The sequence below is a fragment of the Diabrotica virgifera genome, chromosome 6 (genome assembly GCF_917563875.1).
Source record: "Diabrotica virgifera virgifera chromosome 6, PGI_DIABVI_V3a".
Classification (NCBI taxonomy): domain Eukaryota; kingdom Metazoa; phylum Arthropoda; class Insecta; order Coleoptera; family Chrysomelidae; genus Diabrotica; species Diabrotica virgifera.
Genome location: NC_065448.1, coordinates 134,563,555 through 134,635,643, shown reverse-complemented (window position 1 = coordinate 134,635,643; position 72,089 = coordinate 134,563,555). Strand labels below are relative to the sequence as shown.

General features: G+C 32.5%; 1 protein-coding gene across 1 annotated transcript; it reads right to left on the bottom strand.

The window, feature by feature from the left end:
• Positions 1–14,693: 14,693 nt before the first annotated feature.
• On the bottom strand, positions 14,694–54,529 carry LOC126886038 (hapless 2). The gene is made up of 3 exons (XM_050652872.1): positions 53,974–54,529; positions 46,952–47,119; positions 14,694–16,440 (listed from the first exon to the last, which is right to left on the bottom strand). The coding sequence occupies exons 1-3, from the start codon at positions 54,428–54,430 to the stop codon at positions 14,735–14,737; spliced, it is 2,331 nt and encodes a 776-aa protein (XP_050508829.1). The 5' UTR covers positions 54,431–54,529; the 3' UTR covers positions 14,694–14,734.
• Between the last annotated feature and the right edge of the window lie 17,560 nt (positions 54,530–72,089).

Genomic DNA, 72,089 nt, shown 5'->3' with positions numbered 1-72,089 from the left:
AGAACCTCACTTACCTATATACAGTAGTGCACACAAAAAAAGTTACAGCTCTTTGAAATTACAAAATGAAAATAGATTTTTTTTCATATATCGAAAACTCGTAAAGATTTTTTATTGAAAATGGACATGGGGCATTCTTATGGCAGCAACATCTTAAAAAAAATTAAAGTGAAATTTGTGCACCCCATAAAAATTTTATGGGGGTTTTGTTCCCTTAAACCCGCCCAAATTTTTGTGTACGTTCGAATTAAATTAATATTGTATTACGATTAGTTAAAAACAATGTTTTTAAAACTTTTTGGCCTCTTAGTACTTTTTCGATAAGCTAGTGTTTATCGAGATATTTTGAATATTTGTCGAATCCACCGCATATTTGTATATGGATTAATATATGTACGATTATTATAGAGACCTGTTAATAATCTGAAAATTTATTTATAATTTACATTTTTATATATATTTTGAAAAAGAAGCCACATCTCGATAAAAGGTGACTTATCAAAAAAAGACTAAGAGACAAAAAAGTTTTAAAAACACTGTGTTTAACTAATGTTACCACAATAATAGTTTAATTGAAACATTTGGGGGGTTTAAAGGAGCAAAACCCACAGAAAATGTTTATGTAAATATATTAAAAAAGAAGCCACATCTCGATAAAAACTGCCTTATCGAAAAAATACTAAGAGACAAAAAAGTTTTAAAAACGTTGTGTTTAACTAATGGTACCACAAAAATTAATTAATTGGGGCGTACACAAAAGTTTGTGGGGTTTAAGGGAACAAAACCCCCATAAAATTTTTATGGGTTGGACAAATTCCACTATAATTTTTTTTAAGATGCTTTTGACATAAGAATCATACATGTCCGTTTTCAATAAAAAATCTCTAATAGTTTTCTATATATTGAAAAAAGTCGATTTTCATTTTGTAACTTCAAAGGGTTGTAACTTTTTTTATGAGCACATTTGTACTGAGGTAAGTTAGGTTCAATCGAACTATTTTTGACCCCAGAATGTGCGGTATAATTTATGATCAATCTTTTCGGGACACCCTGTATATATTATTAATATAGGTATGCAAAGTCCGAAGATAGTGTGCTACTTTTTTTATAAACAAAAAGGCGCCCGATAATCGTGTCTTTTTTAATTTTTGCTCTATAACTCCAAAGATTTTAACTTTGCACCAAAAACGCTTAAATAAAAATTCACCATAATTAAATTCTGCATAGAGACGTGTTATTCTCGATTTACTTCGACGAAAATTTTCCCCGGAAAATGCGGGTTTTTCCAACAAAATCTTTAATTTTCAATTAAAATTTTAGATAAGTAATTTTTTATCAATAATTAAATATCTTGGTAATATAAAAGCTATTTTCCTATAGATTATAAGTCCGGAAGCCGATGAAAATTGAATGATCAGTTTAGCAACAATTGAATTGTTAATTAAAAATTTACGGTCGCTATAATAACAACAATAATTATGATACACAAGAATAACTATGATATTTGTATAACAAGACACTGTACCTATCTAACGTACTTTACAGAATTGAAATTGGACTATTTAAGCGGCCTCGGGAATACAACCGGTTAAAGTTGACCGGTATTTACGGCAAAGATATAAACAATAAGATCATAATTTTTGAACAGTCACCTTTTTATTTTTGTCCTCTTTCTCCACACCAATTTTCATATCTTTAAATACTCATAACATATATTATTATAATAAAAACTATCGATATTACGAATGAAAATTGCCAAAAATAGCTAAATTCCAGTCAAAAATTAGGTTGGAGAAAATGTAATCTCAAAATTCAAAATAAGTTTACACTAAAAAAATGCATTTTCTCGGCTTCACATGAAGAAATTTTCTTCATTATTTTTTGTTCCCAAGTAACTCGAGTAGAGCCATCTAACTAACGCATTATTAAATGTCAAAGTTGCTTTTGTTGTGTTATAATAAATTAATTTATTTATTATAACAAAAAATTTTAATTTGTTTAAATAAAGATTGTTTAAATAATTATACAGCCTTCAAATGAGAATATTTGTGTTTTTAACGTTATAAGGTACACTTGTAGTAAGTTTATCTAAAAAAAGTCTACAACTTTTAAAAATATGTAGTTTTCTTTTCTTATAAATACATTAATCTAATATAACAAAACAAAAGTAACTTTGACATTTAATAATGCATTAGTTAGATAGCTCTACTGGAGTTACTTGGGAACAAAAAAAGAATGAAGAAAATTGCTCCATGGGAAGCCGAGAAAATGCATTTTTTTAACGTATCGATTTTGAACTTTGAGATTACATTTTCTTCAACCTAATTTTTGATTGGAATTTTGCTATTTTTGGCATTTTCACTCGTAATATCGATAGTTTATATTATAATAATATATGTTATGAGTATTTTAAAAAATATGAAAATTGGTGTGGAGAAAGAGGACAAAAATAAAAAGGTGATGCATTGAAAATTATGATCCTATTGTTTATATCTTTTCCGTAAATTCCGGTCAACTTTGACCGGTTGTATCTCAGGAACCACTCAACACAGTTAAACGTATTTTCTATTAAAAGAAGCGTCCTGCCGCTTTTTTTCCAATATTGTTTTTATTATTTAATTTAATTTAATATTTCCCGAGATATTCTATTTGTTTATAAGCCAAAAAATTGTTTATAATTTTAAAATATTTCCGAGGCCACTTAAATAGTCCAATTTCAATTTTGTAAAGTACATTAGATAGGTACAGTGTCTTTTTATACAAGAATCATAGTTATCCTTATGTATCATAATTATTGTGGTTATTATAGCGACCGTAAATTTCTAATTAACAATTGAATTGTTGCTAAACTGTTCATTCAATTTCCATCGGCTTCTGGAATTGTAATCTATACGAAAAGAGCTTGTATATTATTAAGTTATTAAATTATTGATAAACAATTACTTATCTAAACTTTTAGTTGAAAATTAAAGATTTTGTTGGAAGAACCCGAATTTTCCGGGAAAAATTTTCGTCGAAGTAAATCGGGAAAAACACGTTTCTATGCAGAATTTAATTACAGTGAATTTTTATTTGGGTGTTTTTGGTGTAAAGTTAAAATCTTTGGAGGTGTAGAGCAAAAATTGAAAAAAGCACGATTTTCGGGCGCCATTTTGTTTATAAAAAAGTAGCACACTATCTACGGACTTTGCATACCTATATTATTAATACATACAATCATAAGATTCTTATTCTTATCTAATAACTTTTCCTTGTATTTTGCTAATTAGCCCAGAGTAATAAAAAAAAAAACATCCATGCCAAAATGCTCCGGTCAAATTTGACGCTACCTCCCGGACTATTACAGAATAGGCCTGATTGTGAGGCGAGATAGAATTGGGTAAAATATGTCAATGGGAGTCTTTAATTTTGAAAGAGACAAAAAATTTAAATATTTGGGAGCAATATTAACAGATGATACCGACATTCAAGAAGAAATTAAAACCAGAATCATCGCAGGCAACAAATGCATGTATTCAGAATTAAAGATCCTACATCGAAACACGTTTATAGCGAAACTTAAATGCAAATTTATAAAACTGTCACAAGCAGTGGCGGATCCAGGGGAGGGCGATGGGGGAGATCGGCCCCCCTCTCAAACCAAGTTATATAAAAAGATTATAAAAGCATTAATTTATTTTTCATAGAAATTTAGTCAATCGGTCCCCCCTCTTGACGATGCTGGATCCGCCACTGGTCATAAGACTAATAGTCTTGTAAAGATGCGAAACCTGGACACTAATAAAAGCTACAAAAAAAATATGTTACTGTAGTATATTGTCTACCTGTCCCTATCTGTTATAATGTGCAAAATAAGCAAATATAGTGGCTTATTCCCAACTAAAACAGTAAATTGATACGACAAAGTAATAATTTGTAAAACTAAAATACTAATTCTTCTGATGTATGCGTTTTATTCACTTTGTAAAGATTTTGTTGCTGGCACTGTATAAGTAGGCTACCTACCTGAGTGGCTAAACAATACCATAATAAAATAAAAAATAAAAATGTATACCATTTTTATTTAGTTTCAATGCGAAGTCAAAACAATTTTACTTTTCAATTAGAATACGAACCGCAGTCCAGTCCTCTGAATCGCGATTTTCGGCTCTTATTGGAGCCTCATCGGAGAGAACGTAGGCACTGTTCTCCATATCCTAAATGACCAAACCGAAGTGAAGGTATTAGGTGACTAGCGTCATCTGGCAATTGAAAGATGAAGTAGTTTTCAATCCTAATAGCAAAATTAATAATATTGAAAATATTAAAAATATTACTAAAAGATTTTTAAATTGAAAACTTATTGGTACACTTTCCTGGTGACACCTCCAAGGCTTCTACAATTTGCAAGCACATGGATGCTGCAGTGGAGACAAAGGGAAGGAATTCTACACTATGCAATTCACATCCCCCGTCTGCAGCTTGGTAGCTGCAGACGGAGTATAATACCATAATATTTTCTCAGAAGAGTTTGTACACAATAATGAAAACCAAAGTGAATAAAACGCATAAATCAATAGAATTAATATTTTAGATTTACAAATTAATACTTTGTCATATCAATTAATTAGGTATTTTAATTACGAATAAGCCACAAAATTGGTTTATTCTCAAATATTAAATAGGGATATAACAAATGGTCCAAGAGCTGTGAGACATTTTTGAGTAGGTATTTTATTTATTGAAAAATTTTCAGGTGACTCTTCCATGATAACCTAATACAAAAATGCTGGTCTGGCTGGAGGGTAGCGGTTATTTTCCCCAAAAATTCCCCCCAAAGTTAAACAAAAGGGTAAAAATTGGTATTACAAAAAATATCATTGACGTGACTTTAAAGTAAATTTAAATATTCAAATATAAAGAAAATAAACAGGCCAGGCGATCTGAGGGCGATTTTAACTCTGCAAGATACTTGCATGGGCGCCCCAGGATTATTTTCAGGGGATGCATCTGAACTTCAGAAGATGTCATCTGAATCTGTACATACTATTAACGAGTATAAAATACATATACAACTATACATGCATAGCTATGTACATTCCTTCCGGACAGGAAGGTGCAATCGTTATTTTGACAGGGTATTTTTTAATATTCTATATATATATATATATATATATATATATATATATATATATATATATATATATATATATATATATATATATATATATATATATATATATATATATCTTTTATATATATACAGTGCTAGCCAAAAGTCCGTACCCCCCCTCGTATCTTCTGAACGGTTATACATATAATAGTGAAATTTGGAGGGAGGAAATAAACGGACGTACGCTTCTTAACTAGTCATGGCAGGTGACGTAATAGTGACAGATGACTTTACAGCGCCACTGTGACAGATAATTTTAAATGGGACCTTATGGCAAGTGACACCTCATTTGAAAGGTATTGAAAATATCTATTCAGTCGTACTAATTTTTTTGGGTTTAAGTTGATTTTGATTTTGGTGAATAAATGAAATAAATATAACTTTGTAGTTTCGCATAGGCGGAGGTTTGAATTTTTATTAATTAAATGCGAAACTACAATTTTATATTATTTCATTTATTCATCCAAATGAGCTTAAACTCAAACAAAATTAGTATAGCTGAATGGGTCTTTTCAATACCTATCAAACGAGGAATCGCTTACCATAGGGTACCATTTAAAATTATCTGTCACAGTGGCGCTGTAAAGTCATCTGTCACTTTTACGTCACCTGTCATGGCTAGTTAAGAAGCCTACGCCGTTCATTTCCTTCCTCCAAATTTCACTATTATAAGTATAACCGGTCAAAAGATACGAGGGGGGGTACGGACTTTTGACTAGCACTGTATAATATTTATTATTATAAATATTCTAGAAAGACAGGTTTTTTTGGTGAAATTTTCCAACTGCCAGGTGATCAAACAAATTACAAGAGAATGAATATTTATTTTAGCTCATTTTTATTTCCTTTATAGTGTTGAGTATTTCTTTTGCCTTTTTCATCTTTCTTAATGTTTCTGTTTTTGTTGCGTGTTGTGTCCATGATATTTTTTACATTATTCGATAACACCACATCTCAACAATGGCAAGTCTTTCTTCAGTTGCGCCCGTGATTGTTTAAGCCTCCACTTCGTATAAAAGGAGAGATAATACGTAGCAACTCGATTTATTAATCACTGATTAATTTTTAATTAATTCTAAATACATATTACAACTATTTACAGATCATGTAGAAGAGGAATCTGAGTCTCGAGAGGAGTCTGACGAAGAAGAAGACAATGAACATTTAAGCTCAGATGAGGAGTCTGAAGAAGAAGTACAAGATTCGGACAGATAATTAATTTAGTTTATAGTTTTATACTTTTCTACCTATATATTTATAATAATAAATGTGTATTTTTCTATCATATTTGCAAAATCCATTGTATAGTATGTATTACTTTCCTTTAATTAAGAAAAATTACTTAAAAAACTATAATATATATAATAATTACTCTAACGTTTCGAGGCACAACAACATGGATATCGCCAGGTCACGTGATTTTCTCGAGCGAACGGACTCGCTCATCTACAACAGAGGACGCAAACAGCTATCGGTATACGCTCTTTCTCACACTGCTGCTTACCTATAGCGGTTTTCATTTATATGCACGCGTAATTTGTTTGATCGCATGGGAGTTGAAAAATTTCACCAAAAAAAAACCTGTCTTTTTTAGAATATTTATTTTTAAAATTAAAAAATACCTTGTCAAAATAACAATTGCACCTCCCTGTCCGAGAGGAATGTACATAGCTATGTATGTATAGTTGTATATTTTATACGCGTTAATAGTAGGTATGTACCTACAGATTCAGATGAAATCTTCTGAAGTTCAGATGCACCCTCTGAAAATAATCCTGGGGCGCCCATGCAAGTATCTTGCAGAGTTAAAATCGCCCTAAAATCGCCTGGCCTGTTTATTTTCCTTATATTTGAATATTTAAATTTACTTTAAAGTCATATCAATATTTTGTGTAATAACAATTATTTTTACCCTTTTTTAACTTTGGGGGGATTTTGGGGAAAATAAACGCTACCCTCCAGCCAGACCGGCATTTTTGTATTAGGCTATCATAGAAGAGTCACCTGAAAAATTTTCAGGTTGCCTAAAATACCTACTAAAAAATGTCTCACAGCCTCTTATGCTAAAAGGATTATTTGTAAAATTAAAATAATAATCCTCCTTATTTATCTATGCGTTTATAAACGCAACGGTAGACCGCATACTATAGTAGCACCAAAAAATATTGTAAACCTTTGAAAGCAATTTTTGAAGTGTTAAGAAAATATAATATGGCCAAATAATTGATAAAGGCTCATAAAGACACGGATAAGAACAAACGTAGAACTTAAGGAACTATACAAGCACTCGGGCCTTGTAAGGGAGGCCGAGTAGTCCATTGAAATGTTACATTTAGGGTTGCATTTCTTAGAGGAGTCAATTTTATTTTTTTAATGTGCAGGGGATTTCAGGCGAAACCTAAGTTCAATTTTTTGGGGTCGCCGCCCTTGTACCCCGGCCGCCATCTTGGAAAAAGGGGAGCAAGGGGCTTTAGCGTATCTCCTAAACTAGCTACCATACAGAAAATTTAATTACACATAAAATGTAGCCAATTAAATGTTCTACAATTTTATAAATCGATGGCTTAGTGTGAAAACCTCGTATCTTATTAAATTACAATTTTACAGGAGAGGCAAAAAACTGATTTTCTGCATAATTGAGACAAATATCTGATATTGGCACAGAGCTAAAAGTGTTAAATGTTGCTATTAAATTGGAAATACAAATATTAACTATGAAGAACACGTAAATATTCTTGCAGTATATATGTACGTGTTTTTCATCTCAAATGAGGTTCTGTTTATTATTATTTACGAGGTTTTCATTTTTCATAGCTTATTGCACACCTCCAAATACCAGGTCGATACAATACAAATCTTTTGATTTGAGGTTCTTAAAATGTTTTTATATGCCGGACTACCTTTTGTTGTTCACAAAAAAACATTTGTGCAAGTTGAATCTCTCAAACAAACACTCCAAATTAAGTACCAAATTCTTGGTTATAAATATACGTGGTATTCACACTAAATCAAGAGAGCAATTGATATACGTGGTTTCTTTTTTCGGCTGTAGAAAATAGTCTAGTGTATTTGGATTTTTTCTAACAATTGTAAATCGTGAGATACAAGGTTTTCAAACTAAAACCACCAAAATGTCATTTTCGAAAAAAAAAAATAAGATACGGGGGTTTCAGACTATGCCATCGAAATGCAATACTTTTTATCGTCAAGTGACCAACAAAAAAGTTATAAGTAAACAAAAATAAGAGAAAATTTTGTAAAAAGTTTCTTTTTGGAGGTTATAACTGTATCCCGAAATAACCAAAGTACGTGCCTCCTAGCGGCGGGATACGGGCAACAATACATTGGCTTATAGGGCAGTCCTTACAGTAGGGATCCTGGCCTATACAGAAAAATGCAGGCGGGTGTGGGGTAATACTGCACTTTGGTTGCATTGGTGGTGTATTGGCTAAACGTGCAGGGCAGGGTATGGTGCTGATAGAAAAGGCATTCAGGCATCAAATATCCAAAAATCTTTTCAGGCCATAATAATGAAAAGACCTTCTCCAAACGCAATAAAAACTTATACTGAAATGATGGCATCTCCTGAGGTAAAATGTTCCGGAAGTAAAATGAGCCTCCGTTCGGATCTCCGGGTGAGGACTATCTCAGGGGGAACACCATTACAGGTTAGAAAAATCAGGATAGGGTCTTGGAATCTTGGTAGTCTTACAGGTAAGAGTCTGGAGTTAGTGGATGCGCTCAAACGAAGAAGAGTCCAAATTGCTTGTATTCAAGAAACTAGGTGGAAAGGACAAAGGGCGAAAGAACTAGGTGAAGGATACAAATTGTGGTATGTAGGGAGTAGTAACACTAGAAATGGAGTTGGTATAATTGCTGATAGTGAAATGAAAGATAACGTAGTAGAAGTTGTAAGAACGAGTGATAGAATGATTTCAGTGAAATTTGTAATTGATAAAGAGGTATTGAATGTTGTGTGTGTATGCTCCCCAAACAGGTCTGGGTGAGAATGAAAGAAGAGCTTTCTATGATCAATTAGGAGACGTACTGAGTGATATTCCAGCAGAAGAGAAGGTTATAATAGGAGGTGATTTCAATGCACATGTGGGCCAAACCAAGACAGGATATGAAACAATACATGGGGGATTAGGCTTTGGAACTAGAAATGAAGCTGGAGATGACATGCTTGAATTAGCAACAGCATTGGATATGGTGATTGTTAACACATTCTTTAAAAAGAGAGAAACTCAACTTATTACCTACAAAAGTGGACAACATCAATCCCAAATAGACTACTTCATGATAAGGAAAGAAGACATACGTGAATGCAAGGACTGCAAGGTAATAGTGAGTGAGACAGTAAGCCAACAACATAAGCTGCTTGTTCTGGACATCGAAGTAAAAAGCGAAACTAAACAAAAATATCGGAGAGGACCACAAAAAATCAAGTGGTGGCTGCTGAAAGATGAGAAAGAAGGTCTATTCAGGAGAAGAATAGTAGAAAAAATATGTTGGAACATGAAAGGAAGCCCTAATACAATTTGGAGAAAAATGGCCAGTAGTATTAGAGAGACTGCTATTGAAATACTTGGGAAAACGTCAGGAAAAAAGTTCGAGGATAAAGAGACTTGGTGGTGGTCAAACGAAGTACAAGGAAAAATAAAAGAGAAGAGAAAATTATATAAAAAGTGGCAAGAAACCAGATCCGACACAGATCTTCAAAACTATATGGTGGCGAAAAAGGAAGCGAAAGTAGCAGTAGCAAAAGCCAAAGCAGAAGCGTATTCAAACCTATACGATCAACTTGATACCAGGGAAGGCGAAACGAAGATATATAAAATAGCCAAACAGAGAGCAAAGAAAGCAAAAGATTTTAATCAGATTAGATGTATCCGAGATGAAAATAATAAAATACTAGTTCACGAAAGGGAAGTCAAAAAGAGATGGAGAAAGTACTTTGACAGCTTATTAAATGAAGAATTTGACAGACAGCCTGTAGAGTCAACGGAGACAGTAGCAGCAATGGTCACCAAAATAACCAACGAGGAAGTGGCTCAAGCGCTTCAAAAAATAAAGAAAGGAAAAGCGGTAGGACCAGATGATATTCCTGGGGAAGTATGGAGAGCATTGGGAGAGACAGGAACAAGATGGCTAGCAGGTCTATTTAATAGAATTATGGAAGTCGGACAAATGCCAGACGAATGGAGAAGCAGTATACTGGTACCTGTTTACAAAAACAAGGGAGATATACAACAATGTACAAACTACAGGGCTATAAAACTGCTTAGCCACACCATGAAAATATGGGAAAGAGTAATTGACAGACGGATACGTGAAGAGACCGAAATATCCGAGAATCAATTTGGCTTTATGCAGGGTAGATCAACAACAGATGCAATTTTCATTATAAGGCAGTTGATGGAAAAATACAGGAGTAAAGAAACAAGCGCTCATATGGTATTCATTGATCTTGAGAAAGCATATGATAGAGTTCCTCGAGAGATTCTGTGGTGGGCACTCAATACGAAAGGAGTCCCTGGTGAATATGTAAAGATTGTGAGGGATATGTATGAGGGAGTTACGACTAGTGTTAGGACAGGTGTGGGAGAGACTGATAAATTTCATGTGAAAGTAGGATTGCACCAAGGCTCGGTGCTTAGTCCGTATTTATTCTCATTAGTTTTGGACCAGATAACAGCGAAACTACAGGGTAACATTCCATGGTGCTTAATGTATGCTGATGATGTCGTGTTAGTAGGAAATAGTGAAAGAGACTTAGAACAAAAACTGGAACAGTGGAGACATGCTCTGGAGGAAAAAGGTTTAAAACTTAGTAGGACAAAAACAGAGTATTTGGAATGTTCATTTAAAGATGGAGCTACTACAAATAAAATGGTATCTTTGGATGGTGAAATGATTGTGAAAAGCAATAGTTTTAAGTACCTAGGATCGGTATTACAGAGTAATGGAGAAATAGATGGAGATGCATGCAGTAGAATTAGGGCTGGATGGATGAAGTGGAAAGAAGCGAGTGGTGTGTTGTGTGACAGAAAAATTCCAATGAAGCTGAAGGGAAAATTCTATAAAACAGCCATAAGACCGGCTATGATGTACGGAACTGAATGTTGGGCAGTGAAAAAGAAAGAGGAACAACGAATGCATGTGGCGGAAATGAGAATGCTTAGATGGATGAGTGGAGTGACAAAGAAGGATAAAATTAGAAATGAGTATATTAGAGGAAGTCTAGGTGTGGCACCAATTGATGCCAAAATGAGAGAGCATAGGTTAAGATGGTTTGGTCATGTTCAACGTCGAGACGTTAATCACCCAATACGAAGAATAGCTGAAGTGCAGATTCCTGGAAGGAGTAGGAGAGGAAGACCAAAGAAGACCTGGGGGGAGGCGATAAGGCAGGACATGTTGGTAAAGGGGATTAACATTGATATGACCCAAGACAGAATTGGGTGGAGAAATGCAATTAGGGAAGCCGACCCCGCATAGGGATAAGGCAAAGAGAATGATGATGATGATGATGATGATTTCTTTTTGGAGGTTATAACTATTTTTCCGTTCATTTTACAATAAAATAACATCAAAGCGATTTTATAGAGATTATTCAACGAACAATTTCCACTATAAAGTTGTTAAATTTTATTTATTTATCTAGGTTTTACAGCGTTCCAAACTTGACCAGAATCTCGAATTCACGTAGGAATACAATAAAAACAAAACCTTGGGCTTACTTTTCTATATATATATATATATATATATATATATATATATATATATATATATATATATATATATATATATATATATATATGAATGGTGGGCTACAACAATGTTGTAAGCGACAGAATTGAGATTATGCAGGAGATGAAAAAAACATATTGACAAGCTATTTATGAACATACGGATACCAACATTGCGGTAAGAAAAACTCAGGGAAGGCAAAATGTTTTTAGCCAGATTGAAAGATGCTCGTATTGGTCTTTGGATATACAATAATATTGTATTAAAACCTCACTTTGACCCAATATGTCGCTTACAACATTGTTGTAGCCCACCATTCATATATATATATATTTATTTATTATGATTTTGACATTCATATGCTATTATTAAGCTATTTTTGACCCTTTTCCCGTCCACCTATGAGGTAGAGTCTGCGAGGCGCGTTCTTTTTGTGGTATCCCCAATAGGCTTAATCTACGCACAGTTTCTAGACAAAATAATATTATTTATTATTATATATATATATATATATATATATATATATATATATATATATATATATATATATATATATGTTGAAAAAGATCTATTATAGTTATTATTTTTTCAATTTTTTATGGTCCAGGCTGCGAGTTAAGATCTGAATCAGTATCCGAGGTGAATTTTTGTGGTATAATGGGAGTTAGAGTTGGCGTCATTGTCGGTAATTCATATTCCATTTCATTTTCTTCAATTATTAATGTTGATATGTCCACGATGTTGATGCAACTTTCACCACCACAATAGAGGCACACTGCTGAACATTTGAGGTCTGCTTTTCGGCAACCAAATGCACGTCCAGTCTCCATTGCATCTGCTAAAAATGAATTTCATATGCTCGGGGGTACTGGAGGCTTGGAAGTTTGAATTGGTATCCAAAATTTTCCATGCTTTTTTCAGCCCCAATTTTCTGGATCACAATGTTTACCGAGCCATGACTGAATCTGGTGATACAGTCGGACTCTGTGGAAACGGGTTGCATCTTGTGTTGGAGAAAGTGAGAAGAGATTAAATGCATTTTTTGTCACTGTTTTAGCGAATCGTTTGTATCTCAGGGTTTCCAGAGAATCGTCTTTATTTCCGCCATATAAAGAAACGAAAAACGTTCGCCGATAACAGTGAGTAAAGATGGCTCGACTTTCCCACTGACAAATAATTTTCCCCAGAAATTTCTTACAAATAAAATAACCACCACTCATGCTTACCTAAACACAAAATGCTTATCTAATCACAAAAATATAAATTTGACCCATAAGACTCTTAATACTTAGTATTATCTATAAAACTCAAAATACTTATCACAATTTTTAATACGACTGTACGTGGCCAAATTGGTAGCACAACTGTAAGAATAAGTTAAGTAGAGGGGGATTGACTGCTGTGCCATAAAGGATAAATTATAATAATAAAAGTAATAGCAGGCAAATATTCAGTCCGGTACGGAAGAAAAATGACGTAACTGCAAATTTTGTAAATTCTGTTTATTGCGCAATTAACTTCTAAAATAATATGTAAGGGTGATACAAACAGACCGAACTGTAAAAATGTGCTGAGCCACTATAGGGTAGTTGAGTCGTTACTGAAATACGCGCTATATTAGATCTTGTTTCAGATTCATAATGACGCAACTGTAGATAGGGTTAAAAATGGGGCGATTAAATTAAGATAATGAAATTCGAACCAATATCGATGAAAATAAAAGCCATCGTTGTCAAAAAACAAACGCCATACCGATGCTCCTGGACGATTACTCTTCATTTAATCCCTATTTTAAATATTTAAAAATCGTTTTTGTTTGCTCTTCTGAAGAATTTTGCGGTTGCGTTATTCTTCTTCCGGACCGGCGAATTTGTCCTCTAACAACTTTTTGGGCTTCTCTATATGCTTAGGGTTCTAAGTTTTATAGTTGGGAGGAAGGTCATAAATAGATTAATAATAGCATAGGATGTTAGGATCATAATAAATTGTATGAACAAAAAATATATAGACATAAAATTAAGCCTAACGTTTTGTTTTTATTGTATGCCTATGAGCATTCGAGAATCTGGTCAAGTTTGGAGCGCTGTAAAACCTAAATAAATAAATAGAATTAACCAATTGTATAGTGGAAATTGTTCGCTGAAAAACCCTCTACAAAATTGCTGTAATATTATTTTATTGTAAAATGAACTAAAAAAAGTTATAACCTCCAAAAGGAAACTTGTAAAAAATGTTTACTTATTTTTGTTTATATCTTTATTGTTGGTCACTTGACGATAAAAATTAATAGACACAAAATTGTAGAAAATTTAATTTGCTACATGCTATGTTTATTAGATTTTCCGTAGGGTTAGTAGTTTACGAGATATAGCGCGAAACCCCTTTGCACCCATTTTCCAAGATGGCGGCCAGGGGACAAGGGTGGCGACCCCAAAAACTTGAACTTAAGCTTTTACTGATCCCCTTTACGCATTAAAAAAATAAAATTAACTTCTCTAACAAATGGCCTAAAAAATGTAACATTTTAATGGACTAGAGAAGCAGAGGTTAAGAGGTGCTTAACCGAAAACCAGATGACCGATGGCTGAATCCAGCATGGCTGTCTAACCTAGAAAGAAGAAGACAGACTTTAGGATGAACCAGAAGAAATGTAGGCAGATAGTATAGTCAGCCAAGACCGACTATTGGTTGTAAAGCTACAGAGTAATTAAGTATAAGTAAGGCTTAATATGATTTCCGTACATGAAAAAAACTCAAAGCTAAAAACAAACCCAATAACATCATGTTTCAATATTATATTACATTAAACAATTTTATGTAACATATGACTCAGTCAGATTTTTCTGTATTTAATGGTTTCTTGTTCGAAATTTGTAAACTACTGTTTTTCCTTACAACAGCTACACCATGTCGACAGTAACAACTATCAATTTTTATCGTGTCTGTACTTTTGTTTGAGAAATTACTTTTGGCAATAATGCAAAACACACAGAATGGGTATACAATAAAAAACATTATATTTATACAAAATTCTGCTTGAATCGGTATATTCCTTACTCTGACTCCAGTAACAGGATGGATTGGCCAATCAAATTCATCATAAATCACTCGCATGTGGCTTATGTCATTTTCATGGTATTTGTTAATTTTTCTTGGCAAATCCAAAATTATATCTAAGCCCCATATTCCAATGGGTATAAAACATAGACCTAGTAAGGCTTTAATTGTACCCATTACTAATAGTGTTAAACATAGGGTAATTATCACGTACATCGTCAAAAATACTAGATAATCAGAAAACGAATATTCCATTAACTGAAGAGAGACCGGCATACCACCTTGTAGCCCGGCTGCGTGGTAAGCCAACAAAGATAACACTTTACATTTAAGACCATAATCAGCAGTATAACAACTACACGAACAATACCAAATGCAAAAACATCGATCTTGATGTCTTAATTTAATTTTCCTAACCGCTATCAACTCTTTTTTTAAATTCAGCACTTGCAAGCTGCAAATGAAATTACTGCTTGTTAATGGGCAGTGAATATCCAACTTGAAGATATGTTGATGTTGAGGAGCTATTAATGCTGGCATAGATTGTATATGGCTAAAACTAGCAGGTAGACTTAAAGGGCACTCAGTTAAAACTATGTAAAATATACTAGATTCTAATCCAGAATTAAATACCTTGGCGACTATAGAAGTTTTTTGTGAATCTGTGCCGTCAACATATATCTCTGTTAAAGCTGCTAAACTGCTAGGTCTTAAAATAGTATTGTCGTCATCTTTTATTTGCATTTCTAAGGTACTTAAGTAATTTTTTGTAAAAAAGAATGTCAAAGTTTTATCTTCTTCCTTACTAGCAGTCAAAGTATTTTCAAGCAATACTCCGTAATTTTGTAAAAAATATTTTCCCTTTTTTCCTTTAGATTGCTGAAAATTATCTTCAGCCCACATTTTTAATGGCTGATTTTTAAGACAAGAACCTCTTGGTAATTGACAAGCTTTTAGTTGCTTAGCAAATGCTTCATATCCTACTCCAGCCACATTACACATTCTTCCATTTGGTTGCACTTTATTTGATGGAACAACCAAGTACTCGTCTGCCCCTCCATGAACTTCTGGGTGGTTTTCTATATCTTCTAAATTAGATGTGTCAGGAATAAGAATTTTGTGGAAATTGTAATTTAAGCCAAAGTCTGCTTCGTTTATTTGTGGGGCTATATAGCGAATAATTATTGAATCATCATCGTTATTATAATATCGTGTGGAAGTTCCAATTGTTATTAAATTTTTCTTTGTCAGGTCGCGCCACTTAGATCCAGAGTCCAACGTATTAAACTTTTGAAATATTTGTACGGATAGTAAATGTTTTATTACAGGTTTACGAACACGGTACACATAGTACCATAGATCGGAAAATTTAAGACAATGGCTACTTGCATGGTACGCTTGGGGATCCATATTAGCAGGTGTTTGTTGGTCGCTACAATCTTGGCCTCCACGTGGTTGTGTGTATAGTTTTTCTCCACCTACAATAAATTATTTTAACATTAGTTTATATAACATGACTTAGATACAAGTATTCACTTAAAGAAAATATTTAACAGAAAAAAGCTTCAAAAGATAAATACATTATTTACTATTGTTTAAATTATAACTATTATGTATATTATACAGGGTGTCCCGAAAAGATTGGTCATAAATTATACCACATATTCTAGAGTCAAAAATAGTTCGACTGAACCTAACTTACCTTAGTACAAATGTGCTCATAAAAAAAGTTATAGCCCCTTGAAGTTACAAAATGAAAATCGATTTTTTTCAATATGTCGAAAACTATTCAAGATTTTTTATTGAAAATGCACATGTATCATTCTTAAGGCAGGTTCATCTTAAAACAAAATTATAGTGAGATTTGTTTACCCCATAAAAATTTTATGGGGGTTTTGATCCTTTAAACCCCCCCAAACTTTTGTGTACATTCCAATTAATTCATTATTGTGGTACCATTAGTTAAACACAACGTTTTTAAAACTTTTTTGCCTCTTAGTATTTTTTCGATAAGCGAGTTTTTATCGAGATGCGGCTTCTTTTTTAATATATTTACATAAAATTTTTATGGGAGTTTTGTTCCTTTAAACCCCCCAAATGTTTGTGTACGTTCCAATTAAACTATTATTGTGGTACCATTTGTTAAACACAGTGTTTTTAAAACTTTTTTGCCTCTTAGTCTTTTTTTGATAAGTCACCTTTTATCGAGATGTGGCTTCTTTTTCAAAATATACCTAAAAATGTAAATTATAAATACATTTTCAGATTATTCATAGGTCTTTATAATCGTACTTAACCATATACAAATATGTGGTGGATTCGATAAAAATTCAAAATATCTCGATAAACACTGGCTTATCGAAAAAGTCCTAAGAGGCAAAAATGTTTTAAAAACAGTGTGTTTAACTAATGGTGCCACAATAAAAATTAAATTGGAACGTACACAAAAGTTTGGGGGGGGGGGGGTTTAAGGGAACAAAACCCCCATAAAACTTTTATGGGGTACACAATTTTTACTTTAACTTTTATTTAAGATGCTGCTGCCATAAGAATACCACGTGTCCATTTTCAATAAAAAATCTCTAAGAGTTTTCGATATATGAAAAAAAAAATCGATTTTCATTTTGTAACTTCAAAGGGCTGTAACTTTTTTTGTGTGCACTATTGTATACAGGTAAGTGAGGTTCAATCAACCTATTTTCGACTCCAGAATCTGTGGTATAATTTATGACCAATCTTTTCGGGACACCCTGTATATCTAGAAATATACACATCAGAAAAGTCTGGGGATATTTTTGAAAAAGAGACGTAATATCTTCTTTAATGGTAGGGGAGCAAAGTATGCTAAATGTGCAGTCACTCGAGCGCTGTGAGGACCTATTTGGTTGTGATTATTAGGTCCTAAAACCAAAAATTAAGTAAAATTTTCCATTTTAGTGAGGACTTGCCATTTTTTAATTTAATTTTCCATTTCCAACAATCGTATTTTGCGATTATAGCGCCATCTGTCCATAATTCAAAAAAATGTTTCGAATAAAAGTTACTTATTTTTACGTAAAGAATCCAAATCTGTAATAAAAATTTGGGGTTCCTATTTAAGATTTTAAAGTAACCCCCACCCCACCTTCTTGGGGGGGGGGGGTCGTGTTTGGTACCATTCGGTAGACTTTTCAAAAATATAGAATAAGTGTATTTTGCAGTTTTTCGATCTGATGTTTCTTTTGCGAAATATCGCGGCATTTGTATTTAAAATTTACCCCTCACCCCTCTCCGTGGGGGGTCATGTTTGGTATCATTCGATAGATATTTGAAAAATATTGAACACATTGTTTTTAGTTTTTAAGTTTGACGTTCATTTCGCGAAATATTCGCTTTTTTTTGTGACTTTTTGACTTTTTTTTTGACTCACCCATTTCCTTGAATATATCGTCAGATTTTTGAAATATACACTCTTTTATGTACTTAACTTACCTTATCTTAATCTGACAATTCCGAGTACATATTTTTAAAGATATTTTTTTTCAGGCCCCCCTTAACGAACTTCCCTGTGTTAACCTTCCGATGACCAACCTTTTTTTGTTACACGGATGACTAAGGGGGGGAATGACCCCAGGTCAAAAATGACAACAAAAAAATGAAGTTTTTTTTTTTGAAGTGAAAACTTCTTTAGGTACGTTGTGCACTTTTTGGATAGGGGAAAAAGCATTGAATTCGTGACCGTCATCGCGACCTTCATTGCGACCGTCATCGCGACCGTCATTGCGACCGTCATCGCTTATGCTATATAGTATGTGTATGTATGTATATCGCACACCTAGTTCAATTGTGCCACAACTGCAAGAAATTCGAATTTTGGGTTGTAAAACGCTGTAAAATATTGCCTATATAATGGTCCATCTAATTCAATACAGCCTGAACTAAAATATTGTTTTGGATAAGTATAAAGTAAGTTACTTCGGTATTTCACTGTAGGGTTTTTGGAGGTTTTGAAAATGCAATATGGCCATAACTGGGAGATGTGGCGATAATATACACTGCCACAATACAACCGATGTAATTCAATACGTTCAATATGGCCACAACTGCAAAAATCAAGAGAGATGTGGCGATAACATACACTGCCACAATACAACCGATGTAATTCAATACAGCCACAACTGCAAAAATCAATTGCTTTTTTCATTATATTGCCGCCGTATCTCCTAGGTATCGTTTTATAAATGACTTTCTTCACAATGCAATATCGCCATAACTATCAAAATCATAATAACGTTTTATTTTTAATAAATTGTAATAAGATCCAGCGAATAACTGTATAATATACTACCTAAATTGTAATTTCAAAGCCAGTCATTCTCAAAATAAATTATTTACAGAATTATTTACATTTTTGCTCATTTCTCGAGAATATTGTGTTTTGCACTTGTGGCACTATTGAACTAGGTGTGCGATATATAAATTGTGTAGAGGTATTTAAATTTAAAATAAATATAAAACATATTTTAAGATGGTAAAAAAGGATTTATTTCGCGACCATCATCGCGACCGTCATCTCTTCGGCTAAATAAATTTTGTACGTATATACATTATGTGTATGTATATATAAATTGTATAGAAGTATTTAAATGTAAAATAAATGTAAAACCTATTTTAAGATGGGGAAAAAGGATTTATTTGGCGACCGTCATCGCGACCGTCATTTCTTCGGCGAAATAAATTTTGTACGTAGGTATGTATACTATGTGTATGTATATATAAATTGTATAGAAGTATTTAAATTTAAAATGAATGTGAAACCTATTTTTGGATGGGGAAAAAGGATTTTTTTTGGCGACCGTCATCGCTACCGTAATCTCTTTGGCGAAATAAAATTTTGTACATATATTTATTATTTGTATGTATGTATAAATTGTGTACAAGTATTTAAATTTAAAATAAATGTAAAATCTATTTTAGGATGGGGAGAAAGGATTGATTTCGCGACTGTCATCGCGACCGTCATCGCTTTGACGAAATAAATTTTGTACGTATATTATAATAATGTACGTATAATAATAGTAATATTATTGAAGTAAAAACTTCTTTAAGGACGTAGTGCACCTTTTAGATGGGAAAAAAGCATTGAATTCGCGACCGTCATTGCGACCGTTATCGCTATAAATAGTGTAGAAGGCACGCAACGCGTATATAATATTGGTATAACACCTATTTTTGGATGGGGATAAAGAATTGATTTCGCGACCGTCATCGTTTAGTCGAAATAAATTTTGTATGTATATATATTATCTTTTTCTTCAGTCTGTTTGCATTCACTCCTGGACAAAGGCCTTCCCATGAGTTCTCCATTCTTTTCTGTTTTGTGCTATTTGGTGCCAGTTTCTCCCCAATTTTGCTTTGATGTCGTCTAGCCATCGTTTTTGTGGTCTTCCTCTACTATGACTGTGCTCGCGTGGTCTCCAATGTACAATGTTTCTCCTCCACGTTTCGATGTTTTGTCGTGCCACGTGTCCTACCCAGGTCCGTTTCATTTGCATTTCAATTTTTCCAATTACATATTCCACTTGTAACAAAAAGAACTTCTGTTGGAGTGATATACTCCAACAGAAGTAATGAAAAAAAAATGATTACTACTTATCACTCAATAGTTGTGTCTATATTGAAAATAAAAATGAAGGGGCTTCAGCAGTGAAGCCGAAGTCGGAAAAAATAAAAAATACTACTTTGCAGTAGTACTGAAGAAAGGGGAATTAGAAGGGATAGAAGTAGAAGTGGGAAGAGACAGAGGCAAACTGAATAGAGTTGGCTAGCAAGAGATGCAAGAAAACCACTTGACACTCAAGGATGGATACGGCTCGTTTAACAAAAATGAGGAAACTTCGGTTGGAGTGAAAGTAAAAAGAAAGATATACTCCAACAGAAGTAAGGAAAAAAAGAATGAAGAACTAATGGGACACTAAATAGTTAAATGTAAGCTAGGTATAAAAATGAAGAGAGAATGTGGGGTCTGTAAAGAAAAGGGTGAAGTGGCTTCTACGTTGAGAAGCCGCAATAGGAAAAATACTACTTTGCAGTAGTACTGAAGAAAGGGGAATTAGAAGGGATAGAAGTAGAAGTGGGAAGAGACAGAGGCAAACTGAATAGAGTTGGCTAGCAAGAGATGCAAGAAAACCACTTGACACTCAAGGATGGATACGGCTCGTTTGCATGCCTGTCGAAGAACAGTAGCTCTATGTAGATAGTAATGATGACTAAAAGGTGAAATAATAAAATAAGAATAATGTACTGAAAATGAATGAAGATGAGTAGTTGCTAAAGAAAAACAAGATAAATAAATCTAACAAATCATGGGCGCCATGAAAATGATCTTCGACCATTTTCCCAGGTATCTTATACTGCTGTCAAATATTAAATATATTAAATCTGTAATAATGAACATAAAGGAGTAATAAAATAATTGATATACAAAATAAATAAATATTTATTAACAATAACTACTAGATTTTTGACAATCTCTGAGTTACACAAAACATATACCGTGACTCTAACATGACAAAAGTTAGACAGAAGGTATATCTAAGATAACAACATTATTTTCTGTTATCTGTTACAAAATTACAGGTATAAGTACCTCTCACTAACATAGAGGGTACAACTCACATGAGTCTTCTACCAAATGGTTATAGTACGCTTGCTACGTACAACTAAATGAAACTGACAAAGATGAAAATACTACAAATAAATAGGCCCAAGCCTCACTAAGAGAAAATACCATAATGAATAAATAAAGTTAAATATAAAAATGAATAAAGTTATAGTAATGAAGTAATTAATACCGAAACGATGACCTAAATTAACCGAGAAAATGCAATGAAATAAAGTAACGACGAATTAACCGAACAATCGAAATAAAGCGAATAACAATAAAATATTTGGGAAACAAGCAAGTAATATTACAAAATAAATTTACCCGAATTACATAAACCAGTATCAAAGCAATAATAAAGTTACGTATTTTTTATGGGAAATAAGCCACAATTTTACTAAAAAATGAATTTATTAACGTTTCGAAGCCCAAATCGGGTTTCGTTGTCCAAATACAAAATACTATTAAAATAAAACAAACATGTTGTTGCTAAGTAAAAAAAAAAATTCTTCTAATAATTTATTTAATCTGACTCATTTATATTGGCAATTCAGACGTATATTATACATTTTAAAGTAGAAGATTTTAAAATGATATCGCCAATATTTATGAGTTGCGTTCCTGGGACGACTTTACTAAAAGATAGTTCATTCGATTACATGAAATCAATCCCAACTTAAGAATATCCGTCGCAAAAAAATCATAGCATGTGATCTGTCTTTAAAAAGACGACCAAATGCAACGATGACAGTAAAATTCTCGCGTTAGAGATTCCATAGTAAATCACGAGGGAAAACCAGGAAAAAACCTCGTGATACTATCCCGACATCGTAAGTATTTGGTCTTACATTTAATCTACCTTCAAAAAACTAATACCAAATTCTGACTTTAATATGTTTAAATCATAAATAATATTAATATTACATAGATATACAATAAGTAATACTAAAATATAAAATTTGTACTAACTCGATATGTTATTGACTTACTAATCGTGGTATTTTCTTTCTATTGACTTCCTCTTTCAGTATGGGTAACCACATCCTACTGCATTCTACCGAGGAATTTGCGACACAATTGGTTTCATTTAGCATAATTAGAGCCGCTTCTTTGATTTTTCTCTTTTTACTATCTGATTCTTTCAGGACTATACTTGAATCTCTCCACTGAACTCTATGTTCATTATCCCATGCGTGTTGACATATCTGAGATCTATCAAATTCTTTGTTTTTAATATAAGACTGATGTTCACTTATTCTAACGTTTAATGGTCTTGATGTTTCACCTAAATAAAATTGTTCGCATTCACAAGGTATTCTATAAATGCAATTCTTTGTTCTTTCTTGTTCATTGTTAGGTTTAGTTTTAGATAGAATAGATCTCAATGTGTTTGTTGTTTTGAATGTTGTTGAAATGTTGAATTTATTTCCTATGGTTTTAAGTTTCTCGGATAGTCCTTTTATATATGGTATTGTTATTTTCCTCGTATTATTTCTTGTGAATGTTGTAGGATCCCGTTCTAAGTTGTTCTGTTCCATTCGATCTAATCTTGTCAATTCCTTATTTATAAACGATAAAGGATAATCATTTTTTAATAAAACAGATGTTAAACGGGATCCTACAACATTCACAAGAAATAATACGAGGAAAATAACAATACCATATATAAAAGGACTATCCGAGAAACTTAAAACGATAGGAAATAAGTTCAACATTTCAACAACATTCAAAACAACAAACACATTGAGATCTATTCTATCTAAAACTAAACCTAACAATGAACAAGAAAGAACAAAGAATTGCATTTATAGAATACCTTGTGAATGCGAACAATTTTATTTAGGTGAAAGATCAAGACCATTAAACGTTAGAATAAGTGAACATCAGTCTTATATTAAAAACAGAGAATTTGATAGATCTCAGATATGTCAACACGCATGGGATAATGAACATAGAGTTCAGTGGAGAGATTCAAGTATAGTCCTGAAAGAATCAGATAGTAAAAAGAGAAAAATCAAAGAAGCGGCTCTAATTATGCTAAATGAAACCAATTGTGTCGCAAATTCCTCGGTAGAATGCAGTAGGATGTGGTTACCCATACTGAAAGAGGAAGTCAATAGAAAGAAAATACCACGATTAGTAAGTCAATAACATATCGAGTTAGTACAAATTTTATATTTTAGTATTACTTATTGTATATCTATGTAATATTAATATTATTTATAATTTAAACATATTAAAGTCAGAATTTGGTATTAGTTTTTTGAAGGTAGATTAAATGTAAGACCAAATACTTACGATGTCGGGATAGTATCACGAGGTTTTTTCCTGGTTTTCCCTCGTGATTTACTATGGAATCTCTAACGCGAGAATTTTACTGTCATCGTTGCATTTGGTTGTCTTTTTAAAGACAGATCACATGCTATGATTTTTTTGCGACGGATATTCTTAAGTTGGGATTGATTTCATGTAATCGAATGAACTATCTTTTAGTAAAGTCGTCCCAGGAACGCAACTCATAAATATTGGCGATATCATTTTAAAGTCTTCTACTTTAAAATGTATAATATACGTCTGAATTGCCAATATAAATGAGTCAGATTAAATAAATTATAAGAAGAATTTTTTTTTTACTTAGCAACAACATGTTTGTTTTATTTTAATAGTATTTTGTATTTTGACAACGAAACCCGATTTGGGCTTCGAAACGTTAATAAATTCATTTTTTAGTAAAATTGTGGCTTATTTCCCATAAAAAATACGTAATTATAAAAATGCCACAAGGAAATAGCTTCAGAACAACATCAATAATAAAGTATTAAAAACCTAATTTTCTCTAGGCTTATTCCTGTGCACAAGAAGTTACCGTAGATACAAAGTTTGGGAACCAAATACAATAATATACAAATCTGTCATATTAAAAAAAACCAGTGGTAAACTAAATCTGGAAAAAAAATTAATTAACATATTGCATTAAATCAAATGTCTGAAATATAAAAACCAAAGTTACTTAATGCACAACACTAAATGTTCCCAAACGAGATTGCGGTTGCATCCTAGAAAATGAGCATCACGATGATGCGCCTCCATGCCCCCCGTAGGCCCAGGTGGCAGGACGAAAAGGAGCTGGAATGTCCCCCAAAAAGCTTGTTCCCAAAACCCCAATAGTGACTTGGCTGTGGTCGTGGTTGGAATCGACGCCTTCCAGGTGGTTGAAGGATTTACATGGTAGGTTCTAATATTTCTCCCCAAATGGCTAAAAAACATTCCCAGTTTTAGTTTATTTTTTTCACTCGAGCATGTGTGAATAAAAAACAACAGAAGAAGTAATGAAGAAGAGGTTTTTAGAATGAACAGCAATAAAAAACATCAATTAGCAAGGCTTATCAGATGTAAGAAGATACTGTGTGTGACCTTGATGTAGTATTTAAATACAGAATATGATATTGGGAACAAAAGATTATAGGATAATTTTATTGCCAGTGTGATATGAGCATAGCATTATATTTTTTTATTCACAATTTATGAAATATTGGGTGTGGACTAACTTTAAACTTTACTACCCCAAAAAATTACGACTATGAGAATTTTCTCCGAACACATATTACATACAGTGGAGTGATTAAGAGAAACCAAATTAAGAAAGAATATTTTAAAAGAAAATTTATGTAATATCCCCTAACCTTTATATGTCAAAAAGTTATTTACCGGATAGGTCAGTTGTTCATTTACTGTCCCTCTAGAAACTCTGGATGGATTCTGGGAAAACCACGGGATACCATTTTTACTTCAGTGGGACTGCATTTTTTTTTCCAAATATAATGGCTTAAGGAATGAAACCTTCCGCCATTATGGAACCAAGTTCGTCGAACGAATCCTAGCACACTTCACAGCCAAGTAACGGAAAACCGAAGATCGCTTTGTCAAATTTTCAGAACGATCAGAACGTCAACGACCACGGAACACGAATTAAATTCACCAACAGAGGCGTAGAATGTTCCGTATAGAATGTGACGTCACGTAAATATTTAATTACGACAAAATTAGAGGATTTAATTGCGCGATCACGAGAAAATAATTAAAAAGAATAATTAAAGCGCTAAAAATGATATTATAACGGGTGGACCGTTACAATCCCCTCCTACTCGGGAAAAAAAATTTTTTTAAACAAAAAATTTTTTTTCTCACTTCAAAATATTAACAACTAAATTTACAATAGTCTAACAATCCACGTTGATTCGCAAGCTTACCACTAAGCATAAACTAATGGTCAGGGAAAAATAAATCAATACATGACTCAAACTCATACTAAAATGTTACTATGTTACTCTCTGCTACCAAATATTAACACATTATTGCTTAAAAGTCAAACAAAACTAAATATTGCACTAAAGTTCATAATAATGCTAAGCGTCGAATTGAGCACTAAAACCAAAATTGAACTATCCATGGACATCAGATTTATAAAGGGTATATCCAAGGACGGAACAACCAGGAAAAGGTGTGAGCCAATTCGCACAATATCAAAAGTAAATGTACCAAAGTGAATAAAAAAAAATCAGTAACTAAAATAAGTAAAGAATTGAACGCTTAATCCAAAATTGAACTAACAATGGACACCAGATTCATAATAGTATATCCAGAGAAGAACAATCAGGAAGATTTATGGAACAATTCTCACCAATGCCAAATAATACCAATAATAAACATACCAAAGGAATCCAAAACTCAATAACCAAAATAAATGTGGAATCGGACACTTAATCCAAAGTCGGACTATCAGTGGACACCAGATTCATAAAAGGCATATCCAAAGAAGAACGACCAGGAAGATTTATGGACCAATTCACACCAATACTAAACCACATAAACAGATCAGGTCTACGTACACCCACATCCGGTAATACGAACCTATCCAACCAAATACACAAAATAAATGAAGAATCGGACACTTATCCAGAATCGGACTATCAATGGACACCAGATTTATATAAGAGCATATCCAAAGAAGAACGATCAGGCAAATTTATGGACCAATTCTTACTAATACTAAATATACTAAATTATTGGATCCAATGGTAACTAATACTGAACAAAATAAATAAATTAGGTCTACATACACCCTCATCCGGTAATATGAACCTATTCAAACTAAGTAATCCAAAATAAGTCAGTACAAATATTGCTAACAGACTAAGTAACAGAGAGGTAACCAAACTAAATCAAAAGTAAGATAAATACCTAAAGTGTATTGACTAAAATATTATAGAAACTTCATAACTTATTCATGCTGGTATTCACTAACTATAGCATGTTGCTACAACAGATGTATGAGAATAACCAGACTCAGATAAAGTACCAATAATGTAAGAATAAGTAAGAAAGAAAACAGAATGAATGGTGAACTTACAAGTTCTATGGCACTATGATAAATAATAGGAAGAAAAAAAAATATGATAAGTGATAGGAAAAAAATGTCGAGAACAAGCAACCAATTTTAATTAAAACTGCAAATTCATGCGTTCTCACATACGTGGAATTATTCAGGAAAGGTTCCAGAATCTGAATAACAAAACTAATGCCTAAGGAAAGAAGTGGGAATATAGGTCTGAAGAACAACTCATTTGTCTAAACACTCCAAATACTGAGTTAACGAACCTACTGTGTACATATAGGGATGGCCTAAGCATTGATTTATAAACAAGTGCGCAAGATATTTATCCATGTTTATCCATCAACTATCAAAGTACGAACATACTATGAAGTAAAAGACCTAATATGAACTAAATACTTCCCTATCTAATGGTAAAAATGTAACTGGAATAATTGGACTAATTACAGAAGAATGGTTAGGAAATGTGGCCAACATTTCCTGACCAGAAATATTATGATGAAAAAAAAACATCTGCGTACTCAGCCATGAAAGACATAGATCACGAAGTCAATCGAACAGCAGTGATCAGTTGCTGAGCAACAACCTCGAACCCACGCATTCACAAATCAGAGTATCAACAGAGTAATGACAAACTAGTCCAAAAGAAGAAATCAATACATACATCATCCATACATACCTACATCATTCATACATACATACATTATCCATACCTACATACATCATCCATACATACATACATTATGCATACAACCACATACCATGCATACATTCAGACTTAGAGACTTAAGAATCCGTACATACCTCAAACTTCCAAACTAATTCCAGAATCATAGTGTGTAGGATATAAGGATATAAATTATTATAAAGTGTTTAAGATATTGGAGACAAATGTTAATAGAGTAACCCAATAACAAATTATAAACCACAACATCTTTCCACTATGGCAAATCCAAGAACAAGATATAGAAATAATATAAAAAAAATAGTAAGTAATCAAATATTCAAAATATAACACATAAACTGAGATATATTAGTGTACATTATGATAAGTTACATAGTTCCATACAAAATATCAATATTAAACCAACGTACTTGTCTGAGCTTACATATTGAAAAGTGCACCATTAATAATGCAACAAAATGATAAGCTCATAAACCAGAGTACTACATAATAATTAAATTAATAAATAATAAATTAAAAGTCATCGACAACAAAGCCAAAAGATGAAATCGAGTAATGTAGGTACCTGCACTACCTGATGATTAAAAACATTAGATTAAAATATAACAATAAAAATTGAGCTAAAGGCAAACCAAAGAAGAAATTGGCTCAACCACTGTTAAGTCAATCTTCTTCTGAGTATTGTTCTAAAACTTAATAGACAAATAAGGACTATTATCAATGCTTCTTAGCTAACAAAAAATTTATATTTAAATCTCAACCCAAAGCATCTGATTTATATAAGCATTATATTATGGTACCCTCCTTGATATAATATTATTATCAACATTAACAAACTAGAAGATGAGATGGATAATGGAACTACTTTACTATACAATAATGATTATGTTAACACTACCAATTAAAGAAAAAAAATTGGATGAAAAAAAATTGGATCTATAATCATCCGAACCATGCGAATTCAACGTATCATGTATAGAAGCTAATGTTCTGGACTGATATTGCTTTGTGGTGTGTGGCTGTCTTACCAAACAACCCAAATATCAAAAATAACAAATATAAAATATAATCTAAAGTTTGTAAGACAAATATACATCTGGAGAAAATATTAGCGACACACCAACAAATCAAAATGCCAGCAAAATATATAAATAATCAAATCAATAAAGTAAATAATGTACCTAAATCCTGAAAATAATTTCTAGTTAGGTGTAAAATATAACCATACTAGAAAAAACGTATGCATATAGTCAACGATTAATTGTACGTGCAAACATCCTACCATTGGTAGAAGGAATAAAAATTTATACTAATAGAACATAATGTCAGTTATGTATACTCAGTTTAAATACACAAATAAGTTTCCAATAAAAATACAAAATCCAAACTAAGATATGAGCTGTACCACTAAAACTAAAAATGAGGTATCGAAAATAAACTAATCGAAAACAAAGAAAAGCAGTATAAGTCTACCTGTTTAGTATTAATAAAATTTAAGACAAAAATAAATCAGAAGTAACATGTATACAAAGATATCAAAAAGGTAATAATACAGAAAATTCCAATAAAAGAAAAATGAACTAAAAGAACTACTGTCTTAGAACCATAAACGGTTGGCACCACGCATTGGGCAGCCAGTGTAACAAAAATAAGAAAACTTCTGTTGGAGTGAAAGTAAAAAGAAAGATATACTCCAACAGAAGTAAGGAAAAAGAAAAATAACTTGGTAACTAAATATAACTAAATAATTGTGTCTATATTGAAAATAAAAATGAAGGGGCTTCAGCAGTGAAGCCGAAGTCGGAAAAAATAAAAAATACTACTTTGCAGTAGTACTGAAGAAAGGGGAATTAGAAGGGATAGAAGTAGAAGTGGGAAGAGACAGAGGCAAACTGAATAGAGTTGGCTAGCAAGAGATGCAAGAAAACCACTTGACACTCAAGGATGGATACGGCTCGTTTGCATGCCTGTCGAAGAACAGTAGCTCTATGTAGATAGTAATGATGACTAAAAGGTCTTCTTCTTCTTCTTCCTCTTTATAAGCAATTCTGCTTGTTCATTGGCGGATTGATACCTCTATTGAAGGTTGTCGCTCCATATTTTGCGCGGTCGGCCGATACTTCTTCTGTCGATTGGTGATTTATCTCGTGCTATTTTGACCACACGTGTCTCCCCCATTCTGGTTATATGGTTGTTCCATTCTTTTTTTCTATTTAGTGTCCATTCGTTTATACACTGTACGTTACATTGTCTTCTAATATCTTCGTTCCTCTTTCGATCTCTCAGTGTATTTCCTGTAATTCTTCTCAGTACTCTCATCTCTGCCGTTTCCAGTAGTCTTTGTGTTGTGGCTGTATCGGGTCTTGTTTCTGATGCATATGTCATTATTGGTCTTACACTGGCTTTATAAATTCTTGACTTCATCTTAGTGTTAATATGTCGGTTTCGCCATATAGTGTTATTAAGGCATCCTGCCAATCTATTTGCTTTTTGTACTTGATTTCTCACTTCTTTGTCTAGGTCTCCGTAACTTGACAATGTAATTCCAAGGTATTTTACTTCCATTACTTGTTCAATACTGATACCATCAATTTCTATTTTGCATCTGATTGGTTCTTTACTGATTACTAAAGTTTTAGTTTTTTGAGATGAAATTGTCATATTGAATTCTTTTGCTCTTATGTTAAATCTGTGGACTAATCTTTGCAGACTATATTCATCTTGGGCTATCAATATTGCGTCGTCTGCGTAGCAGAGTATTTTTACTTCTTTGTTTCCCATTCTATATCCTCTTCCTTTGTTGACATTTTTGATGATTTCATCCATGATTAAATTGAAAAGCAGAGGACTCAATGAGTCTCCATGTCTTATTCCGCTGCCTATATCTACAGGTTCTGTAAGTTGTCCATCTATTCTGACTTCTATCTTGTTATTTTGGTAGATGTTCTCAATAGTTTTTATGATATCTAGAGGGATTTCTCTATTATACAGAAGGTGGATTACATCCCTGAGTCTTACTCTGTCAAATGCTTTCTTTAAGTCAATCAGACATAGAAATGCTGGTCTATTATACTCTAGTGATTTCTCAGTAATTTGCTTTATGACGAATATTGCATCTGTACACGATCTTCCAGTACGAAAACCCTGTTGTTCATCTGCTAAACTTATCCTCTGATTCATTACGTCTTGTAAGATTTTAGTTGTAAGTTTTAGGGTAGTATTTAACAAGTTGATACCTCTGTAGTTCTCTGGCTGCTTTTTATCTCCTTTTTTGAATAGTAGGATTAGTTCGCTCGTTCTCCATTCTTCCGGTATTTTACCGTGCTTTATGATTTTGTTAATTAATGTTGTTAATTGTTCTGTCATTGCTGCTCCACAATATTTCAGTAGTTCGTTTGGTATTCCATCCTTACCTGCAGCTTTTCTGTTCTTCAGCTTTTCGAGTGTTTTTCGTACTTCCTGTGCACTTATATTAACATCTTCATCTGTGGTAATTTCTGGTGTTTCCGGTTGTAGCATTATTTGTTCTTCCTCTGCATAAAGCTTTTTTAGATAGTCAATCCATCTATCCTTTTCTATGTGTTTTGGTTCTATTAGTTCCTTTACCTCCATTCTTTGACCTCTTATAAAGCGCTATATTTCCTTTTGGAGACCATAAAAATCATGTTCCATTTCTTTCGAAAAACGTTCCCAGTGATCGTTTTTTATTCTTCTTACTACTGAATGTGTTTCGTTTCTTATGGTCTTATAATTATCGTATGCCTCTTGTGTTTTAGTTGACATGTATTTTAGGTAGGCTTTTTTCTTCTCTTTACATCTTTCCTTCACTTCTGTACAAAACCATGGAGTTCTTCGTCTTGGAAGCGATTTATTTTTATTAATGTTTCTTTCACCAAGAACTTCCTTGGCTGAGGCTAAGATATTAGACTTAATTTTTGCCCAGCTTTCTTCGACTCCGTCACTTTCTGTGATATACATGTTGCTGCTTTTTTCCGTTAGTCTTTTTTGGAATAGGTATCTGGTGGAGTCGTCCTGTAACTAAAAGGTAAAATAAAAACTAAATGACTAAAAGGTGAAATAATAAAATAAGAATAATGTACTGAAAATGAATGAAGATGAGTAGTTGCTAAAGACAAACAAGACAAATAAATCTAACAAATCATGGGCGCCATGAAAATGATCTTCGACCATTTTCCCAGGTATCTTATACTGCTGTCAAATATTATATATATTAAATCTGTAATAATGAACATAAAGGAGTAATAAAATAATTGATATACAAAATAAATAAATATTTATTAACAATAACTACTAGATTTTTGACAATCTCTGAGTTACACAAAACATATACCGTGACTCTAACATGACAAAAGTTATACAGAAGGTATATCTAAGATAACAACATTATTTTCTGTTATCTGTTACAAAATTACAGGTATAAGTACCTCTCACTAACATAGAGGGTACAACTCACATGAGTCTTCTACCAAATGGTTCTAGTACGCTTGCTACGTACAACTAAATGAAACTGACAAAGATGAAAATACTACAAGCCTCACTAAATAGGCCCAAGCCTCACTAAGAGAAAATACCATAATGAATAAATAAAGTTAAATATACAAATGAATAAAGTTATAGTAATGAAGTAATTAATACCGAAACGATGACCTAAATTAACCGAGAAAATGCAATGAAATAAAGTAACGACGAATTAACTGAACAATCGAAATAAAGCGAATAACAATAAAATATTTGGGAAACAAGCAAGTAATATTACAAAATAAATTTACCCGAATTACATAAACCAGTATCAAAGCAATAATAAAGTATTAAAAACCTAATTTTTTCTAGGCTTATTCCTGTGCACAAGAAGTTACCGTAGATACAAAGTTTGGGAACCAAATACAATAATATACAAATCTGTCATATTAAAAAAAACCAGAGGTAAACTAAATCTGGAAAAAAAATTAATTAACATAGTGCATTAAATCAAATGTCTGAAATATAAAAACCAAAGTTACTGCACAACACTAAATGTTCCCAAACGAGATTGCGGTTGCATCCTAGAAAATGAGCATCACGATAATGCGCCTCCATGCCCCTGTTGGCCCAGGTGGCAGGACGAAAAGGAGCTGGAATGTCCCCCAAAAAGCTTGTTCCCAAAACCCCAATAGTGACTTGGCTGTGGTCGTGGCTGGAATCGACGCCTTCCAGGTGGTTGAAGGATTTACATGGTAGGTTCTAATATTTCTCCCCAAATGGCTAAAAAACATTCCCAGTTTTAGTTTATTTTTTTCACTCGAGCATGTGTGAATAAAAAACAACAGAAAAAGTAATGAAGAAGAGGTTTTTAGAATGAACAGCAATAAAAAACATCAATTAGCAAGGCTTATCAGATGTAAGAAGATACTGTGTGTGACCTTGATGTAGTATTTAAATACAGAATATGATATTGGGAACAAAAAATTATAGGATAATTTTATTGCCAGTGTGATATGAGCATAGCATTATATTTTTTTATTCACAATTTATGAAATATTGGGTGTGGACTAACTTTAAACTTTACTACCCCAAAAAATTACGACTATGAGAATTTTCTCCGAACACATATTACATACAGTGGAGTGATTAAGAGAAACCAAATTAAGAAAGAATATTTTAAAAGAAAATTTATGTAATATCCCCTAACCTTTATATGTCAAAAAGTTATTTACCGGATAGGTCAGTTGTTCATTTACTGTCCCTCTAGAAACTCTGGATGGATTCTGGGAAAACCACGGGATACCATTTTTACTTCAGTGGGACTGCATTTTTTTTTCCAAATATAATGGCTTAAGGAATGAAACCTTCCGCCATTATGGAACCAAGTTCGTCGACCGAATCCTAGCACACTTCACAGCCAAGTAACGGAAAACCGAAGATCGCTTTGTCAAATTTTCAGAACGATCAGAACGTGAACGACCACGGAACACGAATTAAATTCACCAACAGAGGCGTAGAATGTTCCGTATAGAATGTGACGTCACGTAAATATTTAATTACGACAAAATTAGAGGATTTAATTGCGCGATCACGAGAAAATAATTAAAAAGAATAATTAAAGCGCTAAAAATGATATTATAACGGGTGGACCGTTACACACTTTCGTCCTGTTCCGCACGTCCTCATTTTGTATAATATGTTCCCTCAGAGATACCCCTAACATAGCTCGTTTGATCGCCCTCTGTGTCGTTCTCAATCTATTGGCTGATACCTCTGTAAGTGTCATCGTCTCCATTCTATGCGTCATAATTGGTAGAATACAACTGCTGAATACCCTTTTCTGTAGATTTATTGGTATCTTTTTGTTCTTCAACACATTACTGAGTCTTGCTAGTGCTGCCCAAGTCATTCGGATTCTTCTAGTTATTTCTGCCGTTTGATTCTGTTTGCCTAGTTTGATCGTGTGACCTAGGTATATATACTTTTCGACACTTTCGATATCACTTCCATCTAAGTCGATTGTGATATATTGATTTGTCAACACTAGTGTTTTATTTGTTTTTGTCCTCTGTCTAACTTCTCTCTCCGTTCTTATTTTGCTTGTTGTTAGACCTTCTGATGCATTTATTTGCATAGTTGCATTGTCGTATATGTATTTGATGAGTATTATATATCTAGAATCAATCCTTGCGTTATTCATTCCTTCTAATACGGCCCAGAGTTCTATGGAATCGAGTGCCTTATTGTAATCCACAAATGCCAAATGAAGAGGTTCATTGTATTCGTTGCACTTTTCGATAAGTGTCGTTATTGTCTGTAGGTGTTCTATGGTACTATGTCAACAGGCTGGTAACTATCGAATTTATTTGATAGCCTGTTAGTAATTATTTTGGTAAGCATTCTGTACGGATGTGGCAACAGGCTTATTGGTTTGAAATTTTCGCGTTTGTGGTACCTACATATTAGGTGTATGTATATATAAATAGTATAGGACGCACGCAACGCGTGTATAATATAGGTATAGAACTTCTTTTTGGAGTGAGAAAAAGCATTTAATTCGCATCCGTCATCGCTACGGCGAGATATTAGTAATTTATTATACTATAGGTTGAATTGTGTATGTATAAGTTCGAACGAAGTTATAATGGTTGTATGAGGAATAGAGTGTGTACCCGAAGGAGCTTGCGAAGCAAGCGCATAAGGGGCCACACGGCTCCTACTCCAATCATTATAAGTGATTAGTGTTTATAAAGTATTTTTGAAGTGAAAACTTCTGTAGCGATTTTGTGCACTTTCTGGATGGGGAAAAAGCATTAAATTCGTGACCGTCATCTCTTCGCCGAAATAAATTCTGTAAGTTTATGTATTATGTGTATGTATATATAAATAGTATATAATGCACCCAATGGGTATATAATATAGGTGTATCACTTCTCTTTGGATGGGGAAAAAGCATTGAACTCGCGATCGTTATCGACACGGCAGATATTTTTAATTTATATACTATAGGTTAAGTTGCGTATAAGTTCGACCGAAGTTTTAATGGTTGGAGGAGGGATAGAGTGTGTACCCGAAGGGGCTTGCTTCGTAAGAAGTTTTCACTTCTGTCGGCACTCCCACGAGTGCCCTATTTTTTTTTAAATTTTTTTTTGGCATGGACTTTATTTCATTCAGCCAGTCAGAACATGAGTAGTAGTGTCATGTGTAGTGGATATGTTGAGTAAGTGTCTTGTTACTTTGCAAAGTCGACGTCATTAGCGTAAAACTACTTGGAATTACACATAATAGACGGTATTTTACTAAACATCAACTTAAGAAAATATTTTTTATTCGTAAAATATCGGGAATTTTTTTTATTTTAAAATACGAGGATATCTACACTGCGCGTCACGAAAAAGAGGCCACCTAGAATTTTGTAAGAATTTTTCAATAACTTTAAGTTTATACAATTTATTCTATTGTAACTAAATTCCCACAATGCTGAAACACTTTTAGCGTCTTTTAGGTACCGACAAACGGTGCCGACAGGTCAATTCAGGGTAATAAGTTTGCAAAATTAATATCAGTTTTACGACTTCGGAAAATGCACGTGTTGTTTGTACCTTATTTTTCTTGAAATATGGCTATTCTGTTTTTCAAAAACCTTTCACTAGAGTACAGTTGTTCTAAGAGTAAACTTGTACAATTTTTAAATTTAAAACTATGGCTGAGAAATTTGCTAGAGCTGTTCAAATTGTTACTTGGATTGGTAATGGAATAAGCCAAAGAGAAGTGGCCAGACAGCTTGGAGTTAGTCGTTGTATGGTCCAAAAAACTTACCAACTATTCGTAGAGACTGGGTCTCACGAACGACGACCAGGATGAGGCCCGAGAAGAATCACGACGGCCAGAGAAGACCGTTCTTTACAACGCACTTCTTTGCAAAATCGGTTCTTTACGGCTAGAGCAATCCAAAACCGTTTTCAGAATGCTCACGGGTGGACATTAAGCACTTCTACCGTGAGAAGAAGGTTGAGGGAATTTGGTCTAAGGGCTCGCTGTCCAGCAATAGGACCTTTGTTAACAGCAGCACATCGACAACGCCGACTACAGTTTGCTAGAGACCACAAGCATTTGACGATAGAAGATTGGAAAAATGTTTTGTTTAGTGATGAGTCCAGGATGGTTCTTTATGACTCAGATGGTCGTATCAAAACATACAGAAGACGTGGGGAACGATATGCTGCTTGTGTTCGACGAGTATGTGTTGCTTTTTAAGGAGGTTCGGTAATGTTTTGAGCAGGCATTTCATTCGATCTCGTATTATTGATAGAGGAGCGTTGAATGCTCACCGATACATTACTGAAATTCTAGACTAGCATGTAATGCCTTTTGCTGGGTTTGTCGGCGAAAACTTTATTTTTATGCAAGACAACGCGCGGCCACACGTAGCCAGGATGGTATCGCAATACCTGGAAACTGTCGGTGTGCCAAAAATGAACTGGCCTACTCAAAGTCCAGATTTGAACCCGATTGAACATAACTCAAACGAAGGGTAAGAATCATAATAACTGCTCCAATAAATCGTGAGCAGCTTCGGTTGGCGCTCATGGAAGAATGGGAAGCTTTTCCTTAAAACGACATCCAGAATTTGATTAATTCAATGCCAAATCGAATGAGGAGTGTAATTCACAATAGAGGTGGTAATACACAGTATTAACAATCACGACTTAATTGTAATTTTTATAAAGAAAACAGAAAAAAATGTACAATGTTAATTTTTTTTTATTTTTCAATAAAATCATTCTTTTGGAAAAAGTTATTTTTTTGATATTTGTTATTTAAAAAATGATTGCATACTGCTTTAGAACATATTCTTAAACATTACACAAACATTTAATGACAATCACTTTCTGGTATGATTCGTAAAAATTAAAAAATGACAAAAATTTTAGGTGGCCTCTTTTTAATGACGCGCAGTGTAGAATGACATTAAAGTCAAAAAAAAATAATGAGTTAAAAATTGAAAATACTTTTGAATTTATTAAAGAAAAACATATGCTGGGGTCACAATTTCCCCCGCTTGGTCATCCGAAGGTTAAGAGTCAATATATGGTAGAGGTACATCTGCAGGGTACCAGGTTTCTCCCCATATGATAATCTGACGCGCTCGAGTTACTGCAAAAATCCCCACTTGGGCTCCCCTACCATAACCATTTGAGCATCTCGAACGAGAACCTCTCGCGCATCGAATGTGTTGCGATTTGCGCTATCCCGAGTACCTCTCGCCACTATAAATATTAAGTTTATATGTATTTTTATCTAGAGCGATATCTTCTCGCCCGTTTGAGAACAACGAAGATATATTATAGTATAGTGCTAGTACATACTTCTAGTCGGAACTAGAACTCCGAGCTGGACATGTTGAATCGGTTTCAGAATGTTCAATATTGAACTCTTTTCCGCTATTATCGCTATCGCTTTCCATTCTGCAAAACAATTGAAAAATAATCAGATAAAATAAAAAATGAAAACTGTTGAATATAAAAATTGATGTAAGTAAAAATTACTTACTTTACGATCAAAACTAACAAATACTTGCAAAATAATACACTTAAAATTTGCATATGCAACTGAAAGACACTGCATAAAACCGTGTATGTAAAGAAAAAGCACATCTGATCATTTTTGTTTATGTCTGTTTTGTTAGAGTAGTAGAGTAGAGTAGAGTAGAAATATGCTTTATTGCCACTGAAATTTTTTACAATTTTTTGGACAAAGCTTACATACAGTCAGAAGAAAAACATAATATAAATAACAAATAACAACTACAATTTACTAAAATTAGATAAATCGTCAATAATGTACAGTATAAAATATAAAAGCCAAGACAAAAACAATTTATTGCAAAATTTATATAAATTGCAAATTGAACATACAACAAATAAAATAAAATAGGTACAACATAAGGAACTGACAAATTTATGCTACTGCGTATGAAACCCAATTTTCTTAGTTATTCATTGAGAAATTCTTCTATTGAGTCTTTTGGATAGATAGGCTTTTGTCATTTTACGGAACTTAGGGAAAGATGTTGAAGATTTAAGTTGTAACGGAAGATGATTGTACAGTTTCTTTGCGGAAATAATATAGATTTCTTTACTAACTCAGTGGATGGAATCGGTAAATAAATATCAAAGATTGAATTTCTGGTGGAGTAAAGATGATTGGGCCTTGATGGAAATACATGAAGGTGTTTACGAATTAAACAAACCGTTTCTAGAATATATAAAGATGGAAGTGTTAAAATTTCGTGATCTCTGAAGTAACTTCTGCAATGTGTAGATCTTCTGAGGCCAAACAGATATCTTATTGCCCTTTTTTGCAATCTAAAAATGACATCAAATTGAACAGCTGTACTAGAACCCCAAAAAGGAAGACCATATCGAAGATGAGACTCGAACAACGAAAAATATGTTATTTTAGAAGATGCTAAATTGAGTTCCCTTGAGACAGATCTTATTGCATAGCAAGCTGAGGTGAGTTTCTTACTTAACGAATCGATATGAAGGGACCATTTGAGGTTGCTGTCTAAAAAAATACCAAGAAATTTTACAGAATCAACGGTACTGATCTGGCTGTTATTAAGAGGCAAAGGTTGAAGAGCTCCTTTATAGGATAATGCTACTGTTTTATTTACGTTAAAAGAGAGTAAATTAGAGTCAGACCAGGTCTTTATCGTCAGTAGATCCGAAGTTATAGTTTCATGAAGAGATGCAATAGTTGAGTTGCTCCAAGTGATACTGGTATCATCAGCAAAATGAAAAAATTTCCCATTGATTTTTAAATTAGTGATGTCACTTATAAAGATAAGGAACAGTAGAGGACCCAATACTGAACCTTGTGGTACTCCACATACAATGTTTTTGAGACTAGAGTCAGTATCATTTGCTCTAACTAGTTGTTTCCTATTATTCAAGTAGGATTGGAACCAATTCAAAGAAATACCACGAATTCCATAGAAATTTAATTTTGTAATCAAGATGTCGTGATTTACACAATCAAAAGCTTTGGCATAGTCGCAGAAAACAGTGGCAGTATAAAGATTATTGTTTAGTGCTTGGTAAACCTCATGTAGTACAGAAAACATGGCATCAGTGGTGCATTTATTTGTTAAAAAGCCGAACTGATTTTGTGATAAAATGTTGTTATCAACGATGAAGGACATAAGTCGAGTTTTAATGAGTCTCTCAATAATTTTGGAGAGCACCGGTAGTAAGGCAATAGGTCTATAGTTGCAGGCATCAGATTTTTCGCCACCCTTATGAAGAGGAATAATAATGGCTGTCTTTAGGCACTCTGGAAATTTACCTTTTTCGAAGGAATCATTAATTAGTGAGAGGAGGATTTCCAACACATTTTCTGTGAGATTAGAGAAAATTTTTATAGATAGTCCATCAGTACTACAGGATGATTTGCTTTTGATACTATTGATTGTTTGGATCAGTTCAGAGTTATGGACTGGTCGTAAAAAGAATGAATTCGAGACCTTTCTTGAATTAGGAAGATAGGAAATGGGATCTTGTTGCGGCAAAATTGTTAATGTTATATTTTTACTCACATTAACGAAGTAGTAGTTTAGACTTACAGGATTTGGAAGGGAAAATGATTGAGCTGTGTGAGTTTTATTTCGAAGATCGTTTATTATAGACCAAGTTTCTTTTGCAACACTTTTAGAGCTTCCCAGACGATTTTGATAATAGGCTTTTTTAGCTGTTATACGCATGCGGGCGTATGCCACTGGCGCACGCACTAAATTCGAAAGAGCATACAATAAATATACACTAAAATCTGCGATTTGGTGGATCCGCCCGTAAAAAATAACATAGGCGCCTCCACCAAAGTCTAAGGTCTATTGTACTTATTTTTGTCGCTTTTTGTGGTGTAACCGCATCGTATGGTGACGTAAGAGGAGTCGTTGGAAAGTGAACGGGATGGTGAATACAAAGACATAGAAAAATTAAACACGGCGGCATTATCAAAACGACATTACATCATATCTTCGTTGTTATTGGTCCGATTGCTACGTTTAAGGCGTTATATTAAAGGGGATGGGATATCAAGGCTAACAGAGAAAAACAAAAACACAAAAATATTGTCAACAGAGCACTACATTGTATCTTCGTTGTTATTGATACGATTTTGACGAACGAGATGTTAAATAAAAGGGGAGGGATATCCAATACGTAGAGATAGAAAACAAACATAATGGCATTGTCAAAAGGATATTATATCGTTGTTATTGGTATGATTTTAACGTCAGAGACCTTAAATGAAAGAGGAGGGATGGGGTAGCGAATATGTTGAGATAAAAAACAAACAAATCGACATTACCAAAACTGCAATATATCGTAAATTCGTTGCTATTGGTCAGATTTTAAGAGACGTCGAACGAAAGAGGATTAGATACCGAAGGTACCATAGGAAAAAAACAAACATGACAACATTGCCAAAACAACACTATAGTATCTTCGTTGCTCTATGAAATACAAATAGGAGAGAAGGTATCGCTTCAGATAAAAGTATAAATATATAAGATTTATCACATAAAATTAAATTTTTAATTCTTTATAAAATTAACATTTTTCAATTTTTTATGTTTTTCTTTAAGTTTGTATTAGGTTTTCTACTTTATCAATATTATAAATCAGTGCAAGAAAACTTGCTTTTTTGTGACCTCAGTTCACAGAAAAATCCTCCCGTTAAATGGTTTTAATTGTTTTGAATAAATAATAATTGATTTGTAGTGATTAGTAGTATTTAGTATAACAACAAAATTTGTTGAAATGACAAATATAACGAGAATGATTTTCAGAAATGTCAAAAATATCCAGAAGTAAGGTATGGTATCCACCCCTGTTAACTCCACTGTAAGGTAAACTATCCATAAATAACTTTTGCACCACTGATTTTTAGAAAAAGTGCAAATACACGTCAAATAATACTCGGAGGGGGAGACATTATGACATATTTAAGCTTGCTGGAAAAGGCACCCCCTCACCCTTCGTATCATCCCTTTATTTTTTTTAAGTACTACCCCTTTTTTATTTTATATGTATTTGGATTCTCCTTTTTGTGCTGATTTCAAAAATGTATAACACATGATGCTTAGAGTTATTAGTTTATGAGAAAAATAAATACAAATGCAAGAAAATTGGTTTGAAAAAAAATATTTTTTTAACAATATTACAAACAATTAGAATGAACATTTCACTGTCAAAAATTTTTACAATAAATATTCAAAATGACTGCCATTCACTTCCATACAATAGTACAATCTATTTTGAAATTCTGCTCTGATATTCCTTAACACGTGTGGAGTTAATTGTCGACATTCATCCTCTATTCTTTGTCGTAAATCATCCAGAGATTCTGGTTGAGTAGCATAAATTTTTGTTGTTAAATACCCCCACAAGAAGTCTAAGTCTAATGTATTATACAGAGTGGGCCAAATAAAAGTGTCCACCTCGATATTTGGCAGTATTTATCAGATTTTAAGAAAATGACGAAACCGGTCGATTTTTGATCTAAGGGGGACATATTTTTACGGTACATACATCTGTCATTTGTCAACCCCCTCCCTTCCACATCCCCCACCCCTTATTTTTAAATAGAGAATAGGGCTCGTGTGCTAGCTCATTTGAAAGGCTATTCAATTCTCTGTTCAGTAATATTAACATTGGCATAATTATTTGTACAGGGTGTCCAAGAAAAATTATTTTAAATTAAATTAATTGACACAAAAAGAAGAATGTATGTAATTTATTTAACTCAAAATACATTCTACTGTTGACAGAAAACAGAAAAAAATGTTTATTTGATAAATAAACATTGTTTGTTGCTTAAATTCAATATTCAACCTACCAAGAGGCAGATGGGTGGCAGCTTGAACATTGAAATTAAGCATAAAGCAATGTTTACTTATCAAAAAACATTTTTTTCTGTTTTGTGACAGCAGTAGAATGTATTTTGAATTAAATAAATTACATAAATTCTTCTTTTTGTGTTAATTATTTTAATTTAAAAAATTTTTTCTTGGACACCCTGTTTAAAAAAATTATGTCAATGTTTATATTACTGAATAGAAAATTGAATAACCTTGCAAATGAGCTAGCACACAGCCCCTATTCCCTATTTAAAAATAAGGGGGGGGGTGTGGAAGGGAGGAGGTTGAGAAATGACAGATGTATGTACCGTAAAAATGTGTCCCCCTTAGATCAAAAATCGACCTGTTTCGTCATTTTCTTAATAAATACTGCCAAATATCGAGGTGGTTACTTTTATTTGGCCCACTCTGTATATGTTTGAAATCAGCACAATAAGGAGAATCCAAATGTAAAATAAAAAAGGGGGTAGTAATTAAAAAAAATAAAGGGGTGATACGGGGGTGAGGGGTGCCTTTTCCAGCAAGCTTAAATATGGCATAATGTCTCCCCTTCAAATATTATTTGACGTGTTTTTGCGATTTTCCTAAAAATAAATGGTTCAAAAGTTATTTAAGGTGGATAGTTTTACCTGAAGAGCACTGGAGATATATCTTTTCAGTTAGGTATACAGTATCACCTATTTGTGTTTGTAGTTTTTGCCGTCTTTTTTTTCTTTAGTACATTGTCCTTATGGCCCACATAATATGCTTGCTTACAACGGGCCCAAATCGTTCGATTAATCTTTTGCCAATTAACTGTCTCATGGAGGCACCACACTTCGTTATGTGTTATTTATTATGTATCTTATTCAAATATATTTACTTGGTTCCATTCTTTATGTATTGAAGCATATTGATATATTATTCTGTGTATTTCTTATTTTACCATTTTTATTCTTCAAGCAGACTGGTGAAGTGCTGTCTATATTATGTAGTAAAATATAATAGTTATTCCTTTTTTGAGTTTTATTGTGTAATTTAATTTTCTGTTTTCATTGTTTTAAAGCAGGGGTCGGCAAACTTTTTTTAGTAAGGGCCACAAAATATTTTTGGTCTATTACCGAGGGCCGCAATATTTGTTACCTTAACATGTTCTAATTTTTAACTTTTGAAATCAACATTTCAAGGACCCTTTCTTGAATTTTGTTTGAAATTATGGTAGAATTATTTTCTTATTTTATGGTGAATAAAAATTCAAGACCAAATATTGAAAAATACGCCAACGTGGCAAATTTTTACAGGCAGCTCCAAGAAAAAATGGATTTTGCAGTAGAACTCGTCAATGAAACAAAAAATTCAAAAATATTTTATTAGCTTGTGAGTTTCTCGTGGTAACGCTGTTGAGTTTTTTAGTTTTAACGATTTTTGAGTTTTTGATAACACTCAAAATACAAGTCAAAATAACGAAATTTTTGTAAAAAAGGGTGAAAATCAACATATTTATTATTTATTATTGTTAACCAAAACATATCTCGACAGAGTTACCTCACGAAATGTCTAAAGAAAATCTATAAAAATTTCAGGCAGATCTGTCAAGTAGTTTTTAGTTACAATGTCCACCGCCTTTGAAAAAAACAGTTTTGAGAAAAAGGCGTTTGGTTTGACAACTTTTATTTCAATTTGTTTTTTGTCTGTCAAATCGTAAAGTGATGCACGCCGGAATATGTTTTTGAATCGTAGAGTAATTTACAAAAGAGAAGGGGAACAGCTGTTGAACGTTTCTCACTACGCTCAAGCGACTGCAAAGCGGGTCGAAGGTAGGGATATTAAACATGCTTTACTTTCGGTAATTTTACTCCGGTCAAGCTGAAAATTTTAGAGAGTATTCTTGAAGTTTATTTATTTATTTATTTATGTACCTTCATTTAAAATAATAAAAAAATCAAAAATTAAAAAAAAATTTTTTTTTCAAACCGTACCCCTCCCCCTAAACAGCATTCAAATATATTTAATATATTCAAATATAAAATATGTGTATCTATATATTTATTTATTTTTATTTTATGTCTGAACCTATTTCTTTTTCCCTAATATTGTTCTGAAGCTATTTCCTTGTGACATCTTATGCAATTTACTATTTTATTTGGGAATAAGCCACAGTTTGTTTGCAATTAAATTTATTTGACGTTTCGATTTCCACTTCGGAAATCGTTAACAAAATACAAAACATTAATAAATTAAGCATTTATTTAATTAGTTTAATTTATTAATGTTTTGTATTTTGATAACGATTTCCGAAGTGGAAATGGAAACGTCAAATAAATTTAATATCAAACTTAAATTGTGGCTTATTCCCAAATAAAATAGTGAATTCTATTTTCACATTGCTATTAGTTGCTTAAATATTTGAAGGGAAATTCCGTGCTTAAATAGATGCAAACACGCATCATACGTAATATGCAACACGCGTCATTTAAATCAAAATAAACAAAGTTATAAATTTGAAAAATCTTAGATTTCCTTCATTGTTTTTGTTTTCTTTGAAAGAATTAAATAATATAAAAATCTGCACGGTGATTTAATCCTATTGAACGGATAATTAACAATATTAGTTATATATAATTGAAATGACGTTGGCGTTGACTACTTGCAAAACATTTTTACACAATACCTGCTCATAGATTAAGCAGTAAAAAATAATAATAATATTCTGAAAATTGTTCATGGACAGTTCTTTAAGTTTTCTCAACATTAAAATATTTGTTCCTCTTAAATTTGGTGCTCCGTCAGTTGTTACACTTACTAGGTGGTTACAGCGTTAATTTAAAGTTTTCCAAACAGATCCAGACTACTTCAAAAATATCGTTTTTATTTGTTGAAATTTCGTGATTTTATTCAGGGAGCCGACAAAACTCTGTCGGAAACCCAAATAATTGCCCGCGTTATGTTGAAAATTTGTTAATTAATAGCTGCATTATCTATATTTATTTATTAATATTAGCACTAATTAAAAAATCTTTAAATAATAATTAACTTTTTTCCGCGGGCCGCAAAAAAATGTATAAAGGACCGCATGCGGCCCGAGGGCCGCACTTTGCCCACCCCTGTTTTAAAATATAAAATATCCAGTTACTTGGTTTAGTTTCGGAAATTTATGTACTTTTTTTTGTATAAATCAATTCTGATTATAAAATCCTATCATCATCTTCATCATCAATGGTGCTACAGCCCTATGAAAGAGCCTCGACCTTCCCAAGTCTATTACGCCAGTCAGTCCTATCCATTGCCAACCGTTGCCAGTTTGCTGTGCCTATTTTTCTCCCATCCTCATCCACACCATCCCTTCATCTGAGTTTTGGCCTACCCCTATTTCCACTTCCCACAGGTTGTGACATAAGGATTCTTCTAGGGGGGTTGTTCTGCTGTGATATTGCTAGATGTCCTGTCCATCTTAGTCTTCCTATTCTTATAAGAGACACTACGTCTTTACCACCAAATATATGTTTATATCTGTGGTAAACCTCGTAGTTGTACCTCCTCCTGCAAATACCATTTCACAGATGCCACCAAATATTCCCCCAGGATCCTTCATTCAAATATAAGCAGGAGGTTTTCATCTGCCTTGGAGATGGTCCATGTCTTCGATCCATATATTATCACTGGTTGTATAAGGGTTTTATATATGGTTATTTTGGTTTTTTTTACCTAAGTTTCTGCTTCTCATATGTCTGCTCACTCCAAAATAGCATTTATTTGTTTGCTAGGATTATCCTTGGCTTGATTTCTTCCGTCATAACGTTCTCCTTGGTGATCAGGGAGCCTAAGTATGTGAATTTGTCCACCACTTCAAAGGTAGAGTTATCAACCGTGAATTGCTGACCGATGTTTCTGGCTCTACTGTTGGGTGTTGATGCCACCATCTTAGTTTTCTGCTCATTTACTTGCAGACCCATATTTTTTGAGGCATTTGAGAAGGTGGTATACATTTCTTCTAGCTTGCGTGTTGTGCGGGCAACTAGGTCCACGTCATCTGCATATGCCAAAATTTGGGATGATTTATTAAAAAATATTTCCTCTGTTGTCTATTCGAGCATCTCTGACCGCCTTTTCCAGAGCTATGTTGAAAAGGAGACACTCCAGCGCATCTCCCTGTCACGCAACATGCGTTTCAAGCGCCTGTGATTGTTCGCCCTGTATTTCAACTTTGCAAACAAGTTTACGCATTGTAGCCTTAACCAATCTTCTCAGTTTATCTGGGATGTACAATTCATCCATTGCTTCATACAATTTATTTCTTAGGACACTATCATAGGTCGATTTAAAATCTACAAAAAGATGGCATGTGTCGATATTGAATTCATTAGTTTTTTCCAGTATTTGATCGACCAGGCCTAAAACCACTTTGATATTTTCCAGAAGCTCCTCTGAATGTGCACTTAGGCGACCATATAAGATACTGGAAACTATTTTGTAAGCTGTATTAAGGAGGGTTATTCCCCTATAGTTCTTACATTCTAATTGATCACCCTTTTTGTGTAGCGGGCAAACGATTCCAATACACCACTCTTCCGGGATTGGGTCCTCGTTCCAGGCTCTCAGTATTATTTTATATATTTGATTAGTCAGAGTAGCACCTCCACATTTAATAAGTTCAGCTGGTATGTCATCACTTGCTGGAGATTTATCATTTTTTAGGTGTTTTATTGCATCCCGTACTTCTTGAATTGATTGAGGCTCTAATGGTGTATTGTTGCTTGCTCCTGGGTGTGGTCGATTTGGATCTTCTACTTCGATAGTAAGTACTTCTTCATAGTGCTCCTATATAAAATCCTATAGGTAAAAGAAAAAAGAAAATATACAAATTTATCATTTATCATATTTACCATTAGCCATAGTTTTTTGTCGGTCAGCCTCAGCAAAGCTTTTATAAAAATCACCTTTCTTCTCTGAATCGCAATTGCAACAGAATCCATCGCTGTATGGTATAACTCTATCTTCATACTGCATTATTCCACAAGGACTTAAAATTCCCTCCTTACAGCCAGTATAACCTGAATTTTTGTAAATATAATATATATTAATATAAATATAGTTTATTTACTCTATCTCATATTATGTATAACTTTTTAGTTTGTTATAACTGTCATTATAGATAGCAGTGCGTGAAGGATTTAAAGTGTGCCCGAAATAAGAATCTATTTTTTCTACAACCGTGTTAAAAAATGCAATTTTTAGCACTCCATACGAGCGTTAAAAATGCTCCTTTAAGGCACTAGTGCTTTAAAATTTTTATGGCACTGCAATTCGTATTGACCGTATACGCAATTTTGATGTAATGTCAAAAAAATATAAAAATGGAATGTCAGTCAAGTTCAAGTAAAAGTTTTTGTAGATATTGTCCTGTTATTACGTTTGTAGAAAAAATATTGTATGTTGTGCGTGTTAAAAAGTACATTTTTAAGGCACTCATGTGAATTGCAGAACTCGCTGTCGCTCATTCTGCAAACTTTCACATGCGTGCCTTAAACGTGTACTTTTAACACTTATATCATAAATAACTATTAAATGGGATTTACTTTTTCGCACTGTTTTTTGCCACACTTTCATATAATCAAATATCCTTAACGTTCGCGTTGTCATGGTGATGACATGTGAGCAATAAATTACAACAAAAGTTTTGACAGTTTTGTGGTTTGAAAGAAGTTAGAATTTTTAAATGTCAAAGTTCTAAAAATTGTACAATAGAAATGAATTCCAGTGACGAAGAGTTACAGTTTTTTTATTTGTTTATCGTAGATAAAATATTGTATGAAACTGTGCGTGAAGTACTTTTTGCGAACTTACGCGATGTATAGCACTCGCTCCGCTGTCGCTCGTGATCTAAACATCGCGTGCTTTTGCAAAAAGCATACTTCACGAACTGTTTCATAAATAACTATTATATTTTTAACTTCGAAATTGACATTTAGTTATTAAAAAAGTGCTAAAACCACGTCAACGGGGAAATATTAAATATTTTTTGAGGGTTTTTGTTTTCTTTCTATGTTGGCTCCATTTTACTGATATCTTCTCTGAAAGAATCCGTGCGACTGTCTCCTTTGTTTCCTTACATTTTAGTCTTCTCATATCGCATTTTTTGTTGCTACATATTCTTTTCTGTAATCTTCTTAAATCTAAACCTAAATTTACCAAAAACAAGAACATGATTTGACGATATATTTGCAACATATATTTGTTTATTTTCAATAAAAACACTTTAAATTCTGATTCATCATTAATCAGCCAATGGCGTCCATGCTGGACATAGGCCCCCTAAGGTCTTTCCACTGTTCTCTACAATGTGCAGCTCGTTGTCAGTTTTCTGCTACTCTTTTTATATCGTCGGTTCATCTAGTGAGTGGTCGTCCTCGGCGTCTTTTATAGTTTCTCGGCCTCCATTCCATGATTCGTCTTGTCCACTGTCCATCTTATGTTCTAGCTAAGTACCCTGCCCAGTTCCACTTAAGCGTCGCGTCGTAGCTCTTTCGATGACGTCGTGAACTCCTGATCTTTGTCTGATTTGTTGGTTTGTTATGTGATCTCGAATGCTCACGTTCAGCATTGCACAAGTCAAGCAGCTTCGATATAAATTTTGAGGAGCAATAGGATGTTTTAAAACTTATCCTGCATTGATGTATCGAATGCAAAAGAAGCTTCTTTAGCAGCAATGAAAAGTTCATTTTCTGCGGGTTCTGCATTTTTGAGAAAAACGATGTTATGGTAGATGAGCTTGCAATGGCCATTGCGCTGGCCTCGTATTTTGAGCATTTAGATGGCCTTTGATGAATAGTTTTTGAGCATTGTCTTTGATCAGTTTTGAGCACAACAAATGGTGTTGTTTAAGTTTGACCGGGACCTAATGCAAACCTGCAGGGACGCTGGGACAGGGATCTCAAACCGAGTCCGTCCCGGTCAAACCAGTGTTTGCGTAGTTATATGCGAGACATATAACTATTATTAAATGGTAAAAAAAAATTAAGGAAAGTACATACATCGTTAAAGAACCAAAGAACAAAATTTACATAGAGATAATGTAGAAAAGAGAAAAACATTAAACGAATAATTAAAGTGGTTACACAATTAAATAGTATTAGCCACAAATAGTGCGGCAGATTTGTGCAAATAATTATAAGAATTGTGCATTTAATGATAGAAGCATATAATTTGGACCACATATACTACACATACAAAGGTTCAAATTTAGAGAGCAGGCCATCTCAGATTTTGCCTTTTACAAAAATGGCGGGGATTCAAAATGGCGACTATACATATGTGACTAATAGCACGATAACTTTTGAACGAGATTTCAGATTTCAACCAAATTTGCTATATAGGTTCTTTTTTTGATGTATAAGATCGAGGTCTTGAATGGAACAATCGGTTTACCAGAAGTTGTGTTTTTCCTGGTTTTTATGTAAAAATATGTTTTTTTTCTCAATTCTTTCACTCTGTACGTATTAATTTTTCAAAAAGTTAACATGGTCATTAAAAAGAGCGTAAAAATATTTTTTAGAAAATATTTGTATCTTTTTAGTTATGTTTTAGTTATTTAATAAATGCAAAACGTATCTTCACATGTACCTATCTATATGCGGCAGATTGGTGCAAATATTATAAGAATTATTGTGCATTTTAATGGTAGAAGCGTATAATTTGGACCCTTTATGCTACACAGACAGGGTGTAACAAAAATACAGGTCATAAATATAATCACATATTCTGGGACCAAAAATACTTCGATTGAACCTAACTCACCTTAGTACAAATATGTACATAAAAATAGTTACAGCCCTTTGAATTTACAAAATGAAAATCGATTTTTTCCAATATATTGAAAACTATTAGAGATGTTTTATTGAAAATAGACAGGTGGTATTCTTATGGTAGTAGTATCTTAAGAAAAAATTATAGTAAAATTTGGACACCCCATAAAAATTTTATGGGGGGTTTGTTCCTTTAAACCCCCCCAAACTTTTGTGTACGTTCCAATTTAATTATTATTGTAGTACCATTAGTTAAACACAATATTTTAAAAAACTTTTTTGCCTCTTAGTACTTTTTCGAAAAGTCAGTTTTTATCGAGATATTTTGAATATTTGTCAAATCCACCACATATTTGTATATGGCTAAGTACGATTATGGAGACTTGGTAATAATATGAAAATTTATTTACGATTTACATTTTTAGGTATATTTTAAACCATATTAAAAAAGAAGTAATATCTCGATAAAAAGTGCCTTCTCGAAAAAATACAAAGAGGCAAAAAAGTTTTAAAAACACTGTGTTTAACTAATGGTACCGCAGTAAAAGCTTAATTGGAACATACACAAACATTTGGGGGGTTTAAATGAACAAAACCCCCATAAAATTTTTATGTAAACATATTAAAAAGAAGCCGCAACTCGATAAAAACTGCCTTATCGAAAAAATATTAAGAGGCAAAAAAGATTTAAAAATATTGAATTTAACTAATGGTACCACAATAATAATTTAATTGGAACGTACACAAAAGTTTGGGGGGGTTTAAGGGAACAAAACCCCCATAAAATTTTTATGGGGTGCACAAATTTCACTACAATTCTTTTTTAAGATGTTTCTACCATAAGAATGCCACATGTCCATTTTCAATAAAAAATCTCTAATAGTTTTCGATATATTCGAAAAAATCGATTTTCATTTTGTAACTTCAAAGGGCTGTAACTTTTTTATGTGCATATTTGTACTAAGGTAAATTAGGTTCATTCGAACTATTTTTGGTCTCAAAATATGTGATTTAATTTATGACCTGTATTTTCGTTACACCCTGTATAGAGGTTCACATTTAGATACGAGGCCATCTCAGTTTTTGTTCCTTTTACAAAAATGCCGGGCATTCAAAATGGCGATTATACCTATGTGACTAATAGCACGATAACTTTTGATAGCCCAGTAAATGAACGGGAAATTCGGCGATACCGTGTAATTTTCAGGGGCAACTCCGAATTGCATGAAAATTAGGATTTAGGTTCTACTTACCCTCCACTTCAAAGTTGAAATTGTGCCGTTGGTTGCTTTTACTTGGGGGGTGACAGTGACCCCTTCTCGGGAGTGAAAAAACATACGTTCAAGATAAGACCGGAAATTGATAAATTGACTGATTTTAAGCAACTTTTGTACTATAGAGTTTTTTTTAAGTCAAAACTTTTTGAGTTATTTGCCATTGAAAATGTTGATTTTTCGACAAAAAAACTACGTTTTCAGACGGTTTTTCGCTAATAACTCAAAAAGTAAATATTTTATCGAAAAAAATATTCTTAGCAAAAGTGTAGCTTATAAAAAACCCCAAAAAACGGTGTATCAATAAAGTCTATCAATCAAATAAAAACAAAGTTGTAGCTCATGGAAAACACGTTCTTATTCGTCTAATTCCAAATCGAATATTTCAAGGTGAAATCACCGAAAAATTAAGCACTTTTCGGGGAAAACCCGTTTACACTTTTTTAAAGTGTTTATAAAAATCTTTGTTTTAATTTTTAAACAAAAGTTTTAGCACTAAAAATAAGCGAGTTACGCTCAAAATAAAGTTGGCAATCTTTTTTTTTTTGTAAAACATCATGAGAATCTCGCCGTGTTTAGCTCCCCAAATGAAATTAATCGATACTGCTTTACAAACAATTTACTTACCTATCTATTTTTTATATGATCTGTCAGTCTCACCGGTTTAAAGTGTTTATTTTTGAAAGGGTTATAATTGAGAAAGCTTGAATGGGTCACTAATCACGAGTGTATGCAAATTTTGAACAGCCATATCTTAACCAATTTTTGTCTTACGGAGAAACAAAATAAAACTAGCATATTTATAATAGCAAAATCTACATTTTTTTTACTCTTTAAGATTTTTCTTATCACTAATACTTTTTAAGTTATTTTGAAAAAATGAAATTTTTCAAAAATTTCTAGAAAATATTTTTTTACTATAAAACCAAATGTTTTCAAAAATAAGCCCTTTAAACCAATCAAACTTACAGATCATATAAACAATACACACACAGTTAAAATAAATGGTAAAGCCAAACGATTAATTTCATTTAGGGTGCTAAATAGAAGGAGGTTTTAACGATTTTTTTTTACCAAAAAAAAGGGCCAACATTTTTTTCAGTGTAACTCGTTTATTTTTGATGCTGTAAACTTTTGTAAAAAACAAGTAATAAGCCTTTTTCGATACTTTAAAAATGTTAATAAGGTTTTCCCGAAAAACGCTTCTTTCTTCGGTGATTTCGCGTTGAATTATTCGATTTGGAATTAGACGAATGAGAACGTATATTTCATGAGCTACAACTTTGCTTCTACTCAATTTGTAGACTTTAGTGGTACACCAATTTTTTTCGTTTTTTTATAGGCTACACTTTTGCCAAAAATATTTTTTTCGATAAAATATTTACTTTTTGAGTTATTTGGGAACAATGGCCTGAAAACGTAGTTTTTTTGTCGAAAAATCAGCATTTTAAATCGCGAATAACTCGAAAAGTATTGACTTACGTAAAAAACTTTATTGAACAAAAGGTGCTTAAAATAAGTCAGTTTATCCATTTCCGGCCTTATTTTAAACACGCGTGTTTCACCCCCGAGAAGGGGTAAATGTCACCCCCCAAGTAAAAGCAACCAACGGCACAAATTCAACTTTGAAGTGGAGGGTAAGTAGAACCTAAATCCAAATTTTCATGCAATTCGCAGTTGCCCCTGGAAATTACACTCCAAAACGGTCATTTATTGGGCTATGAACCAGATAACAGATTTCAACCAAATTTGGTATATAGGTTCTTTTTTTAATGAAAAATATCGAGGTGTTGAACCGGAAGAATCGGTTTACCAGAATTTGTGTTTTTACTGTTTTTTTTTATGTAAAAATATGTTGTTTATTTTTCAATTTTTTCACCCTGTATATATTAATTTTTCAAAAAGGTAATACCGGCGTTAAAAAGAGCGTAAAAATATTTTTTAGGAAATATTTTGAACTCTTTAGTTATATTAATTACCATTTATTAAATGCATAACGTATCTTCACATGTAGGTACCTATGTGCGGCAGATTCGTGCTAATAATAATATAAGAATTATTGTGCATTTAATGGTAAAAGCATATAATTTGGACCACACATAATACACATACAAAGATTCAAATTTAGATATGAGGCCATCTCAGATTTAGTCTTCTACAAAAATGGCTTGCATTCAAAATGAATGTGTGCCCATAGGTACATGTGAACATATGTTATGCATTTATTAAATGGTAATTAACACAACTGAAAAGTTCAAAACATTTCCTAAAAAATATATTTAAGTACACTCTTTTCAATGGCGGTATTATCTTTTTGAAAAATTTATATATACAGGGTGAAAGAATTGAAAAAGGAACAACATATTTTTACATAAAAAAACAGTAAAAACACAAATTCTGGTAAACCCATTCTTGCGGTTCAAAACCTCGATATTATTCATCAAAAAAAGAACCTATATACCAAATTTGGTTGAAATCTGACGTCTCGTTCAAAAGTTATCGTGCTATTAGTCACATATGTATAGTCGCCATTTTGAATGCCCGCCATTTTTGTAAAAGGAACAAAAACTGAGATGGCCTTGTATCTAAATTTGAACCTGTATATGTGTAGTATATGTGGTCCAAATTATATGCTTTTACCATTAAATGCACAATAATTCGTAAAATATTTGCACCAATCGGCCGCATATAGGTACATGTGAAGATAAGTTTTGCATTTATTAAATGGTAATTAACATAACTAAAAAGTTAAAAATATTTCCTAAACCAAAACTTTTAAGAAACATTCTGAAAGGATAAGTTGGTAGCAATTTGAACTGAAAGGATTACCTGGGGTATTTTTATTAAAAACATTTTCTTTGGCTTCTGCATTAACCATAGCTTCGTAACACAGTCCATAAATCTCCAGCACTGGCTGTTGCTTAATTTGCAATACATATACATTGAAAAGTTTTTGCTTAATTCCAGTAATAGGATCAAAAGCGTGGTCGATAATGAGGTATTGATTCTTGCAATTAGTAAGACCCACATTTTTAATTCTTATTGTAAGTTTTAATTTCTTATTACATTCACCTAGTTCTTTTAGTGGTTCTTCTCTGAATCCAGTTGTTTTTACAGTTACGAGATCCTCCCTATTTTTAACGTCCGTTTCTTGCTTTTGGCATTTTAGAAGCAGAGTTCTTACTTCAAAATTTGTTCGTTCTAGTTTACAACATTCCAGATTATTGTAACAACATTTTATTAGATATTTTTCTTCCTCTGTAAGTGTTGGTTGTTCTTTTTGCATGCATACTACCAAAAAAACTGGACACAATAATATAAAGATAAATTTATTGTGAAAATAATCCAGTTTTTTAAAAATGGTTATATACAAACGTTTAGAAACGTCAATTTCAATTCTTCTTTTACTAATAATATGTCAGTTTTTTAAATTTTGTCAAATACAAAGAAATTACAAAAATATTTTTACTTTCTGTTTATCAATTTCCATATTATTATATTAGTCCTGGATTCCGCCTACCAAAAAAAGTTGATTAATAGCAAGCTGAAAATTTGTTTACCTAAAAATTAACCTAAGTTAAAATAATTAAGTAAACTTGATAAAGAAATTCTTCTTCTTCTTCTTTAGTATATTGGGTTTATTACCTACTTGGGTATTTGGCCAGCTCATCGTCGCGGAATAAGGGAAATATCTCTTATTCACTTACAATTTGGAGTTAGTATATTGTAAAATTTTATTCTTCTTTTTCTTCTTCTTCTTTAGTTAACTGGCAATTTTGGTTGGTGTGGGAAAAACATGACAAGATAAAAAAAAATTCACGCTAGGGGTAACTGTCTATCAATAAATAATCTTCTTTTTCTTCTTTGATTTAGTAGAAATTTTGAGTTGGCATGGAACAAATACAACAACTAAACTTTTTTCAACGACATTAAACTTTTTTCTCTCAGGGGCAACTGCCGACTACTACACAATCTTATTCTTCTACTTCTTCTTTAGTTTACTGGCAATTTTGAGTTGGCATGGGACAAATACAACAAAGACACAAACTTTTTGCTTTTAGGGGCAACTGCCGACCATTACACAATCTTATTCTTCTACTTTTTTTTTTGAGTTCACTGGCAATTTTGAGTTGGCATGGGACAAATACAACAAGACACAAACTTTTTGCTCTCAGGGGCAACTGCTGACCATTACACAATCTTATTCTTCTACTTTTTTTGAGTTTACTGGCAGTGTTGTGTTGGCATGGGACAAATACAACAAATACACAAACTTTTTTCTATCAGAGGTAACTGCCGACCATAACACAATCTTATTCTTCTATGTCTTTCTTAGTTTACAGGCATTTTTGAATTGGCATGGTATAAATACAACAAAGTCACAAACTTCTCTTATACAGGGGCAACACCTGACCATTACACAATCCCATGTTGTTGCCACATATAGGTATAGTGAAAGACCCAGGTGATTACAGAATGTTTATAAAGAAACAAAATATTATATTATTAGTTTACTTAAATCTGAATTATATTTTCGCGTGTACTTTTGACATATTTTTCAAATTATTTATTATTATATACAGTATGTCCCTGTAAGTTGTATCCATATGTAAAACTTTTTATTATTAATTTTACGAAAAAAAGTTATTCTTTATAAAAAGCTCTGCATGGTCCAATCCTTAAGATTTAACCATCAAATATCAATTTTTTTGAATATTATACGAGGTATGTCAAAAAGTTTGAATTTCACTCAAGAGTAAAGTAGCTTTATTTTTCACAATATTGAAAATTGCTATTATGAAAAGTTGTTTGGAATTAAAAACTGTATTATAGTATGCAATTACATCCTTCTAATTGATTTTTTTTTGAAAAATTATGGATAACGTAACATTATTTTCAGTTATTTTAATTCAGATAACTATTTTATTATTAATTTTACGAAAAAAAGTGATTCTTAATAAAAAGTTCTGCATGGTCTAAAATCTAAAATACAACCATCTTTTGTCAAATTTTATCAATTTTATACGAGGTATGTCAAAAAATATGAATTTCGCTCAAGAGTAAAATACGTTTATTTTCCACAATATCGAAAATTGTTATTATGAAAAGTTATTTAGAATTAAAAACTATGTTTCAGTATGTAATTACATCCTTCTAATTGAAATATTCTGAACTATAAAGGTACTTTACTTTTGATCTAAATTTATTTTTTTGACGTACCTCGTATAAAATTGATAAAATTTGATATAAGATGGTTGTATTTTAAGTTTTAGACCATCCAGAACTTTTTATTAAGAATCACTTTTTTCGTAAAATTAATAATAAAAGAGTTATCAGAATTGAAATAACTGAAAAAATAATGACAGTTATCCATAATTTTTCAAAAAAAAATTTTTTTTCAATTAGAAAGATGTAATTGCATATTAGAATATAGTTATTAATTTCAAACAACTTTTTTTTCAAGCTACTTTACTCTTGAGTGAAATTCAAACTTTTTGACATACCTCGTATAATATTCAAAAAATTTAATATTTGATGGTTAAATCTTAGGTTTTGGACCATGCAGAGCTTTTTATAAAGAATAACTTTTTTTCGTAAAATTAATAATAAAAAAGTTTTCTATATGGATACAACTTACAGGGATATACTGTATATTTATATTCATTTATTTTATCAATTTATTTCCAATATTTTACTTTCCTCATAATTTAATTTTGTGTATATTCAAAAAACGTATTAAAAGTTTAATAAGAACCAACTGAGGTTTATAAAGAAGGGTTGTAAGGGATATGGGTGTTGGGCACCCATTTTTAGCTAATTCAGTATATAAATCAAAATTTTGCACAGTGTTAATGGGGCATTCAAGAATCACATGTTGTAAATCTGCTAATTGACCACATTCACAATAAGGATGTTCTACTATCCCCATTTTGAATAGGTGATTTGGAACTAAACAGTGACCTGTACGCATTCTGATAATAGTTGTTATATGTCTTCTATCTATGTAAGGGACATTGAGATACCAAGGACTATTTGTGAAAACTGGTTGTAGCGGTTGATACCAAAGACCTTTATATTTAAAAGATTCCTTCCACTCTTTTTTAAATTTATCCCAGTACATTAAAAAAAAAAAAGGAAAATAGTCATCTTTCTCCACCTTTATGTTTACTGGACAATTGAGACAACGACCTACATTAGCAAGTGATCAGCTTTAATATTCCCTAATACCCCGGAATGCCCTGGGATCCATGCAATGATAATATCTAAATTAATATTTTTTGCTTCTAATATAAGTCTTTTTGTCATTCCTGAACAACCATTTACTACCTTTAAAGTTTTATTATTAATTTTCTGCATAGCACTTTGAGACTCTGTAAATATGATAGCTTTGTTAATATTTTTTTCTATGCAAATTGATACTGCTTTATTTATTGCGATTATTTCAGCATTGCAAATTTGAGTATGGCTGAATAACTTGGCGGAAAAATTATACTCTAAAGATGGGATACGTACACCCATACCTGAAGTATTTAATATGGGATCCACTGAACCATCAGTGTAAATCCATGTATATGTATGATATTTTTCACAAAATTCATTATAAAACTTTTTTTGACTATAAATCTCTGTTTTGGTAACTTTAGATGATATAATATTGACTGGTTCTACAAGATGTTTTAATTCTATTTCATAAATAGGATTTATTTCTGATTGTTTAATATTTATAATTTCATTTTGGGAATTATTGTTAGCTTCTATTAAATATGGATATTGTCTATATTTCCAATAGCCAATATTTGATTTACAATAATTTGTAATATTATTAATTATTTCCTCTAATGGATTACCCTTTAGTTCTCTAATTTTAAGAAACATTTTTATAGAAAGAATTTTTCTTCTATATTCTAGAGATATTTCACCACATTCAGATAATAATGCATTTGTGGGAGTTGAACGCATACAACCAGTAACAATCCTTAAAGCTTGAAATTGTATGGAATCCAATTTTTTTAAAACCATTTTGTTTCCAGGTGTTAAGATACTACCAGCATAGTCTAGATGTGATCTCACTAAACCTTTATAAATGGTTATTAGGGTCTTAGGATCCGATCCCCACCAGGTTCCACATAATGCTCTCATTATATTAAGCCCCTTCCCTGATTTATTGCACGTATTCTGAATGAATACTTAAATTAGCCCCTAAGTATTTAACTGATTCCGACCAGTGAATTATATTATTATTATACATAATATGAGGAATATATTTGTAACTTTTCCTTTTTCTGAACAATACAGCTGATGATTTGTTGATAGAAATTTGTAAATTATGCTCAGTTACCCAAGCATGAATATTTTTTAAATTATCATTTATCTCTGTTATTAGTTTAATTGGATCTTCACCTACTATTGTCATAACTATATCATCTGCATATTGAATTAATTGAGCCCTACCTAATGGAATTTGCTGAATATTTTTAGTATAGATGTTAAATAATGTGGGGCTTAGTGGGGATCCCTGCGCTAAACCTAAATTGGATACCTTTGGGCCAATTATATTATTCTTACAATCTTTAATAAAAATTTCCCTATTATTTAAAAATGCAAAAATAAGATTTACCAAATCGATCGGAATATTCATCTCTGTTAGTTTTTCATACATCAAATATATATTAACATTATCATAAGCTGCTTTGATATCCAAAAATACTGCAATTAACTTTTTATTGTCACTAAAGGCTTCCAGTACTTTATGTGTTAAGATATTTACTGCCTCCATACTTCCTTTTCCTCTTCTAAAACCTATCTGTAATTTAGGCAGTAATCTATTGCCTTCTATAAACCACTCTAACCTATATTTTATAAGATTTTCTATTATTTTTCCCACACATGATGACAATGCAATAGGTCTATAATGCCCGGTTGCACCAACAGATCTTAAGCTTAAGTCGAGAATATCATAAGATTTAATATAATATAATTATAATATATAACAATAAGAAGACCATAATATAATAATAGATATAATTGATAATAAGGTAAGAATCTAAAATTATGATGCAACGTAAGTGATACTCAACGAGGCCCTATCTATAAGTAGAGCTTAGCTAAGCTGGAGCTTAAGATCTGTTGGTGCAACCAGGCATAATTCTCCCACATTCCTATATTTTTCAGTGGTTTTAATACAACAGGTATTATTAATATTTGTTTCCACTGATCTGGAATAGTCGCTGTTAATAAAAGTTTATTATAAAATTTTAAAAGTAATGACAAAGCAATATTAGGAAGATTTTTAATCATTGAGTAGGAAATTTTATCTAAACCAGAGGCTTTATCCTTTTTTATGTTTAAAATGTTTTGTATCTCTGCCATAGAGAATGGTTCAGTAATTACTGTTGAAGGGAGAATATTAAAGCTGGGATCTATATTAGTGATTGACATATTATTTAATATTTGTAATGCTACAGTTGGATTTGATAATTAATTTGTATTACTCGAATTTTGATTATTTTTAAATTTTTTAACGGTTTTCCAAAATTTTCTAGTAGGAGTATCCCTGTTAATAGAAGAGCAGAATTCTCTAAAACTAGCCTTTTTCTTGCGTTTAAAATTTTTTTTGACATATGCTTTTATTTTTTTATACTCTATATAATTCTCTATGGTTGAATTACTTTGATAATTCTTGATAGCATTCCTTCTTAAGCATATTAATTCATCACACTCTGCATCCCACCAGGGATTACTTTTTGTAGTGGATGTTCTAGTTTTATAAAAAGGAATAGTTTTAGAAGCCGTATCATTAATAATATTAATAAAATCTTTATAATCTACCTCATCCCTGCAATTACTTCCTAATGACTTTTCTATATACTGATAATATTGACCCCAGTTAGCCCTTTTATCTTTCATTAGAGATTTTTAGTTGTCTAACATTATTTAAATTTTGTTGATTTATATTAATTTTGCAAATCGTTGGAAAATGATCGCTACCTCCAGTATCCTCATATACTTCCCATATACTATTCATAGCCAATACAGCAGACGAAATGGTCAGATCCACTGCGGATGGATTTTGACCTGTTTGGCCCAATCTTGTAGGTGTACCATCATTAAGTACTACTAAATTTTCCTCTTCAATAATTTTCATTAAAATGTTACCATTTATATCAGAATGATTACCTCCCCACAGTGGATGATGACGATTCAGATCTCCCATGATTATGAATGGATGGTGAAGAGAATGTAGTACATCTTTAAAACCATTTTCCTGTATCTTAATGCCAGATGGGTTATATACATTTAGAATTTGTATATCATATTCTTCTAAGAGAATACCTATGGCTTGAAAATTTTTATGGGATCTTGAATTATCTATGTTAATTCTGCTATGTATAATTTTTGATTTTATTAAAGTTGCAATCCCCCCATAATTATCATTACGATCATCTCTATGTATTATGTAGTTATTAATGGTAAAATAAAAATCTGGTTTGAGCCAAGTTTCATTTAATATAATTATGTCCGGGTCAATTTCTTTGATAAAAATTAACAAGCTATCTCTATTACTATTAACACTGTGCAAATTCCATTGTAAAATTGATAATTTACAATTACTAATATTCTGAGTCATCGTCATCATTTATTTTATTTGAAGTATTTAAATTTGTAACATTATTTAGCCGGGTCATAAAGTTTAAAACATGAGATCTATCAGAATCTTCTAGCTTTCTTGCTAGATTTATTATATCGTCTAACATATTCGAGTGGTCCCTATCAATCCGATATGAGTCCAGTCGCTGAGAAGTCTGTCCCCTACTAGATCCTTCTATAGAATCAGAAACGTGATATGTATTATTTGTACTTGTTTCTATTATTGGAGATGTATTATATAATCTGCCATTTGGACTTATTAAACATTCTTGATGGGATTTTTTATCATATGTTTGTTTTATATCTGTATTTTTTCTTTTTTTGTTATTACTTACTGCCTCCCTGTATGTACTTTTCTTACAGCTCTCGTCAATGTTATGTATGCTCCTTCTCTGATTAATAGCTACCTCATTATCTTCAGATCTAATATTTTTTAATGCAGGAAAATCCTGTTTTTATTTTACAAATTCTTGGTTTTTATTTATTTTTGGAAAGAATTCTGATGCTTCATAGAATGATAAATAATCTAGTGACATATATTCCCTAATATATTTTTGTCTTTTATGCTCTGGACAGCTCCTGTTTGTGCTATTATGCTCATTACTATCACAATGTATACATTTAGCGAAACAAATTATGGACCCCCTCTCATGTTCTGAAGAACCGCAATTTAAGCATTTACTTTTGTTACTTTTACATATTTTTTTAACGTGAACAAAATTTAAACAATTGTAACATTGAACTACTGGTAATATATAAGGAAGAACCCTATGTTCTATGCCACAAATATATACATTTTTCGGTAATGTAGTTCCCGAGAAAGTGATACTTATGGTACCTGTAGGTATATATTTAGCCTCTACATTTTTATTAGTGATCGCATTATTTTCTAATGAACTTTCCTGATTAGCTGTAGTGATTCTATTAGGGTTCTTTTTTTTGTACTTAATCTCCTAGCTTCAATAATTTTACAATTATCAATTTTCGTCTCACAATATTTGACAATCATTTCATCTGTAAAACTCTTATCAATAAATCTTACTACCCCCTTACAGGTAACATTTTTATATGGAATAAACAAGTCAAAACCCTTCTTTATAACCGCTTCATTCTTTAAAAATTTATTGGCTTCTGAACTAGTTATAAATTCAACACTAATTCGATTCTTACCTTTTTTGTTAATTTTTTTAATAGAATTTAATTGAAGATCAAAAATTTCGCGTGCAATAGCCAAGTAATTATAATTTCCTATATTTTTATTAGTATTGCTCGAAATGTACACTTCATACGGACCTTTATCTTTATAACTATATTCAGAAACCTTTTGTAAAGGTTTTTTTAATGATTTTTCGGTATTTATATCACAACTGGAGGATAAATTTTCAGATTCCATCTTTTCATCTTGATTATTAGATATTTTTTTAATCTGATGTTCAAGTTTGTCTAACGGGGGAGGTCCCCCGCTAGTTTCTGCCATAATGTAAACCCCCTTAAACCCATTTTTTAGTAGAAACTTTTACTTTTACGTACTCCAAATTCAATTGAATAATCTATAATTTATTAAAAAGAAAGAATAATTTAAATTTAGGATGTATTAGTACTTAATTTTCCGTTTATACACTCTGTAATCACTTAACCTTCCACCTACCTTTTTTTCCTTTCTCTGCTAGATGGACGTTGCACAACTCCAAAACTGACCTCCAAATAACTTCAGAAGTGTTAATATTACTGAAAAAGTATAATAACTTTCTTCCGATAATGAAAATTTGGCAGTTCGATTTGAATTTTTTTGACAATAATCTTGATGAAGAAATACTTTGACAGCTAATTAAATGAAGAATTTGGCAAACACTAGTTGAGTTAACCGAGAAGTAACTGCAATGGTCGTCAAAATAACAAACGGATGAAGTGGTCACTTTCAAAAATAAAGAAAAGAAAAGTAGTTGGCCTAGGGCCTAGATCAGGGGTTCCCAAACTTTTTTTTACCACGCCCCCTTTTGTTGAAATGAAAGCTTCTCGCTCCCCCCTTTACAATAAATTGTATGCGCCGAAATAGGAACAAAACAAAACATTTATTTATTCTGCCATAAGATACAACAAAATCAGTTTCCATAAAATAAAAAAATTATTAATAAAAGAAAAATAGATAAGGTTGGTTAGTGAGATGGATGTGTTTGCGTTTTATTTAATAGTATGCCTATTCGTGGCTGAGTTTTAGTAAGTGCACAGCACAAGTCACTAGCAACATCAAGTTTATTCCGATACTTTGTTTTAATTGCCACAAGTGTTAAAAATCGCACAGTTACATGAAAAAGGCAAATATAAATGAAGAGCTTCCCGTGATACACTAAGATTCACTTTGAAATATTTTAACCAAAATGAAGGTTTGTCAATTATAACAAATTATTTGGCAGAGGAATCATGCAAAAAATCATTTGGATTTATTTGCAAAGCATCTTCTTGAAGTGATTCAGGCAGGGAGTCTATGTTGACATGTAATGGATCAGTTAACATTCTGTAAATAAAATTGTCGCGTGTTTGGGAACTAGGTATTTCTGGAACTCTTCAATTAGGCTCTACAAATGGTTTGATATTTGGATTTTCAAACTTGATCCTTCATAAATAACCTTGAAGCGTGTTTCTTCGAAGATTGGCTCCACTTTAGAAAAATTTGAATAATTTCAGGGGTTTGCTGATATTTTAGGCCTCCAAAGTTGAGTAATTAAGCCTTCATCACAATGAGTAACTACTATATTTGAGTCTCCACCCTGCAGTTTTAGGTTAAGGCTGTTCAACGAGTCAAAGATGTCTGACAAATAAGCCAATATTACTTGGGTACAATGTTTTTTGAAGGCCATGATTAGCTCATTTTGTTTTTGATGTTCCAAGGTGATTACTTCATCTCAAAGGTCAAATAATCTTGCCAACATGTTTCCTCTTGAGAGCCATCGTACTTCTGTATGAACAGGGCCGCGTTTAGGTCAATTGACGCCCTAGGCAATTCTCTAGTAGCCGCCCTTCAACCATGTACCATTTTTGCGAAAAAAAAAAATTGCAGAAATTTGCAAAAACACTAAAAATGGATTTAAACTACGATGTGTATATACCTATAACAGAAAAAATTGTCATTCCAGTTTAATCACATCAAAGACTTCTTTTCAAAAAAGACTTTTCAAAAAAAAAATTTCTCGACAAAATCGACAAATTGCACGTTCTTGCGTCATACTTGATCAGAAATTATTTTTAATTCTTGACATTTTCGAAAATGACCTTTCAGCGGACACGTTGGCACCTGAGATGCACAAGTAAATGTGCAAAGCAATGTCAAAATTAGGGAAAATATCTTTCAGTGCACTTAGTGCAGTCAATGAAGGTTTTCAGCTCCGATATCGTTGAATCTCAATCAATTTTCATGGAAATTGGTTATAAAAATAGGTTATAAAAATAGTTAGAGGATACCTCAAGGAACAAAGGTGACATGATGCCAACTTGCGCTTTTACCGTGGTGGTGAATGCCACCTCTTCTCGAGGATGAAAATTATTTTTTTTAATATTTCCATAAATCGATAGAGAGACAAATCCAAAGCAAAATTTGTTATATACAGTTCTACATACATTTTGTGTGTACATACAGTACATAGTTTTTGAGTTATTAAAGATCAAAGATTTTATTTTTTCGTAAAAAATGTATATTTTAGAGCTGTTTTTCACGTAGAACTCAGTAACTATAAGCTTTTACAAAAAAGTTATTACATATTATCAAAATTGAAGATAATAAAAAGCTGAATACACTCCTTGCTTAAAGAACTAAATTAACGTTAATTCAAAGTGAGTTATGGTTAATTGAATGTATATTTTTTTCGACGAGTACTCAAATCTAAGTATTCAAGCTTAAATAACGGGAAAAATATGCATTTTATAAAATATACCTACTAAACACTTGTCAAAGTACTTCGGAGCACCTATCAAATGAGCTCCAGTAGAAGTCAATAGATATCATCACAATTAAACAAGTTATGATAAAAATAAGAGAACCCTTTAGAACTTTTTAGGAAAAAATGAAAAATAAAACATACGCCATCTCCACAAAAATTAAAATTTATAGTAATCCTTAGAATAATTTCTTTATATTAGTATAAATAATGATTTCAACAATTTTGACTGGTTTAGAATGCATATTAAAAAAAATATTTATTAAAGAATTTTTAAAATTATCGTAATTTTCATTTTCTTTTGATAATTACTCCAAAAATACTCAATATACGTAAAAAGTGATATATGTATAACCAAATTTTAGTTTTCTCTGTATCAAATATTTTAACTTTATATACCTAGCTATATAAAACTATAGGGTATATAACTATAGGGTAAAAAATAACCGAGACAGAAACGTTTAAAGCTTAAATTTTGCTGCGAGACCCATGTAACCGGGGCCATTTAACCTTTTATTAAAAAAGGGGTTTAGAGATTAAATTCAACGTGGTTTAATAGTCAATAAAATTAACTTTCAAATGGTGTTAAGGCAAACCTGATATCGTAAAAATTAACGGAGTTATTTAAAAAAAAAACAATACCTTTTTTGGAAAAATTCTTAAAAGATAAATTTTGAAAAATATTTTGTTCATAAATTTTAATGCTATCAACTTGTTCGGGGCTCATTTGATAGATGTTTCTAAGTACTTTGACAAATTAATGTTTAACAAGGTTATGTTATAAAATGCATCATTTTCCCGTTATTTAAGCTTGAATACATAGATTTGGGTACTCGCCGAAAAAAAATATACATTCAATTACCCTATCACTCACTTTTAGTTAACATTAAAAGGTATTTTCAGTAAGGAGTTTATTTCATTTTTATTAGATTCAATTTTGGTAGTAACAACCTTTTTATAAAATTTTACAGTTTTTGAGTTATTTATGAAAAATCGGTTAAAAACATGCATTTTTCTCACAAAAAATTAAAATCTTTGATTTTTAATAACTCAAAAAGTTTTGATTAATTTTAATAACTTTATGTAACAAATTTTGCTTAGAATTTTCCCCTCTATCGAATTCTGGGGATATTTTTAATAAAATAATTTTCACTCCCGAGAAGGGGTGGTATCCACCCCCAGGGTAAAAGCGCAAGTTGACACCTTTGTTTCTTGAGATACCCTCTAACCACTCACAAATTTTCATGCAAATCGATGGAGGTTCAACGAAATCTGAGGTAATAGCTCATATCCACCTTCAGTGATTGCACTAACCTTCTTTAAATATTAAGATAATATGTCAATTGGTAATTTTATTGTGGTATCTAAAGGCATTCCGGATGCATTCATGCATGATAGTGTGACCAACTCCAATTCAGTCGAATTCGGGACAAGGCTGAAAGAACTACCTGAAATCCGAGACTCTTCAATGAAATTCGGGCCATTTTTTTAACATAGGACTTTAATAATAAAAATGTAGCTTTCAAAGCTTTCTCTGTATATTTGAAGCGTACAACATAAATATTATACATAGTGCGACAACTCCAATTCAGTCGAATTCGGGACAAGTCTAAAAAACTACCTGAGATCCGGGCTCTTTAATGAAAACCGGGCCATTTTTTTAACATAGAACTTTAATATTATCATTTTATTTATTATTTAATATTTTTATCTTGACAATGATATTTTTGATAGGATTTAGCCACAATTTGTTTTAATGATAATTCCATTTTTGTTAGTTTTTGACGTTTCGACTTCCAATCCGGAAATTGTTCTCAAAAAAGGAAAATTTAGAAAATCAACTAATGTTGGATTTCCATAGCTTAATATAAAAATGTAATTATTATTACAACCAATGGTGGCTTAATCCCATTAAAAATATAATTGTCAAACATGCCAAAAGAAAACCGCTTCAGAACATTTTTATGTCGATTACTTCTAACTATTGTAGCGTGTTTCTTAAAAGCATATTTGTCTTGCGATGAAATATAATACCACCATTTAAAATGTATGCATTTTGGATGTGGTATTAGAATTTTACACTCTAGAAATTGTCGACTTTTTTCGTCCCACCAACTCAATTTGATGTGAATTCTTAAAAAAATAACGTATTCAAAATAGAATTTTACCAAACATCGAAAATTCGGATGGCCCGGAAGCCTTGTCCGGGACGACCCGGGACACGACTTCGTAATTCGGGCCATGTCCCGGATTTTTCGGGCTAGTTGGTCACACAGCATGAATGATGTATCTTGGTCGTCTTTATTTTGTACCGGATTTTCAGCTTCTTTAATAATTTCTTCATTGCCTAATTGTGGCAAATCTGTTCGCATAGTTGATAAGATTGTGTGCAAAGTCGATAAGATTCCAGACGTTTATTCAGGTCTCTTATCAGAGTGTCGATTATAATATAGATGTGTGGATTTTCATCTCATCACTAGCTGAAAAGTTTAGTTCATCATCGGCCCCCTCGTCAAATTGAATTTTTCTTTTTGACTTTCTTATTTTTTATGTTTTATTTGGGCACAATTTTTGGGCTTCCTTGCGGTAAAGTAATTTGAAAGAACTTCATACTCTTTAATGACAGAACTCAGATCCATAATTTTTATATACAAATATTTTTTGTACAGTATTTGTGCCGCCCTCTCATAATGTGCCGCCCTAGGCAACTGCCTATATTGCCTAATGGATAAAATAGCCCTGTGTATGAAGTAGCAGTGTTTTGGGATTACTTTCTAAATCTTCACAAAGAGTTTTAAACAGTCGAGTTTTCAACGCACTGTTTTTTTATGTACTTCACTACTTTAATACACAACTTTAAGACAACCATAAGTTCATTTGGAAGGGTTTTTGCTGCCAAGGCTTGTCGATGTATAAAACAGTGTATCCCAATCACATCAGCATTTTTCTCTATTACTAATTGCAAATAGCCTGAGAGAAAACCAAGCATTGAAGGTGCGCCATCTGTACATAAACTGATCAGTTTTTGCAAAGAGAGTTCATGTTTGTCAAAAACCTCTCACACTGCTTTCATAACATTAATAGCTTTTGTCGTGGTCTCCAGTCTCCAACTCTGTAGAAAAGAGTAGCTCGTCTTTCATTCTTTCGTTTTGAATATACCGAACATACACAATTAACTGAGAACATTGTGCTATGTCAGTACTCTCGTCTAGCTGAATAGCAAAAAATGGCGATTATTTTACTGCATCAACTACCTGGTTTTGTATGTTTTCGGTCATATCATCAATGCGACGTTTCACAGTGTTGTCAAAAAGAGGTATTTGAGATAACTTTTGCTTACTCTGCGTTACCAGATACAGTCTAACAAGCGGTTAATTTTGAATTTTAGAAAAATAACTAAATTTAATTTAATGTTCAACTTGTCTCGCGCCCCCCCTGATATGTCCTCACGCCACCCAGGGGGGCGCGCCCCCCCCCAGTTTCGGAACCCCTGGCCTAGATGATATCCCTGATATGGGCGCCCACATAAAAATTTTAGGGGGTCCAAACGTGAAGATGTTGCACATAACATTTTGTATACTTTGGATGACAATATATAGATAGTTTAAAGCACCCGAAAAGCTAGGGGGAACTTGCTCTCCCCCCCCCCCGGCAAATGGGTATGTAAACGTAGGATTACACCAAGTCTCGGTGCTTAGTCCTTATTTATTCTCATCAGTTTTGGATCCGATAACAGTGAAACTACAGGATAACCTTCCCTGGTACTTAATGTATGCTGATAGTGTATTATTAGTAAGAAATAGTTAAAGGAACTTATAACAAAACCGGAACGGTGGATACAGGCTCTTGACAAGAAAGGTTTAAAACTTAGTAGAGCAAAAACAGAGAATTTAGAATGTTTTTAAAGATGGAGTTAGGTACTACAAATAAAATAATATCTTTGGATGGTGAAATGATTGTGAAAAGTAATAGTTTTAGGTACCTACGGGCTACGATTGGTATTACAGAGTAATGGGGAAATAGATGGAGAAGCATGCAGTAGAATTAGTGTCCCAGCTAACAGTGTTCGTATATATAACGTCAAACAAACGTCAACATTTTGGGAGAAGTTACGACAAAAGTTACATCAAATTTTACCTAAAATATACGTATAAAAGTCACAGCGATGTTACGTATCAATTTTACGTTATTTCTACGTAACCTTTTTAACGTCACAAAAACGTCACTTTTTAGGAGAATTTTCGGTATAAATGATATTTATAAATAGGACTTAAAATTATTGTGTAAATAAAACCACATACATGATGCTGACACATTTATTAAATATTTGAAATAAATATTTATTATATATTTGACTTCTATGTGAGAGAAAGAGACAAAATTATTAATAGCTACTTTATATTACAATACATAAATATACCCTTGAAGTAATCTTCATTCGTAAACTGCACACTTTCATATAAGTTACAAGGCTGCTTCCCCATTTTTAGAGGTAAGTATTTCCATACATTTCGTTTTTCAACTAAACTGTCATTGAATAGAATTCTATTTTGTTTATCCTATTTAGGGAAAGAATGAAACGATAAATTACTATTAGGTACGCTTTATCCAAGAATCACATTGAGGCACACAACAATAATAATTCGATTTTTTTGACATAACTCCATACTCCATAAAAACAAACACGATTTTAATCACGGAAATGTAAGGTTAGGTATTAATGAAAGGTTCGAAATAAATACGCGATGGCGCTGCAATCTCAAACAAGAACAAGATCTTATACGTGTCTATACCTACCAAAAAGCCACGTGTTAGAGACGAATAAATTAATACGCATTAAAACCTACCAAAGAGCCACGTTTCAGAAACGAATAAATTCATACGTATAACATACGTATTAAAATTTCGTATCAGTAACGTCATTTTTTGATAGATGTTACGTAACAATACAAAAAAACCTAAATTTAACGTTAATTTAACGTTATCTTGCTAGCTGGGGTTGGATGGATGAAGTGGACGGAAGCGAGTGAAGTATTCTGTAGTGGAAAAATTCAAATGAATCTAAATAACAAATTCTATAAAACAGTCATAATACCAGCTATGATGTACGGAACTGAAAATTAAGCAGTTAAAAAGAAAGAGGAACAACGAATACACGTGGCGGAAATGAGAATGCTTAGATGGATAATTGGAGTGACCAAAAGGATAAAATCAAGAATGAGTATATTAGGAGAAGTCTAGGGTTGGCACCAATTCATGCCAAAATGAGAGAGTGTAAGTTGAGATAGTTTGGTCATGTTCAACGTCGAGAGGTTAATCACCCAATACGAAGAATTGCTGATTTGTAAGTTTCTGGAAGGAGTAGAAGAGGAAGACCAAATAAAACCTAGTGGGAAAGGCTTAGGTAGGGCAGATCGCTAAAGGAGATTAATATTAATTTGACCCAAGATAGAAACTTATGGAGAAATGTAATTAGGGAAGCCGACTCCGCATAGAGATAAAGGCAAAAGGAATAATGACGATTAATAAAAAAGTTATATTACTTACGTTATATTTTTATCATCAGAAACGAAAATACAAATACACGAAACAATACAATACAATATTACACGAAAATTTCAAATAATAAATAAAAAAGCATTGATTGTACGAAGTTTTGCCGTTATATCGATTTTGGTAACAATATAATAAATATAGAGTAAAATATTAGAAAAATACGTAAAAAATAATATCCTGTGTATGGTAATAAAAGCAAAATTTAGAATGATTCGCAGTATACCATAAGATTGTATAAAATAAAATTCGCTCTAACCCTCTCTTAGCAGATCAGCTCAGCGAAGCTAGGGGAATAAAAGTTTCGAAGTGAGAGCGCGGGTTGCTAGATTATACTCAATAATTAAACAATTATGCAACGTTTTAGTCGTCTTCTGGGAATCGAAACAGAAAATTGCCTTGGGCTGCGCAATAACGGCCTCTTATTCCCTTATGATATTAATAACGGCTCCAGCTCTAAAGTTCTAGTCGCTGTATTCGCTGAGATTATGGCATTAGACACAAAAACGTACGCGATGTAAAAAAGAAATGAAGACTATCAGAATACACGTTTTATGCTCTAGTATTTTCAATTATTGTGAAAGACATAATTGTTGGTCCTTTCTTACAGCAGACACTTATTAAAAAAAATTTAAGGAACATGCATACAGGGACGACGTAAAAGTATATATTTATTACTTATATAATATGTTAGCGGCACTCAAATAACTAAAAGAGCGTAAAGCCCCTGGTATAGATCAGGTTACAGCAGAAATAAACCTGTCAATAGGTGAAGTGGGGGTTGACATAACTACAGGATCTATAAAGCATATTATGGCATATACGTAAGTGGCCAGATGACTAGACCACTTCAGTTTATATACCAATCCACAAAAAAATGCAAACAGATATGCGACAATTACTGCACCATCTGACTACAGTGGGGGAAGACCCCCTATACTCGTTGGACTGACGAGTCAAGAAATTGGATGAATAGTGCTTAAAATAGAGCACAATGGACAAAAATAAAGTGGGCCTATGTCCAGCAGTGGACTTAAAGGACTAGGTGGTGATAATGATGATGCCTGTGCCATTGCTTTTATACCACAAGCTAGTAAAGTCATGCTTCAGATTACCTTAGAAAGACTCAAGCCGTATACCTGCTCCCTGAAATACCAGAAGTACACGCAGTATTTATGCAAGGAAGAGCCACCAGAGGAAATTCAATGTACCTACGCATGTATCTGTGTTGACTGTGTCAAATGGGACAAAACGTGAAAATACTTGGAGCAAACGGGTGCTTCAAAACACCTAGTGGCATTGTACATGCGGGCAGTGAATTTTCTTTGACTGTGCCTATGTTATGATGTGGTTCTGATTTGTTATCTTTGTTTATCCTAACTATTTACTAACTTTATGGCAATACTTTATCCTTTGTACAGTGTTGTTTCTGTTAAAAATCTCTTGATGGCCTCCTGTTTTTTCTATTAACTAGGTCTATATCATGTTAGGGCGGATAACATTCTTCATTTGTCTTATAACTCATATATTGTTAACACGTAGATGTTAACTTAACACGTAGATATGTCTATTGTTTTGTAACTCAATAAAGAATATATATTGAAACTGACTGAATAATGAAAGTTAACGCCATTAAAAATTTTATGGGGGTTTTGTTCCTTTAAACCCCCCAAATGTTTGTGTACGTTCCAATTAAACTATTATTGTGGTACCATTAGTTAAACACAGTGTTTTTAAAACTTTTGCCTCTTAGTCTTTTTTCATAAGTCACCTTTTATCGAGATGTAGCTGCTTTTTCAAAATATACCTAAA

Excerpts from the sequence above, each read along its gene's own strand:
- LOC126886038 (XM_050652872.1), bottom strand. The coding sequence starts at position 54,430 with ATGCAAAAAGAACAACCAACACTTACAGAGGAAGAAAAATATCTAATA. Across the intron at positions 47,120-53,973 it reads TTTTAATAAAAATACCCCAG|GTTATACTGGCTGTAAGGAG; the intron begins GTAATCCTTTCA and ends ACAAAAATTCAG. Across the intron at positions 16,441-46,951 it reads ACAAAAAACTATGGCTAATG|GTGGAGAAAAACTATACACA; the intron begins GTAAATATGATA and ends AATTTATTGTAG.